General features: G+C 35.5%; 1 long non-coding RNA gene and 13 other non-coding genes across 14 annotated transcripts; all 14 read left to right on the plus strand.

The window, feature by feature from the left end:
- The first annotated feature begins 4,693 nt into the window (after positions 1-4,693).
- LOC135034439 (uncharacterized) lies at positions 4,694-5,746 on the plus strand. The gene is made up of 3 exons (XR_010229653.1): positions 4,694-4,756; positions 4,832-5,044; positions 5,663-5,746. It is a non-coding gene; the product is annotated as an uncharacterized LOC135034439 (long non-coding RNA).
- Positions 5,747-12,772: 7,026 nt separating this feature from the next.
- Positions 12,773-12,846, plus strand: TRNAS-ACU (transfer RNA serine (anticodon ACU)). Its single transcript has one exon. It is a non-coding gene; the product is annotated as a tRNA-Ser (tRNA).
- Positions 12,847-15,112: 2,266 nt separating this feature from the next.
- TRNAS-ACU (transfer RNA serine (anticodon ACU)) lies at positions 15,113-15,186 on the plus strand. Its single transcript has one exon. It is a non-coding gene; the product is annotated as a tRNA-Ser (tRNA).
- A 5,774-nt stretch (positions 15,187-20,960) lies between these two features.
- TRNAS-ACU (transfer RNA serine (anticodon ACU)) lies at positions 20,961-21,034 on the plus strand. The gene has a single exon. It is a non-coding gene; the product is annotated as a tRNA-Ser (tRNA).
- Positions 21,035-23,298: 2,264 nt separating this feature from the next.
- TRNAS-ACU (transfer RNA serine (anticodon ACU)) lies at positions 23,299-23,372 on the plus strand. The gene has a single exon. It is a non-coding gene; the product is annotated as a tRNA-Ser (tRNA).
- Positions 23,373-27,961: 4,589 nt separating this feature from the next.
- On the plus strand, positions 27,962-28,035 carry TRNAS-ACU (transfer RNA serine (anticodon ACU)). The gene has a single exon. It is a non-coding gene; the product is annotated as a tRNA-Ser (tRNA).
- A 6,921-nt stretch (positions 28,036-34,956) lies between these two features.
- Positions 34,957-35,030, plus strand: TRNAS-ACU (transfer RNA serine (anticodon ACU)). The gene has a single exon. It is a non-coding gene; the product is annotated as a tRNA-Ser (tRNA).
- A 3,431-nt stretch (positions 35,031-38,461) lies between these two features.
- Positions 38,462-38,535, plus strand: TRNAS-ACU (transfer RNA serine (anticodon ACU)). The gene has a single exon. It is a non-coding gene; the product is annotated as a tRNA-Ser (tRNA).
- A 4,587-nt stretch (positions 38,536-43,122) lies between these two features.
- Positions 43,123-43,196, plus strand: TRNAS-ACU (transfer RNA serine (anticodon ACU)). The gene has a single exon. It is a non-coding gene; the product is annotated as a tRNA-Ser (tRNA).
- Positions 43,197-54,816: 11,620 nt separating this feature from the next.
- Positions 54,817-54,890, plus strand: TRNAS-ACU (transfer RNA serine (anticodon ACU)). Its single transcript has one exon. It is a non-coding gene; the product is annotated as a tRNA-Ser (tRNA).
- Positions 54,891-60,659: 5,769 nt separating this feature from the next.
- Positions 60,660-60,733, plus strand: TRNAS-ACU (transfer RNA serine (anticodon ACU)). Its single transcript has one exon. It is a non-coding gene; the product is annotated as a tRNA-Ser (tRNA).
- A 1,093-nt stretch (positions 60,734-61,826) lies between these two features.
- Positions 61,827-61,900, plus strand: TRNAS-ACU (transfer RNA serine (anticodon ACU)). Its single transcript has one exon. It is a non-coding gene; the product is annotated as a tRNA-Ser (tRNA).
- Positions 61,901-65,337: 3,437 nt separating this feature from the next.
- On the plus strand, positions 65,338-65,411 carry TRNAS-ACU (transfer RNA serine (anticodon ACU)). The gene has a single exon. It is a non-coding gene; the product is annotated as a tRNA-Ser (tRNA).
- A 1,093-nt stretch (positions 65,412-66,504) lies between these two features.
- Positions 66,505-66,578, plus strand: TRNAS-ACU (transfer RNA serine (anticodon ACU)). Its single transcript has one exon. It is a non-coding gene; the product is annotated as a tRNA-Ser (tRNA).
- Positions 66,579-72,089: the final 5,511 nt, after the last annotated feature.

Consider the following 72,089-nt stretch of genomic DNA (forward strand, 5'->3'; position numbering starts at 1 on the left):
CATTATTCAAAGTTAAAGTATGGACTTTTTTTTGTATAAGATCTATATCATCCATAGCAGTGCTGATCTGTTTCTCAGTGTCAGATACTCTGCTGCTGAGCTGATGCAGCTGAGATGTAATATCCGTCACAGCTTTTTTCAGCAGAGGTTCTACTGTAGCTTGTATTGCTGCTATCATGTCAGTAAACGTAGAAGTAAAGGTACCTGTTCCATCAGATCTCTCTCCAATATGCAGGGACTCAGAGATGGTTTCCTGTATTATTTTCTTGGACGCTGGCGTCCCTGGAGTCGAGTCCGTGCCCGGCGCCATATTGTGCTCTCCACGTCGTTTCTCCTGATGCGGTTGCTGGGCTTGCGCAGCCCCTTTCGGAGCCTGAGTAGCGGCTAAATATTTGTCCATAGGGACCTCTGCACGGCGCGGGGATCGGGAACGGTGTCTGCGTGTGGTAGACAGCTTTAAATCTGTTCTGAACGAGGGCGAGGTGAGGAGCTGGTGAGAGACGCTGCTCACGCTCTCATACCGGAACCGGAAGTCAGATTTGATTCAGTGATTTAATATAAACAGCTAGGAAGCACAATTTAGCAGTGGGTTGCAGAGAAAAAGAAATATGCTGGCAAAAAAAATCCAATTGAGTGATTAAACAGCTCTTCATTTTCTGGCTTTATTTTTATGCTAACAAATTTGTTCTCTGAAAAGTGTCCACAAAGCCAAGTCTCTGATTAACACCTTTGTAGGGATGGTTTTTCACCTATTACTAAATTAAACTTGCTTCATTGGAAAGGCAGCAAGATGCATCCTCATTTCAATGTCTACTGAAATAATACAGGTTGACACCAGGAAACATTAACGCCACTGCATCCTTGCTGCTTTCTCATGTAGAAGTCTGTTTAATGTGAAAACAAGGTGATATCTAATTAGCACACAGGTAAGGAATTAAGAAAATCTTTATTTAAGGGTGAAGATGTTTCTCACAAAATCGTTGCCCCAATGCATCATTGAAATTCAAGCTGGAAAGATGATTTTAATATATCACTTGTACATTTTGTATTGCTCTTCTGGTGACAATGTAGTTTGTTTTTGTCAATTACCCTTTTAATAATAGGGTAAAGAAAATGAAGTGGATTTTTTAAAGAAAACTATACTGTCAATATACTATTAAAACAAATTAAAATGGTAAAAGTTATTGTACTTTAAGTAAAAATAAAAGAGCAAAAATATCAATCCCAGTTTTGATTACTTAAATTAACAAAAAAAAATGCATATAGCAAAGGATAGTTTCAATCTGCCTACCTCTGGGTTATGGGCCCAGCATGCTTCCATTGCAGTACTCTGCTGCACATGTAAGTGCAAGAGATCCTGAAGCACTCACTCATCATGGGAAAGTACCAATGTGTTTCTTCATTGGTTGATGGAAGAAACATCTTACAAAAACTCTCCAGATTATTGACTTTTTAAAGTTTTTCTAGGAAACGTTCTAGATGTATGCTTATTAGACTTTGTCAGTATATAATTTTTGCAAAGTGTCTCTGTGGCGCAATCGGTTAGTATGTCCGGCTACTAACCAAAAGGTTAGTGGTTCAATCCCAACCAGGGACGTAATTGACCTTGTTTACAGATTTTGGTGATCTTTAAGTAGACAAGTCAAAATTTCAAACCCCCTGTTATGGTGTAGGGTACCTGGCCTTCTCTGATGTAATCAGAGTTAGATTTGATTCAGTGATTTTATAAAAACAGCTAGGAAGCACAATTTAGCAGTGGGTTGCAGAGAAAAAGAAATATGCTGGCAAAAAAAATCCAATTGAGTGATTAAACAGCTCTTAATTTTCTAGCTTTATTTTTATGCTAACAAATTTGTTCTCTGAAAAGTGTCCACAAAGCCAAGTCTCTGATTAACACCTTTGTAGGGATGGTTTTTAACCTATTACTAAATTAAACTTGCTTCATTGGAAAGGCAGCAAGATGCATCCTCATTTCAATGTCTACTGAAATAATACAGGTTGACACCAGGAAACATTAACGCCACTGCATCCTTGCTGCTTTCTCATGTGGAAGTCTGTTTAATGTGAAAACAAGGTGATATCTAATTAGCACACAGGTAAGGAATTAAGAAAATCTTTATTTAAGGGTGAAAATGTTTCTCACAAAATCGTTGCCCCAATGCATCATTGAAATTCAAGCTGGAAAGATGATTTTAATATATCACTTGTACATTTTGTATTGCTCTTCTGGTGACAATGTAGTTTGTTTTTGTCAATTACCATTTTAATAATAGGGTAAAGAAAATTAAGTGGATTTTTGAAAGAAAACAATACTGTCAATATACTATTAAAACAAATTAAAATGGTAAAAGTTATTGTACTGTAAGTAAAAATAAAAGAGCCAACATATCAATCCCAGTTTTGGATTACTTTAATTAACAAAAAAAAATGCATATAGCAGAGGATAGTTTCAATCTGCCTACCTCTGGGTTATGTGCCCAGCATGCTTCCATTGCTGTACTCTGCTGCACATGTAAGTGCAATAGATCCTGAAGCACTCACTCATCATGGGAAAGTACCAATGTGTTTCTTCGTTGGTGGATGGAAGAAACATCTTACAAAAACTCTCCAGATTATTGACTTTTTAAAGTTTTTCTAGGAAACGTTTTAGATGAATGCTTATTAGCCTTTGTCAGTATGTACTTTTGCAAAGTGTCTCTGTGGTGCAATCAGTTAGTGTGTACGGCTATAAACCAAAAGGTTGGTGGTTCAATCCCACCCAGGGACGTAATTGACCTTGTTATCAGATTTTGGTGATCTTTAAGTAGACAAGTCAAAATTTCAAACCCCCTCTTATGGTGTAGGGTACCTGGCCTTCTCTGATGTAATCAGAGTTAGATTTGATTCAGTGGGGTATATTTACTAAGATTCGTATTTTTCAGAATCATGTTCAAGTTCAATCACGACTGACATCGACAGTGTAAATCTGCAACTTTTTGAATTGATTACGACTCATTTACTAAGCAGTCGTATTCGTATTTTCCGTATCTTCCGATGTCGATGTCATTCGTGTTTTTTTGCTGCTGAATGCGGCCGCGTTTGCTATTTTGCGGCCGCGTTGTTGCGTTTTTTTTACAACTGCGTCACAAGTCTGTTACGGCAGTGATTTTGAATTTGCGGCCGCGTTTTTACTCCTAAGTTTCGTTTACGTCACGCGGCCGTGATTGGTTGTATTCGTGAAGGAGGAGTGTCTGTGCATGTTACTATAAAAACGCCCCAAACACTCCGCACCTCGTGGGTTTAGCTAGTGGAGAGGAGAGAGGAAGGTGTATTTGGAGTTGGTGAGTTTGGTGGAGTTTTTGGTGGATTTGGAGAGGAGTTTGGTGATTGTTGAGTGCTGTACTGTGTGTGTTAGTAGTCTTGTGATCTTTGTAGTATTGTTTTTTCCCAGTTTGTAAACTTTTTTGTCCTTGTTTTTTTTTTTCAGTCTTTTGTCATTGTTTGTGAGTGAGTGAGCGTGTGTGTTGGCTGTGTGGTGTGTAGTAGGAGTAGTGGAGGAGTGTGTTTTGTGTTTTCATTTTTGTGTGTTTTATGTTGTTTGTCATGTCCGACTCAGAGGTCAGTGTGGTGGCGGAGGTTAGTGAGGTGGAGGCTGGTAGTGAGGTGGAGGCTGGTAGTGAGGTGGAGGCTGGTAGTGAGGTGGAGGGGGGTAGTGAGAGGGAGGAGGTTAGTGAGGAGGAGGAGGAGGGGGTGCCTGTTGCTGGATTTTCCAGTGATAGTGATGGTGTTGTGGCACCGCAGCCACGCACCACTACCAAGACTGGCAGGAATATAAAGTTCAGCTATGCTGAAAACATGGCGTTGGTGCGTGAGCTGATGAAGCACCATCGCCAATTGTTTGGTCAGGATGCTGCCAGGGTGTCCTCCCGCAGGAAGTCTGCCCTGTGGGGGCAAGTCATACTTGCTGTGAATAGTGAGGGTGTGGTTAGGCGGACAGAGGACACGTGCCGCAAGCGTTTCTATGATATTAAGCGGCGTGTCAAGGCCAAGATGGCCAAAGAGTCCAAATCTGCACGGAGAACCGGAGGTGGGCCACCTTTACGTGTAAGCTATCGGGACTGGGAGGAGCCTGTGTGGGCATTGATTCCTGGCGAAGTGGTGTCTGCTACTCATGTCCGGGATTCGGACCGACCCACGCAGGATGGTAAGTTTGTTTTGTAATATTGTTCTTAAAATGTCTGTAAAATTTAGTTAATTTCATTTTTAAAGTTTAAAGGATGATTTTTTTCTCACAAAACAGATTGCATGCCTATGCTCCCTTAAGGTGTGTTTGTGTTTTGAATGTTTTTTTTTCTTTTTTTGTTGCAATTTTTGGCGATAATGCTTGAACATGTGTGTTTGTTTAAAATCCACAAAAGGTTTTTGTTTTTTTAACAAACAGAAAAGCGGGGAAATTTTTAAAACATTACATTTTAAAAATATTTGCAAGTACTCAATCTCTGCAATATCTGAGACCAAAAACTTATTTTAAATAAATTTATTGTGTGCCACATCAAGTACATTTTGATATTCAACTCAAAATCATGAATGTAGAAGCTCTTAAGCTTAAAAATTTGTTTTAAACAAAACCATATAGATGCTTACAGTACATTAATGGTTTTCAGTGGGTCATTTTTCCAAAAACATGGTAATAATGTTGGGGTCACTTTTTCCACAGTCACACAGACCAGCCGCCCAGACAGGCCTCACACAAGTCAGGATGATGCCGGTATTGCAGGTAAGTCTTCACTGTAGTCACATATTCTGAAAACACATAGAAGTACAAAATATTAAGTTTAAATTTTGCACCTAGGTTCTGCTTCTGGAAGCCGACCTCCTGTAAGCCGCCCATCACAGGGCTTGGGCCACTTACCCAGGAGGCCAACTAAGACACGGCGTCTTGGCTCTGATTCCGCACCTCCATCATCCCCACCCAGGCGAAGACTTTCGGCAGTGTCACCCCAGCCACCACTGGCACTATTGTCGAGTTCGCAGAGTGATGAGGCCAGATCACCTCAGTTATCTGGTGAGTAAAAACATAAATTAAACACATAAGCAATAATATACACAGTACACTTAAGATGTTGTTAGTTGGTTTGGAGTTTACATGTTTTCCTCAACAATCAATGTGATGTAACGTCTTCAATTGCTCAAGGTGCTTTAATAAAATTAGATAAGGTCTTAGTGGATGGTCTAGACAACCTATTTGTATGAAAACAACAGATTTGAGGATACATTAAGCACACACACGTTCACATTTTTAAAAAAATATGAATAAAATTAAATGTTGGACCGAAATAAAAAAACCATTAGAGTGTTCACACATCGCCCCTGTCCAGTATGTAGATGGCTTACTTGCTCCGCTCCTCTGGACTATACAGGTAAGTAGTCTATATCGTGGTGAGGGGAGGGAATCTAACAGTGTAATGGTGTGGAGGGAAGTTAGTTAAGTGAGGAATATGCAAATTTGGCAATGTTTGCGCCTGTGTTGGTTTTTTAAAATATAAAAATTATAAATTGTTAACGTTGAGAAAAACAAGTGCTAATAATGCAAAAATGTAGTATTAGGAATGTATTAATGTGTTGCATTAGCCAGGCCAAATTAAAAAAAATTACAACATTGCATGTTGCCTACCCCATACAGAGCACAACTTGATGTCCGCCGAGGACCAGCAGGGACCAGAACAAGAGCCATCCTTCACACTGCAACTTACAGCTGTTGATCCAAGCATGCCAATACAGTTGCAGGATATACCCCAACCATCCATCAGTCCCCAACTGGCACAAGCTCCGCCCCCAAGCCAAATTCCTGGCGATTTTTGGGCCAGTTGGACAAGCCAACAGGCCCAAAGCAATGCCACCCTGACCCAACATACACAACACCTTGCCAGTCTGCCCCATCATCTACCGCGTATTAGTCGCAACTCGGGCAGACTGATAGTACAAGTAGGGAGAATGGCTACCTCAATGGAGCAAATTAGGGCTGAAAACAGCCAAATGAATGCACATTTATCCCGCATTATAGATGAGCAACAGCGACATCAGCAGGCACTCGTTCAGATCATTCAACACAATCAAGTGGTGAATGAGGCCTTATCCAGGATTGTAGCCAGCCACACTGCTACAAACACTCAGCTGATTGCCAGTTTAAATAATTTGAGCAGCAATATTGCTATGATGGGAGCTCAGCAAGTTACCTCCAGCTCGGGGACCACGACCCCTGTTCAAACGCCAGTAACCTCCCCTGTCCGGCGTTCCTCAAGAGCACGTGCCAGTGAGCCAGCACCCAGCACACACAAGCGAAAAAAATAACACCAATCTTTTTGTGCAAATAAATACAAAAATTTGTTAAAAAAAAACATTCCTGTGTCCGTCTCCAAAATTTTTTAAGCTGGTCTGTATGTATGTAGTTATGTTTTTCAAGGGTAATGACTGTAAATGTTTTGTTAGCATCAACTAAGCACAATGGACACACCACTATAAACAACAAACAGTAAGTAACAGAACACACAATAGAAAGTAGAGCAAAGTGTTTAGTGAAGGATAATTACAGCATAATAAAACTTACCTGTAAAATATCGCAGGATCACTTCTTGACGTACCTGCCTCCCTACAATTGTACTCACACTGTCACCAGATGTATCTAACTCCTCTGCTTGCTGACTGCTTTCTCCCTCACCATGTGCCAGATGTTGACTTAAACACAGATTATGGAGAAAACAGCAGCAGAACACAATCCGAGTCACCTTTGAGGGACTATACAACAAAAGGCCACCAGATTTATCCAGACACCGAAAACGTGACTTCAGCACCCCAAAACATCTTTCTATCACATTCCGCGTAGCCTTATGTGCATGATTATAACTGTGTTCAGCAGGAGAATCAGGTTGGGACAATGGAGTAAGGAGCCAAGAGTAGCAGCCGTAACCCCCATCACCTGAAAAACATATATAGTCAACATTAGGACATATGTTAGATTATTCTATCACCTCCTCCAAAATCTAGGCTGTGGTTAAAAGACATACACACATAACATTTTCAACATACCCAACAGCCAGCCATCAGGCATTTGTCCCTCCTCAAATTTATCGAAGAGCGATGACTGACTGAGGATGAAGGAGTCATGGCAGGCACCAGGGTAACCTGCAACAACACTCATAATTTTTAAATTTGCATCACAGACCACCTGGACATTAGTTGATTGATCCATATGCCTATTAGTATATATATACTGGCGGCCCTTAGGTGATCTCAGCTGAACGTGTGTGCAATCTATGGCCCCCAGCACATTGGGCATGCCTGCAAGCTCATAGAAAGCTACCCTGACAGCACTCCACTCCGACTCCTCAGTAGGGAAGCAGATTGAGGCTTTAATGTGTGGCTCCAACACATCCAAAACCTGAGTGGACATTAAATAAGCTAAGGTGAGTGTCATGTTAGGTATTCTCTACAATACTGTGGTGTTTCAACTTACACAAGCAACACTTAGCCATAACCGCATATGTATTTTTAGACTCACCTGCATCAAAAATCTTGAAAAGGTGGGCTGTGAGATCCCAATGACGTCGCCTGCCACAGCCTGGAAGCTCCCAGTAGCCATAAAGTGTAACACAGCCAGGAGTTTGTGTAGGCCTGAGACAGAGCGAGAGCGTGCTGTCTCAGGGTCTATGCCCAGTTTGACAAGGTCATACAGGTGGAAAATGTTGTTTCTATTTAGGCGGAACATCTGTATGACCCTATCATCGGACAATGCATTTAAGTTTAAACGCCCTCTAAAAAAACGAGGCTGGCGCAGCCTCCGCGGTACCTGGACAACCTGTTGGCCATGTTCACTTACCTGGTCCTGATTCCTGGAAGCCTCATGGAGCAGTCTAACGTATCCCACAGCCAACAAAAAACCATTGCCACACACTACAGCCGCCATTTCAGAGTGAGAGTAGTTCAGAATGTGCCTGAAACACTTTTATAGGCCCAAAAAAACAGGTGTGAGTAATGGATAATTAAGTTCACATGTAAACGCGGTTTTCAAAGGCTGGCGCGTTTTTTTTTAGGAAAAAAATGCGAATCGTAATTTTTCGCGGCAGCAAATGCAATTACGAATGGTTAATAAATGACCGAGATTCATATCTAAACAGGCGTAATTTGACCGATGGTGTATTCATTCGTAATTTTGAACTTGGACTAGCAAAAAAATACGAATGACCTCATCACTGCCGTGATTAGTGTTTAGTAAATGACCGAGATGACACTTTGAAGAAAAAACGCCATCTCGGTCAAAATCGGGAGCTTAGTAAATATACCCCAGTGATTTTATAAAAACAGCTAGGAAGCACAATTTAGCAGTGGGTTGCAGAGAAAAAGAAATATGCTGGCAAAAAAATCCAATTGAGTGATTAAACAGCTCTTCATTTTCTGGCTTTATTTTTATGCTAACAAATTTGTTCTCTGAAAAGTGTCCACAAAGCCAAGTCTCTGATTAACACCTTTGTAGTGATGGTTTTTCACCTATTACTAAATTAAATTTGCTTCATTGGAAAGGCAGCAAGATGCATCCTCATTTCAATGTCTACTGAAATAATACGGGTTGACACCAGGAAACATTAACGCCACTGCATCCTTGCTGCTTTCTCATGTGGTAGTCTGTTTAATGTGAAAACAAGGTGATATCTAATTAGCACACAGGTAAGGAATTAAGAAAATCTTTATTTAAGGGTGAAGATGTTTCTCACAAAATCGTTGCCCCAATGCATCATTGAAATTCAAGCTGGAAAGATGATTTTAATATATCACTTGTACATTTTGTATTGCTCTTCTGGTGACAATGTAGTTTGTTTTTGTCAATTACCCTTTTAATAATAGGGTAAAGAAAATTAAGTGGATTTAAACAAATTAAAATGGTAAAAGTTATTGTACTTCAAGTAAAAATAAAAGAGCAAAAATATCAATCCCAGTTTTGATTACTTAAATTAACAAAAAAAATGCATATAGCAAAGGATAGTTTCAATCTGCCTACCTCTGGGTTATGGGCCCAGCATGCTTCCATTGCAGTACTCTGCTGCACATGTAAGTGCAAGAGATCCTGAAGCACTCACTCATCATGGGAAAGTACCAATGTGTTTCTTCGTTGGTTGATGGAAGAAACATTTTACAAAAACTCTCCAGATTATTGACTTTTTAAAGTTTTTCTAGGAAACGTTCTAGATGTATGCTTATTAGCCTTTGTCAGTAGGGACTTTTCGTGAAGTATCTCTGTGGCGCAATGGGTTAGTGTGTCCGGCTACTAACCAAAAGGTTGGTGGTTCAATCCCACCCAGGGACGTAATTGACTTTGTGATCAGATTTTGGTGATCTTTAAGTAGACAAGTCAAAATTTCAAACCCCCTGTTATGGTGTAGGGTACTTGGCCTTTTCTGATGTAATCAGAGTTAGATTTGATTCAGTGATTTAATAAAAACAGCTAGGAAGCACAATTTAGCAGTGGGTTGCAGAGAAAAAGAAATATGCTTGCAAAAAAAATCCAATTGAGTGATTAAACAGCTCTTCATTTTCTGGCTTTATTTTTATGCTAACAAATTTGTTCTCTGAAAAGTGTCCACAAAGCCAAGTCTCTGATTAACACCTTTGTAGGGATGGTTTTTCACCTATTACTAAATTAAACTTGCTTCATTGGAAAGGCAGCAAGATGCATCCTCATTTCAATGTCTACTGAAATAATACAGGTTGACACCAGGAAACATTAACGCCACTGCATCCTTGCTGCTTTCTCATGTAGAAGTCTGTTTAATGTGAAAACAAGGTGATATCTAATTAGCACACAGGTAAGGAATTAAGAAAATCTTTATTTAAGGGTGAAGATGTTTCTCACAAAATCGTTGACCCAATGCATCATTGAAATTCAAGCTGGAAAGATGATTTTAATATATCACTTGTACATTTTGTATTGCTCTTCTGGTGACAATGTAGTTTGTTTTTGTCAATTACCCTTTTAATAATAGGGTAAAGAAAATTAAGTGGATTTTTTAAAGAAAACAATACTGTCAATATACTATTAAAACAAATTAAAATGGTAAAAGTTATTGTACTTTAAGTAAAAATAAAAGAGCAAAAATATCAATCCCAGTTTTGATTACTTAAATTAACAAAAAAAAAATGCTTATAGCAAAGGATAGTTTCAATCTGCCTACCTCTGGGTTATGGGCCCAGTATGCTTCCATTGCAGTACTCTGCTGCACATGTAAGTGCAAGAGATCCTGAAGCACTCACTCATCATGGGAAAGTACCAATGTGTTTCTTCTTTGGTTGATGGAAGAAACATCTTACAAAAACTCTCCAGATTATTGACTTTTTAAAGTTTTTCTAGGAAACGTTTTAGATGAATGCTTATTAGCCTTTGTCAGTATGGACTTTTGCAAAGTGTCTCTGTGGCGCAATCAGTTAGTGTGTATGGCTATTAACCAAAAGGTTGGTGGTTCGATCCCACCCAGGGACGTAATTGACCTTGTTATCAGATTTTGGTGATCTTTAAGTAGACAAGTCAAAATATCAAACCCCCTCTTATGGTGTAGGGTACCTGGCCTTCTCTGATGTAATCAGAGTTAGATTTGATTCAGTGATTTTATAAAAACAGCTAGGAAGCACAATTTAGCAGTGGGTTGCAGAGAAAAAGAAATATGCTGGCAAAAAAATCCAATTGAGTGATTAAACAGCTCTTCATTTTCTGGCTTTATTTTTATGCTAACAAATTTGTTCTCTGAAAAGTGTCCACAAAGCCAAGTCTCTGATTAACACCTTTGTAAGGATGGTTTTTCACCTATTACTAAATTAAACTTGCTTCATTGGAAAGGCAGCAAGATGCATCCTCATTTCAATGTCTACTGAAATAATACAGGTTGACACCAGGAAACATTAACGCCACTGCATCCTTGCTGCTTTCTCATGTGGAAGTCTGTTTAATGTGAAAACAAGGTGATATCTAATTAGCACACAGGTAAGGAATTAAGAAAATCTTTATTTAAGGGTGAAAATGTTTCTCACAAAATCGTTGCCCCAATGCATCATTGAAATTCAAGCTGGAAAGATGATTTTAATATATCACTTGTACATTTTGTATTGCTCTTCTGGTGACAATGTAGTTTGTTTTTGTCAATTACCATTTTAATAATAGGGTAAAGAAAATTAAGTGGATTTTTAAAAGAAAACAATACTTTCAATATACTATTAAAACAAATTAAAATGGTAAAAGTTATTGTACTTTAATGAAAAATAAAAGAGCAAAAATATCAATCCCAGTTTTGGATTACTTTAATTAACAAAAAAAAATGCATATAGCAGAGGATAGTTTTAATCTGCCTACCTCTGGGTTATTGGCCCAGCATGCTTCCATTGCAGTACTCTGCTGCACATGTAAGTGCAAGAGATCCTGAAGCACTCACTCATCATGGGAAAGTACCAATGTGTTTCTTCGTTGGTGGATGGAAGAAACATCTTACAAAAACTCTCCAGATTATTGACTTTTTAAAGTTTTTCTAGGAAATGTTTTAGATGAATGCTTATTAGCCTTTGTCAGTATGTACTTTCGCAGAGTGTCTCTGTGGTGCAATCAGTTAGTGTGTACGGCTATAAACCAGAAGGTTGGTGGTTCAATCCCACCCAGGGATGTAATTGACCTTGTGATCAGATTTTGGTGATATTTAAGTAGACAAGTCAAAATTTCAAATCCCCTCTTATGGTGTAGGGTACCTGGCCTTCTCTGATGTAATCAGAGTTAGATTTGATTCAGTGATTTTATAAAAACAGCTAGGAAGCACAATTTAGCAGTGGGTTGCAGAGAAAAAGAAATATGCTGGCAAAAAAATCCAATTGAGTGATTAAACAGCTCTTCATTTTCTGGCTTTATTTTTATGCTAACAAATTTGTTCTCTGAAAAGTGTCCACAAAGCCAAGTCTCTGATGAACACCTTTGTAAGGATGGTTTTTCACCTATTACTAAATTAAACTTGCTTCATTGGAAAGGCAGCAAGATGCATCCTCATTTCAATGTCTACTGAAATAATACAGGTTGACACCAGGAAACATTAACGCCAATGCATCCTTGCTGCTTTCTCATGTGGAAGTCTGTTTAATGTGAAAACAAGGTGATATCTAATTAGCACACAGGTAAGGAATTAAGAAAATCTTTATTTAAGGGTGAAGATGTTTCTCACAAAATCGTTGCCCCAATGCATCATTGAAATTCAAGCTGGAAAGATGATTTTAATATATCACTTGTACATTTTGTATTGCTCTTCTGGTGACAATGTAGTTTGTTTTTGTCAATTACCATTTTAATAATAGGGTAAAGAAAATTAAGTGGATTTTTGAAAGAAAACAATACTGTCAATATACTGTTAAAACAAATTAAAATGGTAAAAGTTATTGTACTTTAAGTAAACATAAAATAGCTAACATATCAATCCCAGTTTTGGATTACTTTAATTAACAAAAAAAATGCATATAGCAAAGGATAGTTTCAATCTGCCTACCTCTGGGTAATGGGCCCAGCATGCTTCCATTGCAGTACTCTGCTGCACATGTAAGTGCAAGAGATCCTGAAGCACTCATCTCATAATGGGAAAGTACCAATGTGTTTCTTCGTTGGTTGAGTTAAGAAAATTCTTACAAAAACTCTCCAGATTATTGACTTTTTAAAGTTTTTCTAGGAAACGTTCTAGATGAATGCTTATTAGCCTTTGTCAGTATGTACTTTTTGCAAAGTGTCTCTGTGGCGCAATCGGTTAGTGTGTCTGGCTACTAACCAAAAGGTTGGTGGTTCAATCCCACCCAGGGACATAATTGACCTTGTGATCAGGTTTTGGTGATATTTAAGTAGACAAGTCAAAATTTCAAACCCCCTCTTATGGTGTAGGGTACCTGGCCTTCTCTGATGTAATCAGAGTTAGATTTGATTCAGTGATTTTATAAAAAACAGCTAGGAAGCACAATTTAGCAATGGGTTGCAGAGAAAAAAAATATGCTGGCAGAAAAATCCAATTGAGTGATTAAACAGCTCTTCATTTTCTGCCTTTATTTTTATGCTAACAAATTTGTTCTCTAAAAAGTATCCACAAAGCCAAGTCTCTGATTAACACCTTTGTAGGGATGGTTTTTCACCTATAACTAAATTAAACTTGCTTCATTGGAAAGGCAGCAAGATGCATCCTCATTTCAATGTCTACTGAAATAATACAGGTTGACACCAGGAAACATTAACGCCACTGCATCCTTGCTGCTTTCTCATGTAGAAGTCTGTTTAATGTGAAAACAAGGTGATATCTAATTAGCACACAGGTAAGGAATTAAGAAAATCTTTATTTAAGGGTGAAGATGTTTCTCACAAAATCGTTGCCCCAATGCATCATTGAAATTCAAGCTGGAAAGATGATTTTAATATATCACTTGTACATTTTGTATTGCTCTTCTGGTGACAATGTAGTTTGTTTTTGTCAATTACCCTTTTAATAATAGGGTAAAGAAAATTAAGTGGATTTTTTAAAGAAAACTATACTGTCAATATACTATTAAAACAAATTAAAATGGTAAAAGTTATTGTACTTTAAGTAAAAATAAAAGAGCAAAAATATCAATCCCAGTTTTGATTACTTAAATTAACAAAAAAAATGCATATAGCAAAGGATAGTTTCAATCTGCCTACCTCTGGGTTATGGGCCCAGCATGCTTCCATTGCAGTACTCTGCTGCACATGTAAGTGCAAGAGATCCTGAAGCACTCACTCATCATGGGAAAGTACCAATGTGTTTCTTCGTTGGTTGATGGAAGAAACATCTTACAAAAACTCTCCAGCTTATTAACTTTTTAAAGTTTTTCTAGGAAACGTTCTAGATGTATGCTTATTAGCCTTTGTCAGTATATACTTTTTGCAAAGTGTCTCTGTGGCGCAATCGGGTAGTGTGTCTGGCTACTAACCAAAAGGTTGGTGGTTCAATCCCACCCAGGGAAGTAATTGAACTTGTTATCAGATTTTGGTGATCTTTAAGTAGACAAGTCAAAATTTCAAACCCCCTCTTATGGTGTAGGGTACCTGGCCTTCTCTGATGTAATCAGAGTTAGATTTGATTCAGTGATTTTATAAAAACAGCTAGGAAGCACAATTTAGCAGTGGGTTGCAGAGAAAAAGAAATATGCTGGCAAAAAAAATCCAATTGAGTGATTAAACAGCTCTTCATTTTCTGGCTTTATTTTTATGCTAACAAATTTGTTCTCTGAAAAGTGTCCACAAAGCCAAGTCTCTGATTAACACCTTTGTAGGGATGGTTTTTCACCTATTACTAAATTAAACTTGCTTCATTGGAAAGGCAGTAAGATGCATCCTCATTTCAATGTCTACTGAAATAATACAGGTTGACACCAGGAAACATTAACGCCACTGCATCCTTGCTGCTTTCTCATGTAGAAGTCTGTTTAATGTGAAAACAAGGTGATATCTAATTAGCACACAGGTAAGGAATTAAGAAAATCTTTATTTAAGGGTGAAGATGTTTCTCACAAAATCGTTGCCCCAATGCATCATTGAAATTCAAGCTGGAAAGATGATTTTAATATATCACTTGTACATTTTGTATTGCTCTTCTGATGACAATGTAGTTTGTTTTTGTCAATTACCCTTTTAATAATAGGGTAAAGAAAATTAAGTGGATTTTTTTAAAAATAATTATACTGTCAATATACTATTAAAACAAATTAAAATGGTAAAAGTTATTGTACTTTAAGTAAAAATAAAAGAGCAAAAATATCAATCCCAGTTTTGATTACTTAAATTAACAAAAAAAAAATGCATATAGCAAAGGATAGTTTCAATATGCCTACCTCTGGGTTATGGGCCCAGCATGCTTCCATTGCAGTACTCTGCTGCACATGTAAGTGCAAGAGATCCTGAAGCACTCACTCATCATGGGAAAGTACCAATGTGTTTCTTCGTTGGTTGATGGAAGAAACATCTTACAAAAACTCTCCAGATTATTGACTTTTTAAAGTTTTTCTAGGAAACGTTCTAGATGTATGCTTATTAGCCTTTGTCAGTACTTACTTTTTACAAAGTGTCTCTGTGGCGCAATCGGTTAGTGTGTCTGGCTACTAACCAAAAGGTTGGTGGTTCAATCCCACCCAGGGACGTAATTGACCTTGTTATCAGATTTTGGTGATCTTTAAGTAGACAAGTCAAAATTTCAAACCCCCTGTTATGGTGTAGGGTACCTGGCCTTCTCTGATGTAATCAGAGTTAGATTTGATTCAGTGATTTTATAAAAACAGCTAGGAAGCACAATTTAGCAGTGGGTTGCAGAGAAAAAGAAATATGCTGGAAAAAAAATCCAATTGAGTGATTAAACAGCTCTTCATTTTCTGGCTTTATTTTTATGCTAACAAATTTGTTCTCTGAAAAGTGTCCACAAAGCCAAGTCTCTGATTAACACCTTTGTAGGTATGGTTTTTCACCTATTACTAAATTAAACTTGCTTCATTGGAAAGGCAGCAAGATGCATCCTCATTTCAATTTCTACTGAAATAATACAGGTTGACACCAGGAAACATTAACGCCACTGCATCCTTGCTGCTTTCTCATGTGGAAGTCTGTTTAATGTGAAAACAAGGTGATATCTAATTAGCACACAGGTAAGGAATTAAGAAAATCTTTATTTAAGGGTGAAGATGTTTCTCACAAAATCGTTGCCCCAATGCATCATTGAAATTCAAGCTGGAAAGATGATTTTAATATATCACTTGTACATTTTGTATTGCTCTTCTGGTGACAATGTAGTTTGTTTTTGTCAATTACCATTTTAATAATAGGGTAAAGAAAATTAAGTGGATTTTTGAAAGAAAACAATACTGTCAATATACTATTAAAACAAATTAAAATGGTAAAAGTTATTGTACTTTAAGTAAACATAAAATAGCTAACATATCAATCCCAGTTTTGGATTACTTTAATTAACAAAAAAAATGCATATAGCAGAGGATAGTTTCAATCTGCCTACCTCTGGGTAATGGGCCCAGCATGCTTCCATTGCAGTACTCTGCTGCACATGTAAGTGCAAGAGATCCTGAAGCACTCACTCATCATGGGAAAGTACCAATTTGTTTCTTCGTTGGTTGATTTAAGAAAATTCTTACAAAAACTCTCCAGATTATTGACTTTTTAAAGTTTTTCTAGGAAATGTTCTAGATGAATGCTTATTAGCCTTTGTCAGTATGTACTTTTTGCAAAGTGTCACTGTGGCGCAATCGGTTAGTGTGTCCGGCTACTAACCAAAAGGTTGGTGGTTCAATCCCACCCAGGGACATAATTGACCTTGTGATCAGGTTTTGGTGATATTTAAGTAGACAAGTCAAAATTTCAAACCCCCTCTTATGGTGTAGGGTACCTGGCCTTCTCTGATGTAATCAGAGTTAGATTTGATTCAGTGATTTTATAAAAAACAGCTAGGAAGCACAATTTAGCAATGGGTTGCAGAGAAAAAAAATATGCTGGCAGAAAAATCCAATTGAGTGATTAAACAGCTCTTCATTTTCTGGCTTTATTTTTATGCTAACAAATTTGTTCTCTAAAAAGTGTCCACAAAGCCAAGTCTCTGATTAACACCTTTGTAGGGATGGTTTTTCACCTATAACTAAATTAAACTTGCTTCATTGGAAAGGCAGCAAGATGCATCCTCATTTCAATGTCTACTGAAATAATACAGGTTGACACCAGGAAACATTAACGCCACTGCATCCTTGCTGCTTTCTCATGTAGAAGTCTGTTTAATGTGAAAACAAGGTGATATCTAATTAGCACACAGGTAAGGAATTAAGAAAATCTTTATTTAAGGGTGAAGATGTTTCTCACAAAATCGTTGCCCCAATGCATCATTGAAATTCAAGCTGGAAAGATGATTTTAATATATCACTTGTACATTTTGTATTGCTCTTCTGGTGACAATGTAGTTTGTTTTTGTCAATTACCCTTTTAATAATAGGGTAAAGAAAATTAAGTGGATTTTTTAAAAGAAAACTATACTGTCAATATACTATTAAAACAAATTAAAATGGTAAAAGTTATTGTACTTTAAGTAAAAATAAAAGAGCAAAAATATCAATCCCAGTTTTGATTACTTAAATTAACAAAAAAAAATGCATATAGCAAAGGATAGTTTCAATCTGCCTACCTCTGGGTTATGGGCCCAGCATGCTTCCATTGCAGTACTCTGCTGCACATGTAAGTGCAAGAGATCCTGAAGCACTCACTCATCATGGGAAAGTACCAATGTGTTTCTTCGTTGGTTGATGGAAGAAACATTTTACAAAAACTCTCCAGATTATTGACTTTTTAAAGTTTTTCTAGGAAACGTTCTAGATGTATGCTTATTAGCCTTTGTCAGTAGGGACTTTTCGTGAAGTATCTCTGTGGCGCAATGGGTTAGTGTGTCCGGCTACTAACCAAAAGGTTGGTGGTTCAATCCCACCCAGGGACGTAATTGACTTTGTGATCAGATTTTGGTGATCTTTAAGTAGACAAGTCAAAATTTCAAACCCCCTGTTATGGTGTAGGGTACTTGGCCTTTTCTGATGTAATCAGAGTTAGATTTGATTCAGTGATTTAATAAAAACAGCTAGGAAGCACAATTTAGCAGTGGGTTGCAGAGAAAAAGAAATATGCTTGCAAAAAAAATCCAATTGAGTGATTAAACAGCTCTTCATTTTCTGGCTTTATTTTTATGCTAACAAATTTGTTCTCTGAAAAGTGTCCACAAAGCCAAGTCTCTGATTAACACCTTTGTAGGGATGGTTTTTCACCTATTACTAAATTAAACTTGCTTCATTGGAAAGGCAGCAAGATGCATCCTCATTTCAATGTCTACTGAAATAATACAGGTTGACACCAGGAAACATTAACGCCACTGCATCCTTGCTGCTTTCTCATGTAGAAGTCTGTTTAATGTGAAAACAAGGTGATATCTAATTAGCACACAGGTAAGGAATTAAGAAAATCTTTATTTAAGGGTGAAGATGTTTCTCACAAAATCGTTGACCCAATGCATCATTGAAATTCAAGCTGGAAAGATGATTTTAATATATCACTTGTACATTTTGTATTGCTCTTCTGGTGACAATGTAGTTTGTTTTTGTCAATTACCCTTTTAATAATAGGGTAAAGAAAATTAAGTGGATTTTTTAAAGAAAACTATACTGTCAATATACTATTAAAACAAATTAAAATGGTAAAAGTTATTGTACTTTAAGTAAAAATAAAAGAGCAAAAATATCAATCCCAGTTTTGATTACTTAAATTAACAAAAAAAAAATGCTTATAGCAAAGGATAGTTTCAATCTGCCTACCTCTGGGTTATGGGCCCAGTATGCTTCCATTGCAGTACTCTGCTGCACATGTAAGTGCAAGAGATCCTGAAGCACTCACTCATCATGGGAAAGTACCAATGTGTTTCTTCTTTGGTTGATGGAAGAAACATCTTACAAAAACTCTCCAGATTATTGACTTTTTAAAGTTTTTCTAGGAAACGTTTTAGATGAATGCTTATTAGCCTTTGTCAGTATGGACTTTTGCAAAGTGTCTCTGTGGCGCAATCAGTTAGTGTGTATGGCTATTAACCAAAAGGTTGGTGGTTCGATCCCACCCAGGGACGTAATTGACCTTGTTATCAGATTTTGGTGATCTTTAAGTAGACAAGTCAAAATATCAAACCCCCTCTTATGGTGTAGGGTACCTGGCCTTCTCTGATGTAATCAGAGTTAGATTTGATTCAGTGATTTTATAAAAACAGCTAGGAAGCACAATTTAGCAGTGGGTTGCAGAGAAAAAGAAATATGCTGGCAAAAAAATCCAATTGAGTGATTAAACAGCTCTTCATTTTCTGGCTTTATTTTTATGCTAACAAATTTGTTCTCTGAAAAGTGTCCACAAAGCCAAGTCTCTGATTAACACCTTTGTAAGGATGGTTTTTCACCTATTACTAAATTAAACTTGCTTCATTGGAAAGGCAGCAAGATGCATCCTCATTTCAATGTCTACTGAAATAATACAGGTTGACACCAGGAAACATTAACGCCACTGCATCCTTGCTGCTTTCTCATGTGGAAGTCTGTTTAATGTGAAAACAAGGTGATATCTAATTAGCACACAGGTAAGGAATTAAGAAAATCTTTATTTAAGGGTGAAAATGTTTCTCACAAAATCGTTGCCCCAATGCATCATTGAAATTCAAGCTGGAAAGATGATTTTAATATATCACTTGTACATTTTGTATTGCTCTTCTGGTGACAATGTAGTTTGTTTTTGTCAATTACCATTTTAATAATAGGGTAAAGAAAATTAAGTGGATTTTTAAAAGAAAACAATACTTTCAATATACTATTAAAACAAATTAAAATGGTAAAAGTTATTGTACTTTAATGAAAAATAAAAGAGCAAAAATATCAATCCCAGTTTTGGATTACTTTAATTAACAAAAAAAAATGCATATAGCAGAGGATAGTTTTAATCTGCCTACCTCTGGGTTATTGGCCCAGCATGCTTCCATTGCAGTACTCTGCTGCACATGTAAGTGCAAGAGATCCTGAAGCACTCACTCATCATGGGAAAGTACCAATGTGTTTCTTCGTTGGTGGATGGAAGAAACATCTTACAAAAACTCTCCAGATTATTGACTTTTTAAAGTTTTTCTAGGAAATGTTTTAGATGAATGCTTATTAGCCTTTGTCAGTATGTACTTTCGCAGAGTGTCTCTGTGGTGCAATCAGTTAGTGTGTACGGCTATAAACCAGAAGGTTGGTGGTTCAATCCCACCCAGGGATGTAATTGACCTTGTGATCAGATTTTGGTGATATTTAAGTAGACAAGTCAAAATTTCAAATCCCCTCTTATGGTGTAGGGTACCTGGCCTTCTCTGATGTAATCAGAGTTAGATTTGATTCAGTGATTTTATAAAAACAGCTAGGAAGCACAATTTAGCAGTGGGTTGCAGAGAAAAAGAAATATGCTGGCAAAAAAATCCAATTGAGTGATTAAACAGCTCTTCATTTTCTGGCTTTATTTTTATGCTAACAAATTTGTTCTCTGAAAAGTGTCCACAAAGCCAAGTCTCTGATGAACACCTTTGTAAGGATGGTTTTTCACCTATTACTAAATTAAACTTGCTTCATTGGAAAGGCAGCAAGATGCATCCTCATTTCAATGTCTACTGAAATAATACAGGTTGACACCAGGAAACATTAACGCCAATGCATCCTTGCTGCTTTCTCATGTGGAAGTCTGTTTAATGTGAAAACAAGGTGATATCTAATTAGCACACAGGTAAGGAATTAAGAAAATCTTTATTTAAGGGTGAAGATGTTTCTCACAAAATCGTTGCCCCAATGCATCATTGAAATTCAAGCTGGAAAGATGATTTTAATATATCACTTGTACATTTTGTATTGCTCTTCTGGTGACAATGTAGTTTGTTTTTGTCAATTACCATTTTAATAATAGGGTAAAGAAAATTAAGTGGATTTTTGAAAGAAAACAATACTGTCAATATACTGTTAAAACAAATTAAAATGGTAAAAGTTATTGTACTTTAAGTAAACATAAAATAGCTAACATATCAATCCCAGTTTTGGATTACTTTAATTAACAAAAAAAATGCATATAGCAGAGGATAGTTTCAATCTGCCTACCTCTGGGTAATGGGCCCAGCATGCTTCCATTGCAGTACTCTGCTGCACATGTAAGTGCAAGAGATCCTGAAGCACTCATCTCATAATGGGAAAGTACCAATGTGTTTCTTCGTTGGTTGAGTTAAGAAAATTCTTACAAAAACTCTCCAGATTATTGACTTTTTAAAGTTTTTCTAGGAAACGTTCTAGATGAATGCTTATTAGCCTTTGTCAGTATGTACTTTTTGCAAAGTGTCTCTGTGGCGCAATCGGTTAGTGTGTCTGGCTACTAACCAAAAGGTTGGTGGTTCAATCCCACCCAGGGACATAATTGACCTTGTGATCAGGTTTTGGTGATATTTAAGTAGACAAATCAAAATTTCAAACCCCCTCTTATGGTGTAGGGTACCTGGCCTTCTCTGATGTAATCAGAGTTAGATTTGATTCAGTGATTTTATAAAAAACAGCTAGGAAGCACAATTTAGCAATGGGTTGCAGAGAAAAAAAATATGCTGGCAGAAAAATCCAATTGAGTGATTAAACAGCTCTTCATTTTCTGCCTTTATTTTTATGCTAACAAATTTGTTCTCTAAAAAGTATCCACAAAGCCAAGTCTCTGATTAACACCTTTGTAGGGATGGTTTTTCACCTATAACTAAATTAAACTTGCTTCATTGGAAAGGCAGCAAGATGCATCCTCATTTCAATGTCTACTGAAATAATACAGGTTGACACCAGGAAACATTAACGCCACTGCATCCTTGCTGCTTTCTCATGTAGAAGTCTGTTTAATGTGAAAACAAGGTGATATCTAATTAGCACACAGGTAAGGAATTAAGAAAATCTTTATTTAAGGGTGAAGATGTTTCTCACAAAATCGTTGCCCCAATGCATCATTGAAATTCAAGCTGGAAAGATGATTTTAATATATCACTTGTACATTTTGTATTGCTCTTCTGGTGACAATGTAGTTTGTTTTTGTCAATTACCCTTTTAATAATAGGGTAAAGAAAATTAAGTGGATTTTTTAAAGAAAACTATACTGTCAATATACTATTAAAACAAATTAAAATGGTAAAAGTTATTGTACTTTAAGTAAAAATAAAAGAGCAAAAATATCAATCCCAGTTTTGATTACTTAAATTAACAAAAAAAATGCATATAGCAAAGGATAGTTTCAATCTGCCTACCTCTGGGTTATGGGCCCAGCATGCTTCCATTGCAGTACTCTGCTGCACATGTAAGTGCAAGAGATCCTGAAGCACTCACTCATCATGGGAAAGTACCAATGTGTTTCTTCGTTGGTTGATGGAAGAAACATCTTACAAAAACTCTCCAGCTTATTAACTTTTTAAAGTTTTTCTAGGAAACGTTCTAGATGTATGCTTATTAGCCTTTGTCAGTACACACTTTTTGCAAAGTGTCTCTGTGGCGCAATCGGGTAGTGTGTCTGGCTACTAACCAAAAGGTTGGTGGTTCAATCCCACCCAGGGAAGTAATTGAACTTGTTATCAGATTTTGGTGATCTTTAAGTAGACAAGTCAAAATTTCAAACCCCCTCTTATGGTGTAGGGTACCTGGCCTTCTCTGATGTAATCATAGTTAGATTTGATTCAGTGATTTTATAAAAACAGCTAGGAAGCACAATTTAGCAGTGGGTTGCAGAGAAAAAGAAATATGCTGGCAAAAAAAATCCAATTGAGTGATTAAACAGCTCTTCATTTTCTGGCTTTATTTTTATGCTAACAAATTTGTTCTCTGAAAAGTGTCCACAAAGCCAAGTCTCTGATTAACACCTTTGTAGGGATGGTTTTTCACCTATTACTAAATTAAACTTGCTTCATTGGAAAGGCAGTAAGATGCATCCTCATTTCAATGTCTACTGAAATAATACAGGTTGACACCAGGAAACATTAACGCCACTGCATCCTTGCTGCTTTCTCATGTAGAAGTCTGTTTAATGTGAAAACAAGGTGATATCTAATTAGCACACAGGTAAGGAATTAAGAAAATCTTTATTTAAGGGTGAAGATGTTTCTCACAAAATCGTTGCCCCAATGCATCATTGAAATTCAAGCTGGAAAGATGATTTTAATATATCACTTGTACATTTTGTATTGCTCTTCTGGTGACAATGTAGTTTGTTTTTGTCAATTACCCTTTTAATAATAGGGTAAAGAAAATTAAGTGGATTTTTTTAAAAATAATTATACTGTCAATATACTATTAAAACAAATTAAAATGGTAAAAGTTATTGTACTTTAAGTAAAAATAAAAGAGCAAAAATATCAATCCCAGTTTTGATTACTTAAATTAACAAAAAAAATGCATATAGCAAAGGATAGTTTCAATCTGCCTACCTCTGGGTTATGGGCCCAGCATGCTTCCATTGCAGTACTCTGCTGCACATGTAAGTGCAAGAGATCCTGAAGCACTCACTCATCATGGGAAAGTACCAATGTGTTTCTTCGTTGGTTGATGGAAGAAACATCTTACAAAAACTCTCCAGCTTATTAACTTTTTAAAGTTTTTCTAGGAAACGTTCTAGATGTATGCTTATTAGCCTTTGTCAGTACTTACTTTTTACAAAGTGTCTCTGTGGCGCAATCGGTTAGTGTGTCTGGCTACTAACCAAAAGGTTGGTGGTTCAATCCCACCCAGGGACGTAATTGACCTTGTTATCAGATTTTGGTGATCTTTAAGTAGACAAGTCAAAATTTCAAACCCCCTGTTATGGTGTAGGGTACCTGGCCTTCTCTGATGTAATCAGAGTTAGATTTGATTCAGTGATTTTATAAAAACAGCTAGGAAGCACAATTTAGCAGTGGGTTGCAGAGAAAAAGAAATATGCTGGAAAAAAAATCCAATTGAGTGATTAAACAGCTCTTCATATTCTGGCTTTATTTTTATGCTAACAAATTTGTTCTCTGAAAAGTGTCCACAAAGCCAAGTCTCTGATTAACACCTTTGTAGGTATGGTTTTTCACCTATTACTAAATTAAACTTGCTTCATTGGAAAGGCAGCAAGATGCATCCTCATTTCAATTTCTACTGAAATAATACAGGTTGACACCAGGAAACATTAACGCCACTGCATCCTTGCTGCTTTCTCATGTGGAAGTCTGTTTAATGTGAAAACAAGGTGATATCTAATTAGCACACAGGTAAGGAATTAAGAAAATCTTTATTTAAGGGTGAAGATGTTTCTCACAAAATCGTTGCCCCAATGCATCATTGAAATTCAAGCTGGAAAGATGATTTTAATATATCACTTGTACATTTTGTATTGCTCTTCTGGTGACAATGTAGTTTGTTTTTGTCAATTACCATTTTAATAATAGGGTAAAGAAAATTAAGTGGATTTTTGAAAGAAAACAATACTGTCAATATACTATTAAAACAAATTAAAATGGTAAAAGTTATTGTACTTTAAGTAAACATAAAATAGCTAACATATCAATCCCAGTTTTGGATTACTTTAATTAACAAAAAAAATGCATATAGCAGAGGATAGTTTCAATCTGCCTACCTCTGGGTAATGGGCCCAGCATGCTTCCATTGCAGTACTCTGCTGCACATGTAAGTGCAAGAGATCCTGAAGCACTCACTCATCATGGGAAAGTACCAATTTGTTTCTTCGTTGGTTGATTTAAGAAAATTCTTACAAAAACTCTCCAGATTATTGACTTTTTAAAGTTTTTCTAGGAAATGTTCTAGATGAATGCTTATTAGCCTTTGTCAGTATGTACTTTTTGCAAAGTGTCACTGTGGCGCAATCGGTTAGTGTGTCTGGCTACTAACCAAAAGGTTGGTGGTTCAATCCCACCCAGGGACATAATTGACCTTGTGATCAGGTTTTGGTGATATTTAAGTAGACAAGTCAAAATTTCAAACCCCCTCTTATGGTGTAGGGTACCTGGCCTTCTCTGATGTAATCAGAGTTAGATTTGATTCAGTGATTTTATAAAAAACAGCTAGGAAGCACAATTTAGCAATGGGTTGCAGAGAAAAAAAATATGCTGGCAGAAAAATCCAATTGAGTGATTAAACAGCTCTTCATTTTCTGCCTTTATTTTTATGCTAACAAATTTGTTCTCTAAAAAGTGTCCACAAAGCCAAGTCTCTGATTAACACCTTTGTAGGGATGGTTTTTCACCTATAACTAAATTAAACTTGCTTCATTGGAAAGGCAGCAAGATGCATCCTCATTTCAATGTCTACTGAAATAATACAGGTTGACACCAGGAAACATTAACGCCACTGCATCCTTGCTGCTTTCTCATGTAGAAGTCTGTTTAATGTGAAAACAAGGTGATATCTAATTAGCACACAGGTAAGGAATTAAGAAAATCTTTATTTAAGGGTGAAGATGTTTCTCACAAAATCGTTGCCCCAATGCATCATTGAAATTCAAGCTGGAAAGATGATTTTAATATATCACTTGTACATTTTGTATTGCTCTTCTGGTGACAATGTAGTTTGTTTTTGTCAATTACCCTTTTAATAATAGGGTAAAGAAAATTAAGTGGATTTTTTAAAAGAAAACTATACTGTCAATATACTATTAAAACAAATTAAAATGGTAAAAGTTATTGTACTTTAAGTAAAAATAAAAGAGCAAAAATATCAATCCCAGTTTTGATTACTTAAATTAACAAAAAAAAATGCATATAGCAAAGGATAGTTTCAATCTGCCTACCTCTGGGTTATGGGCCCAGCAAGCTTCCATTGCAGTACTCTGCTGCACATGTAAGTGCAAGAGATCCTGAAGCACTCACTCATCATGGGAAAGTACCAATGTGTTTCTTCGTTGGTTGATGGAAGAAACATCTTACAAAAACTCTCCAGATTATTGACTTTTTAAAGCTTTTCTAGGAAACATTCTAGATGTATGCTTATTAGCCTTTGTCAGTACATACTTTTAGCAAAGTGTCTCTGTGGCGCAATCGGTTAGTGTGTCCAGCTACTAACCAAAAGGTTGGTGGTTCAAGCCCACCCAGGGACGTAATTGACCTTGTTATCAAATTTTGGTGATCTTTAAGTAGACAAGTCAAAATTTCAAACCCCGTGTTATGGTGTAGGGTACCTGGCCTTTTCTGATGTAATCAGAGTTAGATTTGATTCAGTGATTTAATAAAAACAGCTCTGAAGCACAATTTAGCAGTGGGTTGCAGAGAAAAAGAAATATGCTGGCAAAAAAAATCCAATTGAGTGATTAAACAGCTCTTCATTTTCTGGCTTTATTTTTATGCTAACAAATTTGTTCTCTGAAAAGTGTCCACAAAGCCAAGTCTCTGATTAACACCTTTGTAGGGATGGTTTTTCACCTATTACTAAATTAAACTTGCTTCATTGGAAAGGCAGCAAGATGCATCTTCATTTCAATGTCTACTGAAATAATACAGGTTGACACCAGGAAACATTACCGCCACTGCATCCTTGCTGCTTTCTCATGTAGAAGTCTGTTTAATGTGAAAACAAGGTGATATCTAATTAGCACACAGGTAAGGAATTAAGAAAATCTTTATTTAAGGGTGAAGATGTTTCTCACAAAATCGTTGCCCCAATGCATCATTGAAATTCAAGCTGGAAAGATGATTTTAATATATCACTTGTACATTTTGTATTGCTCTTCTGGTGACAATGTAGTTTGTTTTTGTCAATTACCATTTTAATAATAGGGTAAAGAAAATTAAGTGGATTTTTGAAAGAAAACAATACTGTCAATATACTATTAAAACAAATTAAAATGGTAAAAGTTATTGTACTTTAAGTAAAAATAAAAGAGCAAAAATATCAATCCCAGTTTTGATTACTTAAATTAACAAAAAAAATGCATATAGCAAAGGATAGTTTCAATCTGCCTACCTCTGGGTTATGGGACCAGCATGCTTCCATTGCAGTACTCTGCTGCACATGTAAGTGCAAGAGATCCTGAAGCACTCACTCATCATAGGAAAGTACCAATGTGTTTCTTCGTTGGTTGATGGAAGAAACATCTTACAAAAACTCTCCAGATTATTGACTTTTTAAAGTTTTTCTAGGAAACGTTCTAGATGTATGCTTATTAGCCTTTGTCAGTACGTACTTTTTACAAAGTGTCTCTGTGGCGCAATCGGTTAGTGTGTCTGGTTGGTGGTTCAATCCCACCCAGGGACGTAATTGACCTTGTTATCAGATTTTGGTGATCTTTAAGTAGACAAGTCAAAATTTCAAACCCCCTGTTATGGTGTAGGGTACCTGGCCTTTTCTGATGTAATCAGAGTTAGATTTGATTCAGTGATTTAATAAAAACAGCTCTGAAGCACAATTTAGCAGTGGGTTGCAGAGAAAAAGAAATATGCTGGCAAAAAAAATCCAATTGAGTGATTAAACAGCTCTTCATTTTCTGGCTTTATTTTTATGCTAACAAATTTGTTCTCTGTAAAGTGTCCACAAAGCCAAGTCTCTGATTAACACCTTTGTAGGGATGGTTTTTCACCTATTACTAAATTAAACTTGCTTCATTGGAAAGGCAGCAAGATGCATCTTCATTTCAATGTCTACTGAAATAATACAGGTTGACACCAGGAAACATTACCGCCACTGCATCCTTGCTGCTTTCTCATGTAGAAGTCTGTTTAATGTGAAAACAAGGTGATATCTAATTAGCACACAGGTAAGGAATTAAGAAAATCTTTATTTAAGGGTGAAGATGTTTCTCACAAAATCGTTGCCCCAATGCATCATTGAAATTCAAGCTGGAAAGATGATTTTAATATATCACTTGTACATTTTGTATTGCTCTTCTGGTGACAATGTAGTTTGTTTTTGTCAATTACCCTTTTAATAATAGGGTAAAGAAAATTAAGTGGATTTTTTTAAAAATAATTATACTGTCAATATACTATTAAAACAAATTAAAATGGTAAAAGTTATTGTACTTTAAGTAAAAATAAAAGAGCAAAAATATCAATCCCAGTTTTGATTACTTAAATTAACAAAAAAAATGCATATAGCAAAGGATAGTTTCAATCTGCCTACCTCTGGGTTATGGGCCCAGCATGCTTCCATTGCAGTACTCTGCTGCACATGTAAGTGCAAGAGATCCTGAAGCACTCACTCATCATGGGAAAGTACCAATGTGTTTCTTCGTTGGTTGATGGAAGAAACATCTTACAAAAACTCTCCAGCTTATTAACTTTTTAAAGTTTTTCTAGGAAACGTTCTAGATGTATGCTTATTAGCCTTTGTCAGTACTTACTTTTTACAAAGTGTCTCTGTGGCGCAATCGGTTAGTGTGTCTGGCTACTAACCAAAAGGTTGGTGGTTCAATCCCACCCAGGGACGTAATTGACCTTGTTATCAGATTTTGGTGATCTTTAAGTAGACAAGTCAAAATTTCAAACCCCCTGTTATGGTGTAGGGTACCTGGCCTTCTCTGATGTAATCAGAGTTAGATTTGATTCAGTGATTTTATAAAAACAGCTAGGAAGCACAATTTAGCAGTGGGTTGCAGAGAAAAAGAAATATGCTGGAAAAAAAATCCAATTGAGTGATTAAACAGCTCTTCATATTCTGGCTTTATTTTTATGCTAACAAATTTGTTCTCTGAAAAGTGTCCACAAAGCCAAGTCTCTGATTAACACCTTTGTAGGTATGGTTTTTCACCTATTACTAAATTAAACTTGCTTCATTGGAAAGGCAGCAAGATGCATCCTCATTTCAATTTCTACTGAAATAATACAGGTTGACACCAGGAAACATTAACGCCACTGCATCCTTGCTGCTTTCTCATGTGGAAGTCTGTTTAATGTGAAAACAAGGTGATATCTAATTAGCACACAGGTAAGGAATTAAGAAAATCTTTATTTAAGGGTGAAGATGTTTCTCACAAAATCGTTGCCCCAATGCATCATTGAAATTCAAGCTGGAAAGATGATTTTAATATATCACTTGTACATTTTGTATTGCTCTTCTGGTGACAATGTAGTTTGTTTTTGTCAATTACCATTTTAATAATAGGGTAAAGAAAATTAAGTGGATTTTTGAAAGAAAACAATACTGTCAATATACTATTAAAACAAATTAAAATGGTAAAAGTTATTGTACTTTAAGTAAACATAAAATAGCTAACATATCAATCCCAGTTTTGGATTACTTTAATTAACAAAAAAAATGCATATAGCAGAGGATAGTTTCAATCTGCCTACCTCTGGGTAATGGGCCCAGCATGCTTCCATTGCAGTACTCTGCTGCACATGTAAGTGCAAGAGATCCTGAAGCACTCACTCATCATGGGAAAGTACCAATTTGTTTCTTCGTTGGTTGATTTAAGAAAATTCTTACAAAAACTCTCCAGATTATTGACTTTTTAAAGTTTTTCTAGGAAATGTTCTAGATGAATGCTTATTAGCCTTTGTCAGTATGTACTTTTTGCAAAGTGTCACTGTGGCGCAATCGGTTAGTGTGTCTGGCTACTAACCAAAAGGTTGGTGGTTCAATCCCACCCAGGGACATAATTGACCTTGTGATCAGGTTTTGGTGATATTTAAGTAGACAAGTCAAAATTTCAAACCCCCTCTTATGGTGTAGGGTACCTGGCCTTCTCTGATGTAATCAGAGTTAGATTTGATTCAGTGATTTTATAAAAAACAGCTAGGAAGCACAATTTAGCAATGGGTTGCAGAGAAAAAAAATATGCTGGCAGAAAAATCCAATTGAGTGATTAAACAGCTCTTCATTTTCTGCCTTTATTTTTATGCTAACAAATTTGTTCTCTAAAAAGTGTCCACAAAGCCAAGTCTCTGATTAACACCTTTGTAGGGATGGTTTTTCACCTATAACTAAATTAAACTTGCTTCATTGGAAAGGCAGCAAGATGCATCCTCATTTCAATGTCTACTGAAATAATACAGGTTGACACCAGGAAACATTAACGCCACTGCATCCTTGCTGCTTTCTCATGTAGAAGTCTGTTTAATGTGAAAACAAGGTGATATCTAATTAGCACACAGGTAAGGAATTAAGAAAATCTTTATTTAAGGGTGAAGATGTTTCTCACAAAATCGTTGCCCCAATGCATCATTGAAATTCAAGCTGGAAAGATGATTTTAATATATCACTTGTACATTTTGTATTGCTCTTCTGGTGACAATGTAGTTTGTTTTTGTCAATTACCCTTTTAATAATAGGGTAAAGAAAATTAAGTGGATTTTTTAAAAGAAAACTATACTGTCAATATACTATTAAAACAAATTAAAATGGTAAAAGTTATTGTACTTTAAGTAAAAATAAAAGAGCAAAAATATCAATCCCAGTTTTGATTACTTAAATTAACAAAAAAAAATGCATATAGCAAAGGATAGTTTCAATCTGCCTACCTCTGGGTTATGGGCCCAGCAAGCTTCCATTGCAGTACTCTGCTGCACATGTAAGTGCAAGAGATCCTGAAGCACTCACTCATCATGGGAAAGTACCAATGTGTTTCTTCGTTGGTTGATGGAAGAAACATCTTACAAAAACTCTCCAGATTATTGACTTTTTAAAGCTTTTCTAGGAAACATTCTAGATGTATGCTTATTAGCCTTTGTCAGTATATACTTTTAGCAAAGTGTCTCTGTGGCGCAATCGGTTAGTGTGTCCAGCTACTAACCAAAAGGTTGGTGGTTCAAGCCCACCCAGGGACGTAATTGACCTTGTTATCAAATTTTGGTGATCTTTAAGTAGACAAGTCAAAATTTCAAACCCCGTGTTATGGTGTAGGGTACCTGGCCTTTTCTGATGTAATCAGAGTTAGATTTGATTCAGTGATTTAATAAAAACAGCTCTGAAGCACAATTTAGCAGTGGGTTGCAGAGAAAAAGAAATATGCTGGCAAAAAAAATCCAATTGAGTGATTAAACAGCTCTTCATTTTCTGGCTTTATTTTTATGCTAACAAATTTGTTCTCTGAAAAGTGTCCACAAAGCCAAGTCTCTGATTAACACCTTTGTAGGGATGGTTTTTCACCTATTACTAAATTAAACTTGCTTCATTGGAAAGGCAGCAAGATGCATCTTCATTTCAATGTCTACTGAAATAATACAGGTTGACACCAGGAAACATTACCGCCACTGCATCCTTGCTGCTTTCTCATGTAGAAGTCTGTTTAATGTGAAAACAAGGTGATATCTAATTAGCACACAGGTAAGGAATTAAGAAAATCTTTATTTAAGGGTGAAGATGTTTCTCACAAAATCGTTGCCCCAATGCATCATTGAAATTCAAGCTGGAAAGATGATTTTAATATATCACTTGTACATTTTGTATTGCTCTTCTGGTGACAATGTAGTTTGTTTTTGTCAATTACCATTTTAATAATAGGGTAAAGAAAATTAAGTGGATTTTTGAAAGAAAACAATACTGTCAATATACTATTAAAACAAATTAAAATGGTAAAAGTTATTGTACTTTAAGTAAAAATAAAAGAGCAAAAATATCAATCCCAGTTTTGATTACTTAAATTAACAAAAAAAATGCATATAGCAAAGGATAGTTTCAATCTGCCTACCTCTGGGTTATGGGACCAGCATGCTTCCATTGCAGTACTCTGCTGCACATGTAAGTGCAAGAGATCCTGAAGCACTCACTCATCATAGGAAAGTACCAATGTGTTTCTTCGTTGGTTGATGGAAGAAACATCTTACAAAAACTCTCCAGATTATTGACTTTTTAAAGTTTTTCTAGGAAACGTTCTAGATGTATGCTTATTAGCCTTTGTCAGTACGTACTTTTTACAAAGTGTCTCTGTGGCGCAATCGGTTAGTGTGTCTGGTTGGTGGTTCAATCCCACCCAGGGACGTAATTGACCTTGTTATCAGATTTTGGTGATCTTTAAGTAGACAAGTCAAAATTTCAAACCCCCTGTTATGGTGTAGGGTACCTGGCCTTTTCTGATGTAATCAGAGTTAGATTTGATTCAGTGATTTAATAAAAACAGCTCTGAAGCACAATTTAGCAGTGGGTTGCAGAGAAAAAGAAATATGCTGGCAAAAAAAATCCAATTGAGTGATTAAACAGCTCTTCATTTTCTGGCTTTATTTTTATGCTAACAAATTTGTTCTCTGTAAAGTGTCCACAAAGCCAAGTCTCTGATTAACACCTTTGTAGGGATGGTTTTTCACCTATTACTAAATTAAACTTGCTTCATTGGAAAGGCAGCAAGATGCATCTTCATTTCAATGTCTACTGAAATAATACAGGTTGACACCAGGAAACATTACCGCCACTGCATCCTTGCTGCTTTCTCATGTAGAAGTCTGTTTAATGTGAAAACAAGGTGATATCTAATTAGCACACAGGTAAGGAATTAAGAAAATCTTTATTTAAGGGTGAAGATGTTTCTCACAAAATCGTTGCCCCAATGCATCATTGAAATTCAAGCTGGAAAGATGATTTTAATATATCACTTGTACATTTTGTATTGCTCTTCTGGTGACAATGTAGTTTGTTTTTGTCAATTACCATTTTAATAATAGGGTAAAGAAAATTAAGTGGATTTTTGAAAGAAAACAATACTGTCAATATACTATTAAAACAAATTAAAATGGTAAAAGTTATTGTACTTTAAGTAAAAATAAAAGAGCCAAAATATCAATCCCAGTTTTGGATTACTTTAATTAACAAAAAAAAATGCATATAGCAGAGGATAGTTTCAATCTGCTTACCTCTGGGTTATGTGCCCAGCATGCTTCCATTGCTGTACTCTGCTGCACATGTAAGTGCAGTAGATCCTGAAGCACTCACTCATCATGGGAAAGTACCAATGTGTTTCTTCGTTGGTTGATGGAAGAAACATCTTACAAAAACTCTCCAGATTATTGACTTTTTAAAGTTTTTCTAGGAAACGTTTTAGATGAATGCTTATTAGCCTTTGTCAGTATGGACTTTTGCAAAGTGTCTCTGTGGCGCAATCAGTTAGTGTGTATGGCTATTAACCAAAAGGTTGGTGGTTCAATCCCACCCAGGGACGTAATTGACCTTGTTATCAGATTTTGGTGATCTTTAAGTAGACAAGTCAAAATTTCAAACCCCCTCTTATGGTGTAGGGTACCTGGCCTTCTCTGATGTAATCAGAGTTAGATTTGATTCAGTGATTTTATAAAAACAGCTAGGAAGCACAATTTAGCAGTGGGTTGCAGAGAAAAAGAAATATGCTGGCAAAAAAATCCAATTGAGTGATTAAGCCATTTTCTAGCTTTATTTTTATGCTAACAAATTTGTTCTCTGAAAAGTGTCCACAAAGCCAAGTCTCTGATTAACACCTTTGTAAGGATGGTTTTTCACCTATTACTAAATTAAACTTGCTTCATTGTAAAGGAAGCAAGATGCATCCTCATTTCAATGTCTACTGAAATAATACAGGTTGACACCAGGAAACATTATCGCCACTGCATCCTTGCTGCTTTCTCATGTGGAAGTCTGTTTAATGTGAAAACAAGGTGATATCTAATTAGCACACAGGAAAGGAATTACGAAAATCTTTATTTAAGGGTGAAGATGTTTCTCACAAAATCGTTGCCCCAATGCATCATTGAAATTCAAGCTGGAAAGATGATTTTAATATATCACTTGTACATTTTGTATTGCTCTTCTGGTGACAATGTAGTTTGTTTTTGTCAATTACCATTTTAATAATAGGGTAAAGAAAATTAAGTGGATTTTTGAAAGAAAATAATACTTTCAATATACTATTAAAACAAATTAAAATGGTAAAAGTTATTGTACTTTAATGAAAAATAAAAGAGCAAAAATATCAATCCCAGTTTTGGATTACTTTAATTAACAAAAAAATATGCATATAGCAGAGGATAGTTTTAATCTGCCTACCTCTGGGTTATGGGCCCAGCATGCTTCCATTGCAGTACTTTGCTGCACATGTAAGTGCAAGAGATCCTGAAGCACTCACTCATCATGGGAAAGTACCAATGTGTTTCTTCGTTGGTGGATGGAAGAAACATCTTACAAAAACTCTCCAGATTATTGACTTTTTAAAGTTTTTCTAGGAAACGTTTTAGATGAATGCTTATTAGCCTTTGTCAGTATATACTTTGGCAAAGTGTCTCTGTGGCGCAATCAGTTAGTGTGAATGGCTATAAACCAAAAGGTTGGTGGTTCAATCCCACCCAGGGACGTAATTGACCTTGTGATCAGATTTTGGTGATCTTTAAGTAGACAAGTCAACATTTCAAACCCCCTCTTATGGTGTAGGGTACCTGGCCTTCTCTGATGTAATCAGAGTTAGATTTGATTCAGTGATTTTATAAAAACAGCTAGGAAGCACAATTTAGCAGTGGGTTGCAGAGAAAAAGAAATATGCTGGCAAAAAAATCCAATTGAGTGATTAAACAGCTCTTCATTTTCTGGCTTTATTTTTATGCTAACAAATTTGTTCTCTGAAAAGTGTCCACAAAGCCAAGTCTCTGATTAACACCTTTGTAAGGATGGTTTTTCACCTATTACTAAATTAAACTTGTTTCATTGGAAAGGCAGCAAGATGCATCCTCATTTCAATGTCTACTGAAATAATACAGGTTGACACCAGGAAACATTATCGCCACTGCATCCTTGCTGCTTTCTCATGTGGAAGTCTGTTTAATGTGAAAACAAGGTGATATCTAATTAGCACACAGGTAAGGAATTAAGAAAATCTTTATTTAAGGGTGAAGATGTTTCTCACAAAATCGTTGCCCCAATGCATCATTGAAATTCAAGCTGGAAAGATGATTTTAATATATCACTTGTACATTTTGTATTGCTCTTCTGGTGACAATGTAGTTTGTTTTTGTCAATTACCATTTTAATAATAGGGTAAAGAAAATTAAGTGGATTTTTTAAAGAAAATAATACTTTCAATATACTATTAAAACAAATTAAAATGGTAAAAGTTATTGTACTTTAATGAAAAATAAAAGAGCAAAAATATCAATCCCAGTTTTGGATTACTTTAATTAACAAAAAAATATGCATATAGCAGAGGATAGTTTTAATCTGCCTACCTCTGGGTTATGGGCCCAGCATGCTTCCATTGCAGTACTTTGCTGCACATGTAAGTGCAAGAGATCCTGAAGCACTCACTCATCATGGGAAAGTACCAATGTGTTTCTTCGTTGGTTGATGGAAGAAACATCTTACAAAAACTCTCCAGATTATTGACTTTTTAAAGTTTTTCTAGGAAACGTTCTAGATGTATGCTTATTAGCCTTTGTCAGTATGTACTTTTTGCAAAGTGTCTCTGTGGCGCAATCGGTTAGTGTGTCCGGCTACTAACCAAAAGGTTGGTGGTTCAATCCCACCCAGGGACGTAATTGACCTTGTTATCAGATTTTGGTGATCTTTAAGTAGACAAGTCAAAATTTCAAACCCCCTGTTATGGTGTAGGGTACCTGGCCTTTTCTGATGTAATCAGAGTTAGATTTGATTCAGTGATTTAATAAAAACAGCTAGGAAGCACAATTTAGCAGTGGGTTGCAGAGAAAAAGAAATATGCTGGCAAAAAAAATCCAATTGAGTGATTAAACAGCTCTTCATTTTCTGGCTTTATTTTTATGCTAACAAATTTGTTCTCTGAAAAGTGTCCACAAAGCCAAGTCTCTGATTAACACCTTTGTAGGGATGGTTTTTCACCTATTACTAAATTAAACTTGCTTCATTGGAAAGGCAGCAAGATGCATCTTCATTTCAATGTCTACTGAAATAATACAGGTTGACACCAGGAAACATTACCGCCACTGCATCCTTGCTGCTTTCTCATGTAGAAGTCTGTTTAATGTGAAAACAAGGTGATATCTAATTAGCACACAGGTAAGGAATTAAGAAAATCTTTATTTAAGGGTGAAGATGTTTCTCACAAAATCGTTGCCCCAATGCATCATTGAAATTCAAGCTGGAAAGATGATTTTAATATATCACTTGTACATTTTGTATTGCTCTTCTGGTGACAATGTAGTTTGTTTTTGTCAATTACCATTTTAATAATAGGGTAAAGAAAATTAAGTGGATTTTTGAAAGAAAACAATACTGTCAATATACTATTAAAACAAATTAAAATGGTAAAAGTTATTGTACTTTAAGTAAAAATAAAAGAGCCAAAATATCAATCCCAGTTTTGGATTACTTTAATTAACAAAAAAAATGCATATAGCAGAGGATAGTTTCAATCTGCTTACCTCTGGGTTATGTGCCCAGCATGCTTCCATTGCTGTACTCTGCTGCACATGTAAGTGCAGTAGATCCTGAAGCACTCACTCATCATGGGAAAGTACTAATGTGTTTCTTCGTTGGTTGATGGAAGAAACATCTTACAAAAACTCTCCAGATTATTGACTTTTTAAAGTTTTTCTAGGAAACGTTTTAGATGAATGCTTATTAGCCTTTGTCAGTATGTACTTTTGCAAAGTGTCTCTGTGGTGCAATCAGTTAGTGTGAATGGCTATAAACCAAAAGGTTGGTGGTTCAATCCCACCCAGGGACGTAATTGACCTTGTGATCAGATTTTGGTGATCTTTAAGTAGACAAGTCAACATTTCAAACCCCCTCTTATGGTGTAGGGTACCTGGCCTTCTCTGATGTAATCAGAGTTAGATTTGATTCAGTGATTTTATAAAAACAGCTAGGAAGCACAATTTAGCAGTGGGTTGCAGAGAAAAAGAAATATGCTGGCAAAAAAATCTAATTGAGTGATTAAACAGCTCTTAATTTTCTGGCTTTATTTTTATGCTAACAAATTTGTTCTCTGAAAAGTGTCCACAAAGCCAAGTCTCTGATTAACACCTTTGTAGGGATGGTTTTTCACCTATTACTAAATTAAATTTGCTTCATTGGAAAGGCAGCAAGATGCATCCTCATTTCAATGTCTACTGAAATAATACGGGTTGACACCAGGAAACATTAACGCCACTGCATCCTTGCTGCTTTCTCATGTGGAAGTCTGTTTAATGTGAAAACAAGGTGATATCTAATTAGCACACAGGTAAGGAATTAAGAAAATCTTTATTTAAGGGTGAAGATGTTTCTCACAAAATCGTTGCCCCAATGCATCATTGAAATTCAAGCTGGAAAGATGATTTTAATATATCACTTGTACATTTTGTATTGCTCTTCTGGTGACAATGTAGTTTGTTTTTGTCAATTACCATTTTAATAATAGGGTAAAGAAAATTAAGTGGATTTTTGAAAGAAAACAATACTGTCAATATACTATTAAAACAAATTAAAATGGTAAAAGTTATTGTACTTTAAGTAAAAATAAAAGAGCAAAAATATCAATCCCAGTTTTGATTACTTAAATTAACAAAAAAAATGCATATAGCAAAGGATAGTTTCAATCTGCCTACCTCTGGGTTATGGGCCCAGCATGCTTCCATTGCAGTACTCTGCTGCACATGTAAGTGCAAGAGATCCTGAAGCACTCACTCATCATAGGAAAGTACCAATGTGTTTCTTCGTTGGTTGATGGAAGAAACATCTTACAAAAACTCTCCAGATTATTGACTTTTTAAAGTTTTTCTAGGAAACGTTCTAGATGTATGCTTATTAGCCTTTGTCAGTATTTACTTTTTGCAAAGTGTCTCTGTGGCGCAATCGGTTAGTGTATCCGGCTACTAACCAAAAGGTTGGTGGTTCAATCCCACCCAGGGACGTAATTGACCTTGTTATCAGATTTTGGTGATCTTTAAGTAGACAAGTCAAAATTTCAAACCCCCTGTTATGGTGTAGGGTACCTTACCTTTTCTGATGTAATCAGAGTTAGATTTGATTCAGTGATTTAATAAAAACAGCTAGGAAGCACAATTTAGCAGTGGGTTGCAGAGAAAAAGAAATATGCTGGCAAAAAAATCCAATTGAGTGATTAAACAGCTCTTCATTTTCTGGCTTTATTTTTATGCTAACAAATTTGTTCTCTGAAAAGTGTCCACAAAGCCAAGTCTCTGATTAACACCTTTGTAGGGATGGTTTTTCACCTATTACTAAATTAAATTTGCTTCATTGGAAAGGCAGCAAGATGCATCCTCATTTCAATGTCTACTGAAATAATACGGGTTAACACCAGGAAACATTAACGCCACTGCATCCTTGCTGCTTTCTCATGTGGAAGTCTGTTTAATGTGAAAACAAGGTGATATCTAATTAGCACACAGGTAAGGAATTAAGAAAATCTTTATTTAAGGGTGAAGATGTTTCTCACAAAATCGTTGCCCCAATGCATCATTGAAATTCAAGCTGGAAAGATGATTTTAATATATCACTTGTACATTTTGTATTGCTCTTCTGGTGACAATGTAGTTTGTTTTTGTCAATTACCATTTTAATAATAGGGTAAAGAAAATTAAGTGGATTTTTGAAAGAAAACAATACTGTCAATATACTATTAAAACAAATTAAAATGGTAAAAGTTATTGTACTTTAAGTAAAAATAAAAGAGCAAAAATATCAATCCCAGTTTTGATTACTTAAATTAACAAAAAAAATGCATATAGCAAAGGATAGATTCAATCTGCCTACCTCTGGGTTATGGGCCTAGCATGCTTCCATTGCAGTACTCTGCTGCACATGTAAGTGCAAGAGATCCTGAAGCACTCACTCATCATAGGAAAGGACCAATGTGTTTCTTCGTTGGTTGATGGAAGAAACATCTTACAAAAACTCTCCAGATTATTGACTTTTTAAAGTTTTTCTAGGAAACGTTCTAGATGTATGCTTATTAGCCTTTGTCAGTACGTACTTTTTACAAAGTGTCTCTGTGGCGCAATCGGTTAGTGTGTTTGGTTACTAACCAAAAGGTTGGTGGTTCAATCCCACCCAGGGACGTAATTGACTTTGTTATCAGATTTTGGTGATCTTTAAGTAGACAAGTCAAAATTTCAAACCCCCTGTTATGGTGTAGGGTACCTGGCCTTCTCTGATGTAATCAGAGTTAGATTTGATTCAGTGATTTAATAAAAACAGCTAGGAAGCACAATTTAGCAGTGGGTTGCAGAGAAAAAGAAATATGCTGGCAAAAAAAATCCAATTGAGTGATTAAACAGCTCTTCATTTTCTGGCTTTATTTTTATGCTAACAAATTTGTTCTCTGAAAAGTGTCCACAAAGCCAAGTCTCTGATTAACACCTTTGTAGGGATGGTTTTTCACCTATTACTAAATTAAACTTGCTTCATTGGAAAGGCAGCAAGATGCATCTTCATTTCAATGTCTACTGAAATAATACAGGTTGACACCAGGAAACATTACCGCCACTGCATCCTTGCTGCTTTCTCATGTAGAAGTCTGTTTAATGTGAAAACAAGGTGATATCTAATTAGCACACAGGTAAGGAATTAAGAAAATCTTTATTTAAGGGTGAAGATGTTTCTCACAAAATCGTTGCCCCAATGCATCATTGAAATTCAAGCTGGAAAGATGATTTTAATATATCACTTGTACATTTTGTATTGCTCTTCTGGTGACAATGTAGTTTGTTTTTGTCAATTACCATTTTAATAATAGGGTAAAGAAAATTAAGTGGATTTTTGAAAGAAAACAATACTGTCAATATACTATTAAAACAAATTAAAATGGTAAAAGTTATTGTACTTTAAGTAAAAATAAAAGAGCCAAAATATCAATCCCAGTTTTGGATTACTTTAATTAACAAAAAAAAATGCATATAGCAGAGGATAGTTTCAATCTGCTTACCTCTGGGTTATGTGCCCAGCATGCTTCCATTGCTGTACTCTGCTGCACATGTAAGTGCAGTAGATCCTGAAGCACTCACTCATCATGGGAAAGTACCAATGTGTTTCTTCGTTGGTTGATGGAAGAAACATCTTACAAAAACTCTCCAGATTATTGACTTTTTAAAGTTTTTCTAGGAAACGTTTTAGATGAATGCTTATTAGCCTTTGTCAGTATGTACTTTTGCAAAGTGTCTCTGTGGCACAATCAGTTAGTGTGTATGGCTATTAACCGAAAGGTTGGTGGTTCAATCCCACCCAGGGACGTAATTGACCTTGTTATCAGATTTTGGTGATCTTTAAGTAGACAAGTCAAAATTTCAAACCCCCTCTTATGGTGTAGGGTACCTGGCCTTCTCTGATGTAATCAGAGTTAGATTTGATTCAGTGATTTTATAAAAACAGCTAGGAAGCACAATTTAGCAGTGGGTTGCAGAGAAAAAGAAATATGCTGGCAAAAAAATCCAATTGAGTGATTAAACAGCTCTTCATTTTCTGGCTTTATTTTTATGCTAACAAATTTGTTCTCTGAAAAGTGTCCACAAAGCCAAGTCTCTGATTAACACCTTTGTAAGGATGGTTTTTCACCTATTACTAAATTAAACTTGCTTCATTGGAAAGGCAGCAAGATGCATCCTCATGTCAATGTCTACTGAAATAATACAGGTTGACACCAGGAAACATTATCGCCACTGCATCCTTGCTGCTTTCTCATGTGGAAGTCTGTCTAATGTGAAAACAAGGTGATATCTAATTAGCACACAGGTAAGGAATTAAGAAAATCTTTATTTAAGGGTGAAGATGTTTCTCACAAAATCGTTGCCCCAATGCATCATTGAAATTCAAGCTGGAAAGATGATTTTAATATATCACTTGTACATTTTGTATTGCTCTTCTGGTGACAATGTAGTTTGTTTTTGTCAATTACCATTTTAATAATAGGGTAAAGAAAATTAAGTGGATTTTTTAAAGAAAATAATACTTTCAATATACTATTAAAACAAATTAAAATGGTAAAAGTTATTGTACTTTAATGAAAAATAAAAGAGCAAAAATATCAATCCCAGTTTTGGATTACTTTAATTAACAAAAAAATATGCATATAGCAGAGGATAGTTTTAATCTGCCTACCTCTGGGTTATGGGCCCAGCATGCTTCCATTGCAGTACTTTGCTGCACATGTAAGTGCAAGAGATCCTGAAGCACTCACTCATCATGGGAAAGTACCAATGTGTTTCTTCGTTGGTGGATGGAAGAAACATCTTACAAAAACTCTCCAGATTATTGACTTTTTAAAGTTTTTCTAGGAAACGTTTTAGATGAATGCTTATTAGCCTTTGTCAGTATAATCTTTTGCAAAGTGTCTCTGTGGCGCAATCAGTTAGTGTGAACGGCTATAAACCAAAAGGTTGGTGGTTCAATCCCACCCAGGGACGTAATTGACCTTGTGATCAGATTTTGGTGATCTTTAAGTAGACAAGTCAACATTTCAAACCCCCTCTTATGGTGTAGGGTACCTGGCCTTCTCTGATGTAATCAGAGTTAGATTTGATTCAGTGATTTTATAAAAACAGCTAGGAAGCACAATTTAGCAGTGGGTTGCAGAGAAAAAGAAATATGCTGGCAAAAAAATCCAATTGAGTGATTAAACAGCTCTTCATTTTCTGGCTTTATTTTTATGCTAACAAATTTGTTCTCTGAAAAGTGTCCACAAAGCCAAGTCTCTGATTAACACCTTTGTAGGGATGGTTTTTCACCTATTACTAAATTAAACTTGCTTCATTGGAAAGGCAGCAAGATGCATCTTCATTTCAATGTCTACTGAAATAATACAGGTTGACACCAGGAAACATTACCGCCACTGCATCCTTGCTGCTTTCTCATGTAGAAGTCTGTTTAATGTGAAAACAAGGTGATATCTAATTAGCACACAGGTAAGGAATTAAGAAAATCTTTATTTAAGGGTGAAGATGTTTCTCACAAAATCGTTGCCCCAATGCATCATTGAAATTCAAGCTGGAAAGATGATTTTAATATATCACTTGTACATTTTGTATTGCTCTTCTGGTGACAATGTAGTTTGTGTTTGTCAATTACCATTTTAATAATAGGGTAAAGAAAATTAAGTGGATTTTTGAAAGAAAACAATACTGTCAATATACTATTAAAACAAATTAAAATGGTAAAAGTTATTGTACTTTAAGTAAAAATAAAAGAGCAAAAATATCAATCCCAGTTTTGATTACTTAAATTAACAAAAAAAATGCATATAGCAAAGGATAGTTTCAATCTGCCTACCTCTGGGTTATGGGCCCAGCATGCTTCCATTGCAGTACTCTGCTGCACATGTAAGTGCAAGAGATCCTGAAGCACTCACTCATCATAGGAAAGTACCAATGTGTTTCTTCGTTGGTGTATGGAAGAAACATCTTACAAAAACTCTCCAGATTATTGACTTTTTAAAGTTTTTCTAGGAAACGTTCTAGATGTATGCTTATTAGCCTTTGTCAGTACGTACTTTTTACAAAGTGTCTCTGTGGCGCAATCGGTTAGTGTGTCTGGTTGGTGGTTCAATCCCACCCAGGGACGTAATTGACCTTGTTATCAGATTTTGGTGATCTTTAAGTAGACAAGTCAAAATTTCAAACCCCCTGTTATGGTGTAGGGTACCTGGCCTTTTCTGATGTAATCAGAGTTAGATTTGATTCAGTGATTTAATAAAAACAGCTAGGAAGCACAATTTAGCAGTGGGTTGCAGAGAAAAAGAAATATGCTGGCAAAAAAAATCCAATTGAGTGATTAAACAGCTCTTCATTTTCTGGCTTTATTTTTATGCTAACAAATTTGTTCTCTGAAAAGTGTCCACAAAGCCAAGTCTCTGATTAACACCTTTGTAGGGATGGTTTTTCACCTATTACTAAATTAAACTTGCTTCATTGGAAAGGCAGCAAGATGCATCCTCATTTCAATTTCTACTGAAATAATACAGGTTGACACCAGGAAACATTAACACCACTGCATCCTTGCTGCTTTCTCATGTGGAAGTCTGTTTAATGTGAAAACAAGGTGATATCTAATTAGCACACAGGTAAGGAATTAAGAAAATCTTTATTTAAGGGTGAAGATGTTTCTCACAAAATCGTTGCCCCAAAGCATCATTGAAATTCAAGCTGGAAAGATGATTTTAATATATCACTTGTACATTTTGTATTGCTCTTCTGGTGACAATGTAGTTTGTTTTTGTCAATTACCCTTTTAATAATAGGGTAAAGAAAATTAAGTTGATTTTTTAAAGAAAACTATACTGTCAATATACTATTCAAACAAATTAAAATGGTAAAAGTTATTGTACTTCAAGTAAAAATAAAAGAGCAAACATATCAATCCCAGTTTTGATTACTTAAATTAACAAAAAAAATGCATATAGCAAAGGATAGTTTCAATCTGCCTACCTCTGGGTTATGGGCCCAGCATGCTTCCATTGCAGTACTCTGCTGCACATGTAAGTGCAAGAGATCCTGAAGCACTCACTCATCATGGGAAAGTACCAATGTGTTTCTTCGTTGGTTGATGGAAGAAACATTTTACAAAAATTCTCCAGATTATTGACTTTTTAAAGTTTTTCTAGGAAACGTTCTAGATGTATGCGTATTAGCCTTTGTCAGTATAGACTTTTTGCGAAGTGTCTCTGTGGCGCAATCGGTTAGTGTGTCCGGCTACTAACCAAAAGGTTGGTGGTTCAATCCCACCCAGGGACGTAATTGACCTTGTTATCAGATTTTGGTGATCTTTAAGTAGACAAGTCAAAATTTCAAACCCCCTGTTATGGTGTAGGGTACCTGGCCTTTTCTGATGTAATCAGAGTTAGATTTGATTCAGTGATTTAATAAAAACAGCTAGGAAGCACAATTTAGCAGTGGGTTGCAGAGAAAAAGAAATATGCTGGCAAAAAAAAATCCAATTGAGTGATTAAACAGCTCTTCATTTTCTGGCTTTATTTTTATGCTAACAAATTTGTTCTCTGAAAAGTGTCCACAAAGCCAAGTCTCTGATTAACACCTTTGTAGGGATGGTTTTTCACCTATTACTAAATTAAACTTGCTTCATTGGAAAGGCAGCAAGATGCATCTTCATTTCAATGTCTACTGAAATAATACAGGTTGACACCAGGAAACATTACCGCCACTGCATCCTTGCTGCTTTCTCATGTAGAAGTCTGTTTAATGTGAAAACAAGGTGATATCTAATTAGCACACAGGTAAGGAATTAAGAAAATCTTTATTTAAGGGTGAAGATGTTTCTCACAAAATCGTTGCCCCAATGCATCATTGAAATTCAAGCTGGAAAGATGATTTTAATATATCACTTGTACATTTTGTATTGCTCTTCTGGTGACAATGTAGTTTGTTTTTGTCAATTACCATTTTAATAATAGGGTAAAGAAAATTAAGTGGATTTTTGAAAGAAAACAATACTGTCAATATACTATTAAAACAAATTAAAATGGTAAAAGTTGTTGTACTTTAAGTAAAAATAAAAGAGCCAAAATATCAATCCCAGTTTTGGATTACTTTAATTAACAAAAAAAATGCATATAGCAGAGGATAGTTTCAATCTGCTTACCTCTGGGTTATGTGCCCAGCATGCTTCCATTGCTGTACTCTGCTGCACATGTAAGTGCAGTAGATCCTGAAGCACTCACTCATCATGGGAAAGTACCAATGTGTTTCTTCGTTGGTTGATGGAAGAAACATCTTACAAAAACTCTCCAGATTATTGACTTTTTAAAGTTTTTCTAGGAAACGTTCTAGATGTATGCTTATTAGCCTTTGTCAGTACGTACTTTTTACAAAGTGTCTCTGTGGCGCAATCGGTTAGTGTGTCTGGTTACTAACCAAAAGGTTGGTGATTCAATCCCACCCAGGGATGTAATTGACCTTGTTATCAGATTTTGGTGATCTTTAAGTAGACAAGTCAAAATTTCAAACCCTCTGTTATGGTGTAGGGTACCTGGCCTTCTCTGATGTAATCAGAGTTAGATTTGATTCAGTGATTTAATAAAAACAGCTAGGAAGCACAATTTAGCAGTGGGTTGCAGAGAAAAAGAAATATGCTGGCAAAAAAAATCCAATTGAGTGATTAAACAGCTCTTCATTTTCTGGCTTTATTTTTATGCTAACAAATTTGTTCTCTGAAAAGTGTCCACAAAGCCAAGTCTCTGATTAACACCTTTGTAGGGATGGTTTTTCACCTATTACTAAATTAAACTTGCTTCATTGGAAAGGCAGCAAGATGCATCTTCATTTCAATGTCTACTGAAATAATACGGGTTGACACCAGGAAACATTAACGCCACTGCATCCTTGCTGCTTTCTCATGTGGAAGTCTGTTTAATGTGAAAACAAGGTGATATCTAATTAGCACACAGGTAAGGAATTAAGAAAATCTTTATTTAAGGGTGAAGATGTTTCTCACAAAATCGTTGCCCCAATGCATCATTGAAATTCAAGCTGGAAAGATGATTTTAATATATCACTTGTACATTTTGTATTGCTCTTCTGGTGACAATGTAGTTTGTTTTTGTCAATTACCCTTTTAATAATAGGGTAAAGAAAATTAAGTGGATTTTTTAAAGAAAACTATACTGTCAATATACTATTAAAACAAATTAAAATTGTAAAAGTTATTGTACTTTAAGTAAAAATAAAAGAGCAAAAATATCAATCCCAGTTTTGATTACTTAAATTAACAAAAAAAAATGCATATAGCAAAGGATAGTTTCAATCTGCCTACCTCTGGGTTATGGGCCCAGCATGCTTCCATTGCAGTACTCTGCTGCACATGTAAGTGCAAGAGATCCTGAAGCACTCAGTCATCATGGGAAAGTACCAATGTGTTTCTTCGTTGGTTGATGGAAGAAACATCTTACAAAAACTCTCCAGATTATTGACTTTTTAAAGTTTTTCTAGGAAACGTTCTAGATGTATGCTTATTAGCCTTTGTCAGTATGTACTTTTTGCAAAGTGTCTCTGTGGCGCAATCGGTTAGTGTGTCCAGCTACTAACCAAAAGGTTGGTGGTTCAATCCCACCCAGGGATGTAATTGACCTTGTTATCAGATTTTGGTGATCTTTAAGTAGACAAGTCAAAATTTCAAACCCCCTGTTATGGTGTAGGGTACCTGGCCTTCTCTGATGTAATCAGAGTTAGATTTGATTCATTGATTTTATAAAAACAGCTAGGAAGCACAATTTAGCAGTGGGTTGCAGAGAAAAAGAAATATGCTGGCAAAAAAAAATCCAATTGAGTGATTAAACAGCTCTTCATTTTCTGACTTTATTTTTATGCTAACAAATTTGTTCTCTGAAAAGTGTCCACAAAGCCAAGTCTCTGATTAACACCTTTGTAGGGATGGTTTTTCACCTATTACTAAATTAAACTTGCTTCATTGGAAAGGCAGCAAGATGCATCCTCATTTCAATGTCTACTGAAATAATACAGGTTGACACCAGGAAACATTAACGCCACTGCATCCTTGCTGCTTTCTCATGTAGAAGTCTGTTTAATGTGAAAACAAGGTGATATCTAATTAGCACACAGGTAAGGAATTAAGAAAATCTTTATTTAAGGGTGAAGATGTTTCTCACAAAATCGTTGCCCCAATGCATCATTGAAATTCAAGCTGGAAAGATGATTTTAATATATCACTTGTACATTTTGTATTGCTCTTCTGGTGACAATGTAGTTTGTTTTTGTCAATTACCCTTTTAATAATAGGGTAAAGAAAATTAAGTGGATTTTTTAAAGAAAACTATACTGTCAATATACTATTAAAACAAATTAAAATGGTAAAAGTTATTGTACTTTAAGTAAAAATAAAAGAGCAAAAATATCAATCCCAGTTTTGATTACTTAAATTAACAAAAAAAATGCATATAGCAAAGGATAGTTTCAATCTGCCTACCTCTGGGTTATGGGCCCAGCATGCTTCCATTGCAGTACTCTGCTGCACATGTAAGTGCAAGAGATCCTGAAGCACTCAGTCATCATGGGAAAGTACCAATGTGTTTCTTCGTTGGTTGATGGAAGAAACATCTTACAAAAACTCTCCAGATTATTGACTTTTTAAAGTTTTTCTAGGAAACGTTCTAGATGTATGCTTATTAGCCTTTGTCAGTATGTAATTTTTGCAAAGTGTCTCTGTACCGCAATCGGTTAGTGTGTCCGGCTACTAACCAAAAAGTTGGTGGTTCAATCCCACCCAGGGACGTAATTGACCTTGTTATCAGATTTTGGTGATCTTTAAGTAGACAAGTCAAAATTTCAAACCCCCTGTTATGGTGTAGGGTACCTGGCCTTCTCTGATGTAATCAGAGTTAGATTTGATTCATTGATTTTATAAAAACAGCTAGGAAGCACAATTTAGCAGTGGGTTGCAGAGAAAAAGAAATATGCTGGCAAAAAAAAATCCAATTGAGTGATTAAACAGCTCTTCATTTTCTCGCTTTATTTTTATGCTAACAAATTTGTTCTCTGAAAAGTGTCCACAAAGCCAAGTCTCTGATTAACACCTTTGTAGGGATGGTTTTTCACCTATTACTAAATTAAACTTGCTTCATTGGAAAGGCAGCAAGATGCATCCTCATTTCAATGTCTACTGAAATAATACAGGTTGACACCAGGAAACATTAACGCCACTGCATCCTTGCTGCTTTCTCATGTAGAAGTCTGTTTAATGTGAAAACAAGGTGATATCTAATTAGCACACAGGTAAGGAATTAAGAAAATCTTTATTTAAGGGTGAAGATGTTTCTCACAAAATCGTTGCCCCAATGCATCATTGAAATTCAAGCTGGAAAGATGATTTTAATATATCACTTGTACATTTTGTATTGCTCTTCTGGTGACAATGTAGTTTGTTTTTGTCAATTACCCTTTTAATAATAGGGTAAAGAAAATTAAGTGGATTTTTTAAAGAAAACTATACTGTCAATATACTATTAAAACAAATTAAAATGGTAAAAGTTATTGTACTTTAAGTAAAAATAAAAGAGCAAAAATATCAATCCCAGTTTTGATTACTTAAATTAACAAAAAAATGCATATAGCAAAGGATAGTTTCAATCTGCCTACCTCTGGGTTATGGGCCCAGCATGCTTCCATTGCAGTACTCTGCTGCACATGTAAGTGCAAGAGATCCTGAAGCACTCAGTCATCATGGGAAAGTACCAATGTGTTTCTTCGTTGGTTGATGGAAGAAACATCTTACAAAAACTCTCCAGATTATTGACTTTTTAAAGTTTTTCTAGGAAACGTTCTAGATGTATGCTTATTAGCCTTTGTCAGAATATACTTTTTGCAAAGTGTCTCTGTGGCGCAATCGGTTGGTGTGTCCGGCTACTAACCAAAAGGTTGGTGGTTCAATCCCACCCAGGGACGTAATTGACCTTATCAGATTTTGGTGATCTTTAAGTAGACAAGTCAAAATTTCAAACCCCCTGTTATGGTGTAGGGTACCTGGCCTTCTCTGATGTAATCAGAGTTAGATTTGATTCATTGATTTTATAAAAACAGCTAGGAAGCACAATTTAGCAGTGGGTTGCAGAGAAAAAGAAATATGCTGGCAAAAAAAAATCCAATTGAGTGATTAAACAGCTCTTCATTTTCTGGCTTTATTTTTATGCTAACAAATTTGTTCTCTGAAAAGTGTCCACAAAGCCAAGTCTCTGATTAACACCTTTGTAGGGATGGTTTTTCACCTATTACTAAATTAAACTTGCTTCATTGGAAAGGCAGCAAGATGCATCCTCATTTCAATGTCTACTGAAATAATACAGGTTGACACCAAGAAACATTAACGCCACTGCATCCTTGCTGCTTTCTCATGTAGAAGTTTGTTTAATGTGAAAACAAGGTGATATCTAATTAGCACACAGGTAAGGAATTAAGAAAATCTTTATTTAAGGGTGAAGATGTTTCTCACAAAATCGTTGCCCCAATGCATCATTGAAATTCAAGCTGGAAAGATGATTTTAATATATCACTTGTACATTTTGTATTGCTCTTCTGGTGACAATGTAGTTTGTTTTTGTCAATTACCCTTTTAATAATAGGGTAAAGAAAATTAAGTGGATTTTTTAAAGAAAACTATACTGTCAATATACTATTAAAACAAATTAAAATGGTAAAAGTTGTTGTACTTTAAGTAAAAATAAAAGAGCCAAAATATCAATCCCAGTTTTGGATTACTTTAATTAACAAAAAAAATGCATATAGCAGAGGATAGTTTCAATCTGCTTACCTCTGGGTTATGTGCCCAGCATGCTTCCATTGCTGTACTCTGCTGCACATGTAAGTGCAGTAGATCCTGAAGCACTCACTCATCATGGGAAAGTACCAATGTGTTTCTTCGTTGGTTGATGGAAGAAACATCTTACAAAAACTCTCCAGATTATTGACTTTTTAAAGTTTTTCTAGGAAACGTTCTAGATGTATGCTTATTAGCCTTTGTCAGTACGTACTTTTTACAAAGTGTCTCTGTGGCGCAATCGGTTAGTGTGTCTGGTTACTAACCAAAAGGTTGGTGATTCAATCCCACCCAGGGATGTAATTGACCTTGTTATCAGATTTTGGTGATCTTTAAGTAGACAAGTCAAAATTTCAAACCCCCTGTTATGGTGTAGGGTACCTGGCCTTCTCTGATGTAATCAGAGTTAGATTTGATTCATTGATTTTATAAAAACAGCTAGGAAGCACAATTTAGCAGTGGGTTGCAGAGAAAAAGAAATATGCTGGCAAAAAAAAATCCAATTGAGTGATTAAACAGCTCTTCATTTTCTGACTTTATTTTTATGCTAACAAATTTGTTCTCTGAAAAGTGTCCACAAAGCCAAGTCTCTGATTAACACCTTTGTAGGGATGGTTTTTCACCTATTACTAAATTAAACTTGCTTCATTGGAAAGGCAGCAAGATGCATCCTCATTTCAATGTCTACTGAAATAATGCAGGTTGACACCAGGAAACATTAACGCCACTGCATCCTTGCTGCTTTCTCATGTAGAAGTCTGTTTAATGTGAAAACAAGGTGATATCTAATTAGCACACAGGTAAGGAATTAAGAAAATCTTTATTTAAGGGTGAAGATGTTTCTCACAAAATCGTTGCCCCAATGCATCATTGAAATTCAAGCTGGAAAGATGATTTTAATATATCACTTGTACATTTTGTATTGCTCTTCTGGTGACAATGTAGTTTGTTTTTGTCAATTACCCTTTTAATAATAGGGTAAAGAAAATTAAGTGGATTTTTTAAAGAAAACTATACTGTCAATATACTATTAAAACAAATTAAAATGGTAAAAGTTATTGTACTTTAAGTAAAAATAAAAGAGCAAAAATATCAATCCCAGTTTTGATTACTTAAATTAACAAAAAAATGCATATAGCAAAGGATAGTTTCAATCTGCCTACCTCTGGGTTATGGGCCCAGCATGCTTCCATTGCAGTACTCTGCTGCACATGTAAGTGCAAGAGATCCTGAAGCACTCAGTCATCATGGGAAAGTACCAATGTGTTTCTTCGTTGGTTGATGGAAGAAACATCTTACAAAAACTCTCCAGATTATTGACTTTTTAAAGTTTTTCTAGGAAACGTTCTAGATGTATGCTTATTAGCCTTTGTCAGAATATACTTTTTGCAAAGTGTCTCTGTGGCGCAATCGGTTGGTGTGTCCGGCTACTAACCAAAAGGTTGGTGGTTCAATCCCACCCAGGGACGTAATTGACCTTATCAGATTTTGGTGATCTTTAAGTAGACAAGTCAAAATTTCAAACCCCCTGTTATGGTGTAGGGTACCTGGCCTTCTCTGATGTAATCAGAGTTAGATTTGATTCATTGATTTTATAAAAACAGCTAGGAAGCACAATTTAGCAGTGGGTTGCAGAGAAAAAGAAATATGCTGGCAAAAAAAAATCCAATTGAGTGATTAAACAGCTCTTCATTTTCTGGCTTTATTTTTATGCTAACAAATTTGTTCTCTGAAAAGTGTCCACAAAGCCAAGTCTCTGATTAACACCTTTGTAGGGATGGTTTTTCACCTATTACTAAATTAAACTTGCTTCATTGGAAAGGCAGCAAGATGCATCCTCATTTCAATGTCTACTGAAATAATACAGGTTGACACCAAGAAACATTAACGCCACTGCATCCTTGCTGCTTTCTCATGTAGAAGTTTGTTTAATGTGAAAACAAGGTGATATCTAATTAGCACACAGGTAAGGAATTAAGAAAATCTTTATTTAAGGGTGAAGATGTTTCTCACAAAATCGTTGCCCCAATGCATCATTGAAATTCAAGCTGGAAAGATGATTTTAATATATCACTTGTACATTTTGTATTGCTCTTCTGGTGACAATGTAGTTTGTTTTTGTCAATTACCCTTTTAATAATAGGGTAAAGAAAATTAAGTGGATTTTTTAAAGAAAACTATACTGTCAATATACTATTAAAACAAATTAAAATGGTAAAAGTTGTTGTACTTTAAGTAAAAATAAAAGAGCCAAAATATCAATCCCAGTTTTGGATTACTTTAATTAACAAAAAAAATGCATATAGCAGAGGATAGTTTCAATCTGCTTACCTCTGGGTTATGTGCCCAGCATGCTTCCATTGCTGTACTCTGCTGCACATGTAAGTGCAGTAGATCCTGAAGCACTCACTCATCATGGGAAAGTACCAATGTGTTTCTTCGTTGGTTGATGGAAGAAACATCTTACAAAAACTCTCCAGATTATTGACTTTTTAAAGTTTTTCTAGGAAACGTTCTAGATGTATGCTTATTAGCCTTTGTCAGTACGTACTTTTTACAAAGTGTCTCTGTGGCGCAATCGGTTAGTGTGTCTGGTTACTAACCAAAAGGTTGGTGATTCAATCCCACCCAGGGATGTAATTGACCTTGTTATCAGATTTTGGTGATCTTTAAGTAGACAAGTCAAAATTTCAAACCCTCTGTTATGGTGTAGGGTACCTGGCCTTCTCTGATGTAATCAGAGTTAGATTTGATTCAGTGATTTAATAAAAACAGCTAGGAAGCACAATTTAGCAGTGGGTTGCAGAGAAAAAGAAATATGCTGGCAAAAAAAATCCAATTGAGTGATTAAACAGCTCTTCATTTTCTGGCTTTATTTTTATGCTAACAAATTTGTTCTCTGAAAAGTGTCCACAAAGCCAAGTCTCTGATTAACACCTTTGTAGGGATGGTTTATCACCTATTACTAAATTAAACTTGCTTCATTGGAAAGGCAGCAAGATGCATCTTCATTTCAATGTCTACTGAAATAATACGGGTTGACACCAGGAAACATTAACGCCACTGCATCCTTGCTGCTTTCTCATGTGGAAGTCTGTTTAATGTGAAAACAAGGTGATATCTAATTAGCACACAGGTAAGGAATTAAGAAAATCTTTATTTAAGGGTGAAGATGTTTCTCACAAAATCGTTGCCCCAATGCATCATTGAAATTCAAGCTGGAAAGATGATTTTAATATATCACTTGTACATTTTGTATTGCTCTTCTGGTGACAATGTAGTTTGTTTTTGTCAATTACCCTTTTAATAATAGGGTAAAGAAAATTAAGTGGATTTTTTAAAGAAAACTATACTGTCAATATACTATTAAAACAAATTAAAATTGTAAAAGTTATTGTACTTTAAGTAAAAATAAAAGAGCAAAAATATCAATCCCAGTTTTGATTACTTAAATTAACAAAAAAAAATGCATATAGCAAAGGATAGTTTCAATCTGCCTACCTCTGGGTTATGGGCCCAGCATGCTTCCATTGCAGTACTCTGCTGCACATGTAAGTGCAAGAGATCCTGAAGCACTCAGTCATCATGGGAAAGTACCAATGTGTTTCTTCGTTGGTTGATGGAAGAAACATCTTACAAAAACTCTCCAGATTATTGACTTTTTAAAGTTTTTCTAGGAAACGTTCTAGATGTATGCTTATTAGCCTTTGTCAGTATGTACTTTTTGCAAAGTGTCTCTGTGGCGCAATCGGTTAGTGTGTCCAGCTACTAACCAAAAGGTTGGTGGTTCAATCCCACCCAGGGATGTAATTGACCTTGTTATCAGATTTTGGTGATCTTTAAGTAGACAAGTCAAAATTTCAAACCCCCTGTTATGGTGTAGGGTACCTGGCCTTCTCTGATGTAATCAGAGTTAGATTTGATTCATTGATTTTATAAAAACAGCTAGGAAGCACAATTTAGCAGTGGGTTGCAGAGAAAAAGAAATATGCTGGCAAAAAAAAATCCAATTGAGTGATTAAACAGCTCTTCATTTTCTGACTTTATTTTTATGCTAACAAATTTGTTCTCTGAAAAGTGTCCACAAAGCCAAGTCTCTGATTAACACCTTTGTAGGGATGGTTTTTCACCTATTACTAAATTAAACTTGCTTCATTGGAAAGGCAGCAAGATGCATCCTCATTTCAATGTCTACTGAAATAATGCAGGTTGACACCAGGAAACATTAACGCCACTGCATCCTTGCTGCTTTCTCATGTAGAAGTCTGTTTAATGTGAAAACAAGGTGATATCTAATTAGCACACAGGTAAGGAATTAAGAAAATCTTTATTTAAGGGTGAAGATGTTTCTCACAAAATCGTTGCCCCAATGCATCATTGAAATTCAAGCTGGAAAGATGATTTTAATATATCACTTGTACATTTTGTATTGCTCTTCTGGTGACAATGTAGTTTGTTTTTGTCAATTACCCTTTTAATAATAGGGTAAAGAAAATTAAGTGGATTTTTTAAAGAAAACTATACTGTCAATATACTATTAAAACAAATTAAAATGGTAAAAGTTATTGTACTTTAAGTAAAAATAAAAGAGCAAAAATATCAATCCCAGTTTTGATTACTTAAATTAACAAAAAAAATGCATATAGCAAAGGATAGTTTCAATCTGCCTACCTCTGGGTTATGGGCCCAGCATGCTTCCATTGCAGTACTCTGCTGCACATGTAAGTGCAAGAGATCCTGAAGCACTCAGTCATCATGGGAAAGTACCAATGTGTTTCTTCGTTGGTTGATGGAAGAAACATCTTACAAAAACTCTCCAGATTATTGACTTTTTAAAGTTTTTCTAGGAAACGTTCTAGATGTATGCTTATTAGCCTTTGTCAGTATGTAATTTTTGCAAAGTGTCTCTGTACCGCAATCGGTTAGTGTGTCCGGCTACTAACCAAAAAGTTGGTGGTTCAATCCCACCCAGGGACGTAATTGACCTTGTTATCAGATTTTGGTGATCTTTAAGTAGACAAGTCAAAATTTCAAACCCCCTGTTATGGTGTAGGGTACCTGGCCTTCTCTGATGTAATCAGAGTTAGATTTGATTCATTGATTTTATAAAAACAGCTAGGAAGCACAATTTAGCAGTGGGTTGCAGAGAAAAAGAAATATGCTGGCAAAAAAAAATCCAATTGAGTGATTAAACAGCTCTTCATTTTCTCGCTTTATTTTTATGCTAACAAATTTGTTCTCTGAAAAGTGTCCACAAAGCCAAGTCTCTGATTAACACCTTTGTAGGGATGGTTTTTCACCTATTACTAAATTAAACTTGCTTCATTGGAAAGGCAGCAAGATGCATCCTCATTTCAATGTCTACTGAAATAATACAGGTTGACACCAGGAAACATTAACGCCACTGCATCCTTGCTGCTTTCTCATGTAGAAGTCTGTTTAATGTGAAAACAAGGTGATATCTAATTAGCACACAGGTAAGGAATTAAGAAAATCTTTATTTAAGGGTGAAGATGTTTCTCACAAAATCGTTGCCCCAATGCATCATTGAAATTCAAGCTGGAAAGATGATTTTAATATATCACTTGTACATTTTGTATTGCTCTTCTGGTGACAATGTAGTTTGTTTTTGTCAATTACCCTTTTAATAATAGGGTAAAGAAAATTAAGTGGATTTTTTAAAGAAAACTATACTGTCAATATACTATTAAAACAAATTAAAATGGTAAAAGTTATTGTACTTTAAGTAAAAATAAAAGAGCAAAAATATCAATCCCAGTTTTGATTACTTAAATTAACAAAAAAATGCATATAGCAAAGGATAGTTTCAATCTGCCTACCTCTGGGTTATGGGCCCAGCATGCTTCCATTGCAGTACTCTGCTGCACATGTAAGTGCAAGAGATCCTGAAGCACTCAGTCATCATGGGAAAGTACCAATGTGTTTCTTCGTTGGTTGATGGAAGAAACATCTTACAAAAACTCTCCAGATTATTGACTTTTTAAAGTTTTTCTAGGAAACGTTCTAGATGTATGCTTATTAGCCTTTGTCAGAATATACTTTTTGCAAAGTGTCTCTGTGGCGCAATCGGTTAGTGTGTCCGGCTACTAACCAAAAGGTTGGTGGTTCAATCCCACCCAGGGACGTAATTGACCTTATCAGATTTTGGTGATCTTTAAGTAGACAAGTCAAAATTTCAAACCCCCTGTTATGGTGTAGGGTACCTGGCCTTCTCTGATGTAATCAGAGTTAGATTTGATTCATTGATTTTATAAAAACAGCTAGGAAGCACAATTTAGCAGTGGGTTGCAGAGAAAAAGAAATATGCTGGCAAAAAAAAATCCAATTGAGTGATTAAACAGCTCTTCATTTTCTGGCTTTATTTTTATGCTAACAAATTTGTTCTCTGAAAAGTGTCCACAAAGCCAAGTCTCTGATTAACACCTTTGTAGGGATGGTTTTTCACCTATTACTAAATTAAACTTGCTTCATTGGAAAGGCAGCAAGATGCATCCTCATTTCAATGTCTACTGAAATAATACAGGTTGACACCAAGAAACATTAACGCCACTGCATCCTTGCTGCTTTCTCATGTAGAAGTTTGTTTAATGTGAAAACAAGGTGATATCTAATTAGCACACAGGTAAGGAATTAAGAAAATCTTTATTTAAGGGTGAAGATGTTTCTCACAAAATCGTTGCCCCAATGCATCATTGAAATTCAAGCTGGAAAGATGATTTTAATATATCACTTGTACATTTTGTATTGCTCTTCTGGTGACAATGTAGTTTGTTTTTGTCAATTACCCTTTTAATAATAGGGTAAAGAAAATTAAGTGGATTTTTTAAAGAAAACTATACTGTCAATATACTATTAAAACAAATTAAAATGGTAAAAGTTATTGTACTTTAAGTAAAAATAAAAGAGCAAAAATATCAATCCCAGTTTTGATTACTTAAATTAACAAAAAAATGCATATAGCAAAGGATAGTTTCAATCTGCCTACCTCTGGGTTATGGGCCCAGCATGCTTCCATTGCAGTACTCTGCTGCACATGTAAGTGCAAGAGATCCTGAAGCACTCAGTCATCATGGGAAAGTACCAATGTGTTTCTTCGTTGGTTGATGGAAGAAACATCTTACAAAAACTCTCCAGATTATTGACTTTTTAAAGTTTTTCTAGGAAACGTTCTAGATGTATGCTTATTAGCCTTTGTCAGAATATACTTTTTGCAAAGTGTCTCTGTGGCGCAATCGGTTGGTGTGTCCGGCTACTAACCAAAAGGTTGGTGGTTCAATCCCACCCAGGGACGTAATTGACCTTATCAGATTTTGGTGATCTTTAAGTAGACAAGTCAAAATTTCAAACCCCCTGTTATGGTGTAGGGTACCTGGCCTTCTCTGATGTAATCAGAGTTAGATTTGATTCATTGATTTTATAAAAACAGCTAGGAAGCACAATTTAGCAGTGGGTTGCAGAGAAAAAGAAATATGCTGGCAAAAAAAAATCCAATTGAGTGATTAAACAGCTCTTCATTTTCTGGCTTTATTTTTATGCTAACAAATTTGTTCTCTGAAAAGTGTCCACAAAGCCAAGTCTCTGATTAACACCTTTGTAGGGATGGTTTTTCACCTATTACTAAATTAAACTTGCTTCATTGGAAAGGCAGCAAGATGCATCCTCATTTCAATGTCTACTGAAATAATACAGGCTGACACCAAGAAACATTAACGCCACTGCATCCTTGCTGCTTTCTCATGTAGAAGTTTGTTTAATGTGAAAACAAGGTGATATCTAATTAGCACACAGGTAAGGAATTAAGAAAATCTTTATTTAAGGGTGAAGATGTTTCTCACAAAATCGTTGCCCCAATGCATCATTGAAATTCAAGCTGGAAAGATGATTTTAATATATCACTTGTACATTTTGTATTGCTCTTCTGGTGACAATGTAGTTTGTTTTTGTCAATTACCCTTTTAATAATAGGGTAAAGAAAATTAAGTGGATTTTTTAAAGAAAACTATACTGTCAATATACTATTAAAACAAATTAAAATGGTAAAAGTTGTTGTACTTTAAGTAAAAATAAAAGAGCCAAAATATCAATCCCAGTTTTGGATTACTTTAATTAACAAAAAAAATGCATATAGCAGAGGATAGTTTCAATCTGCTTACCTCTGGGTTATGTGCCCAGCATGCTTCCATTGCTGTACTCTGCTGCACATGTAAGTGCAGTAGATCCTGAAGCACTCACTCATCATGGGAAAGTACCAATGTGTTTCTTCGTTGGTTGATGGAAGAAACATCTTACAAAAACTCTCCAGATTATTGACTTTTTAAAGTTTTTCTAGGAAACGTTCTAGATGTATGCTTATTAGCCTTTGTCAGTACGTACTTTTTACAAAGTGTCTCTGTGGCGCAATCGGTTAGTGTGTCTGGTTACTAACCAAAAGGTTGGTGATTCAATCCCACCCAGGGATGTAATTGACCTTGTTATCAGATTTTGGTGATCTTTAAGTAGACAAGTCAAAATTTCAAACCCTCTGTTATGGTGTAGGGTACCTGGCCTTCTCTGATGTAATCAGAGTTAGATTTGATTCAGTGATTTAATAAAAACAGCTAGGAAGCACAATTTAGCAGTGGGTTGCAGAGAAAAAGAAATATGCTGGCAAAAAAAATCCAATTGAGTGATTAAACAGCTCTTCATTTTCTGGCTTTATTTTTATGCTAACAAATTTGTTCTCTGAAAAGTGTCCACAAAGCCAAGTCTCTGATTAACACCTTTGTAGGGATGGTTTATCACCTATTACTAAATTAAACTTGCTTCATTGGAAAGGCAGCAAGATGCATCTTCATTTCAATGTCTACTGAAATAATACGGGTTGACACCAGGAAACATTAACGCCACTGCATCCTTGCTGCTTTCTCATGTGGAAGTCTGTTTAATGTGAAAACAAGGTGATATCTAATTAGCACACAGGTAAGGAATTAAGAAAATCTTTATTTAAGGGTGAAGATGTTTCTCACAAAATCGTTGCCCCAATGCATCATTGAAATTCAAGCTGGAAAGATGATTTTAATATATCACTTGTACATTTTGTATTGCTCTTCTGGTGACAATGTAGTTTGTTTTTGTCAATTACCCTTTTAATAATAGGGTAAAGAAAATTAAGTGGATTTTTTAAAGAAAACTATACTGTCAATATACTATTAAAACAAATTAAAATTGTAAAAGTTATTGTACTTTAAGTAAAAATAAAAGAGCAAAAATATCAATCCCAGTTTTGATTACTTAAATTAACAAAAAAAAATGCATATAGCAAAGGATAGTTTCAATCTGCCTACCTCTGGGTTATGGGCCCAGCATGCTTCCATTGCAGTACTCTGCTGCACATGTAAGTGCAAGAGATCCTGAAGCACTCAGTCATCATGGGAAAGTACCAATGTGTTTCTTCGTTGGTTGATGGAAGAAACATCTTACAAAAACTCTCCAGATTATTGACTTTTTAAAGTTTTTCTAGGAAACGTTCTAGATGTATGCTTATTAGCCTTTGTCAGTATGTACTTTTTGCAAAGTGTCTCTGTGGCGTAATCGGTTAGTGTGTCCAGCTACTAACCAAAAGGTTGGTGGTTCAATCCCACCCAGGGATGTAATTGACCTTGTTATCAGATTTTGGTGATCTTTAAGTAGACAAGTCAAAATTTCAAACCCCCTGTTATGGTGTAGGGTACCTGGCCTTCTCTGATGTAATCAGAGTTAGATTTGATTCATTGATTTTATAAAAACAGCTAGGAAGCACAATTTAGCAGTGGGTTGCAGAGAAAAAGAAATATGCTGGCAAAAAAAAATCCAATTGAGTGATTAAACAGCTCTTCATTTTCTGACTTTATTTTTATGCTAACAAATTTGTTCTCTGAAAAGTGTCCACAAAGCCAAGTCTCTGATTAACACCTTTGTAGGGATGGTTTTTCACCTATTACTAAATTAAACTTGCTTCATTGGAAAGGCAGCAAGATGCATCCTCATTTCAATGTCTACTGAAATAATGCAGGTTGACACCAGGAAACATTAACGCCACTGCATCCTTGCTGCTTTCTCATGTAGAAGTCTGTTTAATGTGAAAACAAGGTGATATCTAATTAGCACACAGGTAAGGAATTAAGAAAATCTTTATTTAAGGGTGAAGATGTTTCTCACAAAATCGTTGCCCCAATGCATCATTGAAATTCAAGCTGGAAAGATGATTTTAATATATCACTTGTACATTTTGTATTGCTCTTCTGGTGACAATGTAGTTTGTTTTTGTCAATTACCCTTTTAATAATAGGGTAAAGAAAATTAAGTGGATTTTTTAAAGAAAACTATACTGTCAATATACTATTAAAACAAATTAAAATGGTAAAAGTTATTGTACTTTAAGTAAAAATAAAAGAGCAAAAATATCAATCCCAGTTTTGATTACTTAAATTAACAAAAAAAATGCATATAGCAAAGGATAGTTTCAATCTGCCTACCTCTGGGTTATGGGCCCAGCATGCTTCCATTGCAGTACTCTGCTGCACATGTAAGTGCAAGAGATCCTGAAGCACTCAGTCATCATGGGAAAGTACCAATGTGTTTCTTCGTTGGTTGATGGAAGAAACATCTTACAAAAACTCTCCAGATTATTGACTTTTTAAAGTTTTTCTAGGAAACGTTCTAGATGTATGCTTATTAGCCTTTGTCAGTATGTAATTTTTGCAAAGTGTCTCTGTACCGCAATCGGTTAGTGTGTCCGGCTACTAACCAAAAAGTTGGTGGTTCAATCCCACCCAGGGACGTAATTGACCTTGTTATCAGATTTTGGTGATCTTTAAGTAGACAAGTCAAAATTTCAAACCCCCTGTTATGGTGTAGGGTACCTGGCCTTCTCTGATGTAATCAGAGTTAGATTTGATTCATTGATTTTATAAAAACAGCTAGGAAGCACAATTTAGCAGTGGGTTGCAGAGAAAAAGAAATATGCTGGCAAAAAAAAATCCAATTGAGTGATTAAACAGCTCTTCATTTTCTCGCTTTATTTTTATGCTAACAAATTTGTTCTCTGAAAAGTGTCCACAAAGCCAAGTCTCTGATTAACACCTTTGTAGGGATGGTTTTTCACCTATTACTAAATTAAACTTGCTTCATTGGAAAGGCAGCAAGATGCATCCTCATTTCAATGTCTACTGAAATAATACAGGTTGACACCAGGAAACATTAACGCCACTGCATCCTTGCTGCTTTCTCATGTAGAAGTCTGTTTAATGTGAAAACAAGGTGATATCTAATTAGCACACAGGTAAGGAATTAAGAAAATCTTTATTTAAGGGTGAAGATGTTTCTCACAAAATCGTTGCCCCAATGCATCATTGAAATTCAAGCTGGAAAGATGATTTTAATATATCACTTGTACATTTTGTATTGCTCTTCTGGTGACAATGTAGTTTGTTTTTGTCAATTACCCTTTTAATAATAGGGTAAAGAAAATTAAGTGGATTTTTTAAAGAAAACTATACTGTCAATATACTATTAAAACAAATTAAAATGGTAAAAGTTATTGTACTTTAAGTAAAAATAAAAGAGCAAAAATATCAATCCCAGTTTTGATTACTTAAATTAACAAAAAAATGCATATAGCAAAGGATAGTTTCAATCTGCCTACCTCTGGGTTATGGGCCCAGCATGCTTCCATTGCAGTACTCTGCTGCACATGTAAGTGCAAGAGATCCTGAAGCACTCAGTCATCATGGGAAAGTACCAATGTGTTTCTTCGTTGGTTGATGGAAGAAACATCTTACAAAAACTCTCCAGATTATTGACTTTTTAAAGTTTTTCTAGGAAACGTTCTAGATGTATGCTTATTAGCCTTTGTCAGAATATACTTTTTGCAAAGTGTCTCTGTGGCGCAATCGGTTAGTGTGTCCGGCTACTAACCAAAAGGTTGGTGGTTCAATCCCACCCAGGGACGTAATTGACCTTATCAGATTTTGGTGATCTTTAAGTAGACAAGTCAAAATTTCAAACCCCCTGTTATGGTGTAGGGTACCTGGCCTTCTCTGATGTAATCAGAGTTAGATTTGATTCATTGATTTTATAAAAACAGCTAGGAAGCACAATTTAGCAGTGGGTTGCAGAGAAAAAGAAATATGCTGGCAAAAAAAAATCCAATTGAGTGATTAAACAGCTCTTCATTTTCTGGCTTTATTTTTATGCTAACAAATTTGTTCTCTGAAAAGTGTCCACAAAGCCAAGTCTCTGATTAACACCTTTGTAGGGATGGTTTTTCACCTATTACTAAATTAAACTTGCTTCATTGGAAAGGCAGCAAGATGCATCCTCATTTCAATGTCTACTGAAATAATACAGGTTGACACCAAGAAACATTAACGCCACTGCATCCTTGCTGCTTTCTCATGTAGAAGTTTGTTTAATGTGAAAACAAGGTGATATCTAATTAGCACACAGGTAAGGAATTAAGAAAATCTTTATTTAAGGGTGAAGATGTTTCTCACAAAATTGTTGCCCCAATGCATCATTGAAATTCAAGCTGGAAAGATGATTTTAATATATCACTTGTACATTTTGTATTGCTCTTCTGGTGACAATGTAGTTTGTTTTTGTCAATTACCCTTTTAATAATAGGGTAAAGAAAATTAAGTGGATTTTTTAAAGAAAACTATACTGTCAATATACTATTAAAACAAATTAAAATGGTAAAAGTTATTGTACTTTAAGTAAAAATAAAAGAGCAAAAATATCAATCCCAGTTTTGATTACTTAAATTAACAAAAAAAATGCATATAGCAAAGGATAGTTTCAATCTGCCTACCTCTGGGTTATGGGCCCAGCATGCTTCCATTGCAGTACTCTGCTGCACATGTAAGTGCAAGAGATCCTGAAGCACTCAGTCATCATGGGAAAGTACCAATGTGTTTCTTTGTTGGTTGATGGAAGAAACATCTTACAAAAACTCTCCAGATTATTAACTTTTTAAAGTTTTTCTAGGAAACGTTCTAGATGTATGCTTATTAGCCTTTGTCAGTATGTACTTTTTGTAAAGAGTCTCTGTGGCGCAATCGGTTAGTGTGTCCGGCTACTAACCAAAAGGTTGGTGGTTCAATCCCACCCAGGGACGTAATTGACCTTGTTATCAGATTTTGGTGATCTTTAAGTAGACAAGTCAAAATTTCAAACCCCCTGTTATGGTGTAGGGTACCTGGCCTTCTCTGATGTAATCAGAGTTAGATTTGATTCATTGATTTTATAAAAACAGCTAGGAAGCACAATTTAGCAGTGGGTTGCAGAGAAAAAGAAATATGCTGGCAAAAAAAAATCCAATTGAGTGATTAAACAGCTCTTCATTTTCTGGCTTTATTTTTATGCTAACAAATTTGTTCTCTGAAAAGTGTCCACAAAGCCAAGTCTCTGATTAACACCTTTGTAGGGATGGTTTTTCAACTATTACTAAATTAAACTTGCTTCATTGGAAAGGCAGCAAGATGCATCCTCATTTCAATGTCTACTGAAATAATACAGGTTGACACCAGGAAACATTAACGCCACTGCATCCTTGCTGCTTTCTCATGTAGAAGTCTGTTTAATGTGAAAACAAGGTGATATCTAATTAGCACACAGGTAAGGAATTAAGAAAATCTTTATTTAAGGGTGAAGATGTTTCTCACAAAATCGTTGCCCCAATGCATCATTGAAATTCAAGCTGGAAAGATGATTTTAATATATCACTTGTACATTTTGTATTGATCTTCTGGTGACAATGTAGTTTGTTTTTGTCAATTACCCTTTTAATAATAGGGTAAAGAAAATTAAGTGGATTTTTTAAAGAAAACTATACTGTCAATATACTATTAAAACAAATTAAAATGGTAAAAGTTATTGTACTTTAAGTAAAAATAAAAGAGCAAAAATATCAATCCCAGTTTTGATTACTTAAATTAACAAAAAAAAATGCATATAGCAAAGGATAGTTTCAATCTGCCTACCTCTGGGTTATGGGCCCAGCATGCTTCCATTGCAGTACTCTGCTGCACATGTAAGTGCAAGAGATCCTGAAGCACTCAGTCATCATGGGAAAGTACCAATGTGTTTCTTCGTTGGTTGATGGAAGAAACATCTTACAAAAACTCTCCAGATTATTGACTTTTTAAAGTTTTTCTAGGAAACGTTCTAGATGTATGCTTATTAGCCTTTGTCAGTATGTACTTTTTGCAAAGTGTCTCTGTGGCGCAATCGGTTAGTGTGTCCAGCTACTAACCAAAAGGTTGGTGGTTCAATCCCACCCAGGGATGTAATTGACTTTGTTATCAGATTTTGGTGATCTTTAAGTAGACAAGTCAAAATTTCAAACCCCCTGTTATGGTGTAGGGTACCTGGCCTTCTCTGATGTAATCAGAGTTAGATTTGATTCATTGATTTTATAAAAACAGCTAGGAAGCACAATTTAGCAGTGGGTTGCAGAGAAAAAGAAATATGCTGGCAAAAAAAAATCCAATTGAGTGATTAAACAGCTCTTCATTTTCTGACTTTATTTTTATGCTAACAAATTTGTTCTCTGAAAAGTGTCCACAAAGCCAAGTCTCTGATTAACACCTTTGTAGGGATGGTTTTTCACCTATTACTAAATTAAACTTGCTTCATTGGAAAGGCAGCAAGATGCATCCTCATTTCAATGTCTACTGAAATAATACAGGTTGACACCAGGAAACATTAACGCCACTGCATCCTTGCTGCTTTCTCATGTAGAAGTCTGTTTAATGTGAAAACAAGGTGATATCTAATTAGCACACAGGTAAGGAATTAAGAAAATCTTTATTTAAGGGTGAAGATGTTTCTCACAAAATCGTTGCCCCAATGCATCATTGAAATTCAAGCTGGAAAGATGATTTTAATATATCACTTGTACATTTTGTATTGCTCTTCTGGTGACAATGTAGTTTGTTTTTGTCAATTACCCTTTTAATAATAGGGTAAAGAAAATTAAGTGGATTTTTTAAAGAAAACTATACTGTCAATATACTATTAAAACAAATTAAAATGGTAAAAGTTATTGTACTTTAAGTAAAAATAAAAGAGCAAAAATATCAATCCCAGTTTTGATTACTTAAATTAACAAAAAAAATGCATATAGCAAAGGATAGTTTCAATCTGCCTACCTCTGGGTTATGGGCCCAGCATGCTTCCATTGCAGTACTCTGCTGCACATGTAAGTGCAAGAGATCCTGAAGCACTCAGTCATCATGGGAAAGTACCAATGTGTTTCTTCGTTGGTTGATGGAAGAAACATCTTACAAAAACTCTCCAGATTATTGACTTTTTAAAGTTTTTCTAGGAAACGTTCTAGATGTATGCTTATTAGCCTTTGTCAGTATGTAATTTTTGCAAAGTGTCTCTGTACCGCAATCGGTTAGTGTGTCCGGCTACTAACCAAAAAGTTGGTGGTTCAATCCCACCCAGGGACGTAATTGACCTTGTTATCAGATTTTGGTGATCTTTAAGTAGACAAGTCAAAATTTCAAACCCCCTGTTATGGTGTAGGGTACCTGGCCTTCTCTGATGTAATCAGAGTTAGATTTGATTCATTGATTTTATAAAAACAGCTAGGAAGCACAATTTAGCAGTGGGTTGCAGAGAAAAAGAAATATGCTGGCAAAAAAAAATCCAATTGAGTGATTAAACAGCTCTTCATTTTCTCGCTTTATTTTTATGCTAACAAATTTGTTCTCTGAAAAGTGTCCACAAAGCCAAGTCTCTGATTAACACCTTTGTAGGGATGGTTTTTCACCTATTACTAAATTAAACTTGCTTCATTGGAAAGGCAGCAAGATGCATCCTCATTTCAATGTCTACTGAAATAATACAGGTTGACACCAGGAAACATTAACGCCACTGCATCCTTGCTGCTTTCTCATGTAGAAGTCTGTTTAATGTGAAAACAAGGTGATATCTAATTAGCACACAGGTAAGGAATTAAGAAAATCTTTATTTAAGGGTGAAGATGTTTCTCACAAAATCGTTGCCCCAATGCATCATTGAAATTCAAGCTGGAAAGATGATTTTAATATATCACTTGTACATTTTGTATTGCTCTTCTGGTGACAATGTAGTTTGTTTTTGTCAATTACCCTTTTAATAATAGGGTAAAGAAAATTAAGTGGATTTTTTAAAGAAAACTATACTGTCAATATACTATTAAAACAAATTAAAATGGTAAAAGTTATTGTACTTTAAGTAAAAATAAAAGAGCAAAAATATCAATCCCAGTTTTGATTACTTAAATTAACAAAAAAAATGCATATAGCAAAGGATAGTTTCAATCTGCCTACCTCTGGGTTATGGGCCCAGCATGCTTCCATTGCAGTACTCTGCTGCACATGTAAGTGCAAGAGATCCTGAAGCACTCAGTCATCATGGGAAAGTACCAAAGTGTTTCTTCGTTGGTTGATGGAAGAAACATCTTACAAAAACTCTCCAGATTATTGACTTTTTAAAGTTTTTCTAGGAAACGTTCTAGATGTATGCTTATTAGCCTTTGTCAGAATATACTTTTTGCAAAGTGTCTCTGTGGCGCAATCGGTTAGTGTGTCCGGCTACTAACCAAAAGGTTGGTGGTTCAATCCCACCCAGGGACGTAATTGACCTTATCAGATTTTGGTGATCTTTAAGTAGACAAGTCAAAATTTCAAACCCCCTGTTATGGTGTAGGGTACCTGGCCTTCTCTGATGTAATCAGAGTTAGATTTGATTCATTGATTTTATAAAAACAGCTAGGAAGCACAATTTAGCAGTGGGTTGCAGAGAAAAAGAAATATGCTGGCAAAAAAAAATCCAATTGAGTGATTAAACAGCTCTTCATTTTCTGGCTTTATTTTTATGCTAACAAATTTGTTCTCTGAAAAGTGTCCACAAAGCCAAGTCTCTGATTAACACCTTTGTAGGGATGGTTTTTCACCTATTACTAAATTAAACTTGCTTCATTGGAAAGGCAGCAAGATGCATCCTCATTTCAATGTCTACTGAAATAATACAGGTTGACACCAAGAAACATTAACGCCACTGCATCCTTGCTGCTTTCTCATGTAGAAGTTTGTTTAATGTGAAAACAAGGTGATATCTAATTAGCACACAGGTAAGGAATTAAGAAAATCTTTATTTAAGGGTGAAGATGTTTCTCACAAAATCGTTGCCCCAATGCATCATTGAAATTCAAGCTGGAAAGATGATTTTAATATATCACTTGTACATTTTGTATTGCTCTTCTGGTGACAATGTAGTTTGTTTTTGTCAATTACCCTTTTAATAATAGGGTAAAGAAAATTAAGTGGATTTTTTAAAGAAAACTATACTGTCAATATACTATTAAAACAAATTAAAATGGTAAAAGTTATTGTACTTTAAGTAAAAATAAAAGAGCAAAAATATCAATCCCAGTTTTGATTACTTAAATTAACAAAAAAAATGCATATAGCAAAGGATAGTTTCAATCTGCCTACCTCTGGGTTATGGGCCCAGCATGCTTCCATTGCAGTACTCTGCTGCACATGTAAGTGCAAGAGATCCTGAAGCACTCAGTCATCATGGGAAAGTACCAATGTGTTTCTTTGTTGGTTGATGGAAGAAACATCTTACAAAAACTCTCCAGATTATTAACTTTTTAAAGTTTTTCTAGGAAACGTTCTAGATGTATGCTTATTAGCCTTTGTCAGTATGTACTTTTTGTAAAGAGTCTCTGTGGCGCAATCGGTTAGTGTGTCCGGCTACTAACCAAAAGGTTGGTGGTTCAATCCCACCCAGGGACGTAATTGACCTTGTTATCAGATTTTGGTGATCTTTAAGTAGACAAGTCAAAATTTCAAACCCCCTGTTATGGTGTAGGGTACCTGGCCTTCTCTGATGTAATCAGAGTTAGATTTGATTCATTGATTTTATAAAAACAGCTAGGAAGCACAATTTAGCAGTGGGTTGCAGAGAAAAAGAAATATGCTGGCAAAAAAAAATCCAATTGAGTGATTAAACAGCTCTTCATTTTCTGGCTTTATTTTTATGCTAACAAATTTGTTCTCTGAAAAGTGTCCACAAAGCCAAGTCTCTGATTAACACCTTTGTAGGGATGGTTTTTCACCTATTACTAAATTAAACTTGCTTCATTGGAAAGGCAGCAAGATGCATCCTCATTTCAATGTCTACTGAAATAATACAGGTTGACACCAGGAAACATTAACGCCACTGCATCCTTGCTGCTTTCTCATGTAGAAGTCTGTTTAATGTGAAAACAAGGTGATATCTAATTAGCACACAGGTAAGGAATTAAGAAAATCTTTATTTAAGGGTGAAGATGTTTCTCACAAAATCGTTGCCCCAATGCATCATTGAAATTCAAGCTGGAAAGATGATTTTAATATATCACTTGTACATTTTGTATTGCTCTTCTGGTGACAATGTAGTTTGTTTTTGTCAATTACCCTTTTAATAATAGGGTAAAGAAAATTAAGTGGATTTTTTAAAGAAAACTATACTGTCAATATACTATTAAAACAAATTAAAATGGTAAAAGTTATTGTACTTTAAGTAAAAATAAAAGAGCAAAAATATCAATCCCAGTTTTGATTACTTAAATTAACAAAAAAAAATGCATATAGCAAAGGATAGTTTCAATCTGCCTACCTCTGGGTTATGGGCCCAGCATGCTTCCATTGCAGTACTCTGCTGCACATGTAAGTGCAAGAGATCCTGAAGCACTCAGTCATCATGGGAAAGTACCAATGTGTTTCTTTGTTGGTTGATGGAAGAAACATCTTACAAAAACTCTCCAGATTATTGACTTTTTAAAGTTTTTCTAGGAAACGTTCTAGATGTATGCTTATTAGCCTTTGTCAGTATGTACTTTTTGCAAAGTGTCTCTGTGGCGCAATCAGTTAGTGTGTCCGGCTACTAACCAAAAGGTTGGTGGTTCAGTCCCAACCAGGGACGTTATTGACCTTGTTATCAGATTTTGGTGATCTTTAAGTAGACAAGTCAAAATTTCAAACCCCCTGTTATGGTGTAAGGTACCTGGCCTTCTCTGATGTAATCAGAGTTAGATTTGATTCATTGATTTTATAAAAACAGCTAGGAAGCACAATTTAGCAGTGGGTTGCAGAGAAAAAGAAATATGCTGGCAAAAAAAAATCCAATTGAGTGATTAAACAGCTCTTCATTTTCTGGCTTTATTTTTATGCTAACAAATTTGTTCTCTGAAAAGTGTCCACAAAGCCAAGTCTCTGATTAACACCTTTGTAGGGATGGTTTTTCACCTATTACTAAATTAAACTTGCTTCATTGGAAAGGCAGCAAGATGCATCCTCATTTCAATGTCTACTGAAATAATACAGGTTGACACCAGGAAACATTAACGCCACTGCATCCTTGCTGCTTTCTCATGTAGAAGTCTGTTTAATGTGAAAACAAGGTGATATCTAATTAGCACACAGGTAAGGAATTAAGAAAATCTTTATTTAAGGGTGAAGATGTTTCTCACAAAATCGTTGCCCCAATGCATCATTGAAATTCAAGCTGGAAAGATGATTTTAATATATCACTTGTACATTTTGTATTGCTCTTCTGGTGACAATGTAGTTTGTTTTTGTCAATTACCCTTTTAATAATAGGGTAAAGAAAATTAAGTGGATTTTTTAAAGAAAACTATACTGTCAATATACTATTAAAACAAATTAAAATGGTAAAAGTTATTGTACTTTAAGTAAAAATGAAAGAGCAAAAATATCAATCCCAGTTTTGATTACTTAAATTAACAAAAAAAATGCATATAGCAAAGGATAGTTTCAATCTGCCTACCTCTGGGTTATGGGCCCAGCATGCTTCCATTGCAGTAGACTGCTGCACATGTAAGTGCAAGAGATCCTGAAGCACTCAGTCATCATGGGAAAGTACCAATGTGTTTCTTCGTTGGTTGATGGAAGAAACATCTTACAAAAACTCTCCAGATTATTGACTTTTTAAAGTTTTTCAGGAAACGTTCTAGATGTATGCTTATTAGCCTTTGTCAGTAAGTTCTTTTTGCAAAGGGTCTCTGTGGCGCAATCGGTTGGTGTGTCCGGCTACTAACCAAAAGGTTGGCGGTTCAATCCCACCCAGGGACGTAACTGACCTTGTTATCAGATTTTGGTGATCTTTAAGTAGACAAGTCAAAATTTCAAACCCGCTGTTATGGTGTAGGGTACCTGGCCTTCTCTGATGCAATCAGAGTTAGATTTGATTCATTGATTTTATAAAAACAGCTAGGAAGCACAATTTAGCAGTGGGTTGCAGAGAAAAAGAAATATGCTGGCAAAAAAAAAATCCAATTGAGTGATTAAACAGCTCTTCATTTTCTGGCTTTATTTTTATGCTAACAAATTTGTTCTCTGAAAAATGTCCACAAAGCCAAGTCTCTGATTAACACCTTTGTAGGGATGGTTTTTCACCTATTACTAAATTAAACTTGCTTCATTGGAAAGGCAGCAAGATGCATCCTCATTTCAATGTCTACTGAAATAATACAGGTTGACACCAGGAAACATTAACGCCACTGCATCCTTGCTGCTTTCTCATGTAGAAGTCTGTTTAATGTGAAAACAAGGTGATATCTAATTAGCACACAGGTAAGGAATTAAGAAAATCTTTATTTAAGGGTGAAGATGTTTCTCACAAAATCGTTGCCCCAATGCATCATTGAAATTCAAGCTGGAAAGATGATTTTAATATATCACTTGTACATTTTGTATTGCTCTTCTGGTGACAATGTAGTTTGTTTTTGTCAAATACCCTTTTAATAATAGGGTAAAGAAAATTAAGGGGATTTTTTAAAGAAAACTATACTGTCAATATACTATTAAAACAAATTAAAATGGTAAAAGTTATTGTACTTTAAGTAAAAATAAAAAAGCAAAAATATCAATCCCAGTTTTGATTACTTAAATTAACAAAAAAAAATGCATATAGCAAAGGATAGTTTCAATCTGCCTACCTCTGGGTTATGGGCCCAGCATGCTTCCATTGCAGTACTCTGCTGCACATGTAAGTGCAAGAGATCCTGAAGCACTCAGTCATCATGGGAAAGTACCAATGTGTTTCTTTGTTGGTTGATGGAAGAAACATCTTACAAAAACTCTCCAGATTATTGACTTTTTAAAGTTTTTCTAGGAAACGTTCTAGATGTATGCTTATTAGCCTTTGTCAGTATGTACTTTTTGCAAAGTGTCTCTGTGGCGCAATCAGTTAGTGTGTCCGGCTACTAACCAAAAGGTTGGTGGTTCAATCCCAACCAGGGACGTAATTGACCTTGTTATCAGATTTTGGTGATCTTTAAGTAGACAAGTCAAAATTTCAAACCCCCTGTTATGGTGTAGGGTACCTGGCCTTCTCTGATGTAATCAGAGTTAGATTTGATTCATTGATTTTATAAAAAAAGCTAGGAAGCACAATTTAGCAGTGGGTTGCAGAGAAAAAGAAATATGCTGGCAAAAAAAAATCCAATTGAGTGATTAAACAGCTCTTCATTTTCTGGCTTTATTTTTATGCTAACAAATTTGTTCTCTGAAAAGTGTCCACAAAGCCAAGTCTCTGATTAACACCTTTGTAGGGATGGTTTTTCACCTATTACTAAATTAAACTTGCTTCATTGGAAAGGCAGCAAGATGCATCCTCATTTCAATGTCTACTGAAATAATACAGGTTGACACCAGGAAACATTAACGCCACTGCATCCTTGCTGCTTTCTCATGTAGAAGTCTGTTTAATGTGAAAACAAGGTGATATCTAATTAGCACACAGGTAAGGAATTAAGAAAATCTGTATTTAAGGGTGAAGATGTTTCTCACAAAATTGTTGCCCCAATGCATCATTGAAATTCAAGCTGGAAAGATGATTTTAATATATCACTTGTACATTTTGTATTGCTCTTCTGGTGACAATGTAGTTTGTTTTTGTCAATTACCCTTTTAATAATAGGGTAAAGAAAATTAAGTGGATTTTTTAAAGAAAACTATACTGTCAATATACTATTAAAACAAATTAAAATGGTAAAAGTTATTGTACTTTAAGTAAAAATAAAAGAGCAAAAATATCAATACCAGTTTTGATTACTTAAATTAACAAAAAAAAATGCATATAGCAAAGGATAGTTTCAATCTGCCTACCTCTGGGTTATGGGCCCAGCATGCTTCCATTGCAGTACACTGCTGCACATGTAAGTGCAAGAGATCCTGAAGCACTCAGTCATCATGGGAAAGTACCAATGTGTTTCTTCGTTGGTTGATGGAAGAAACATCTTACAAAAACTCTCCAGATTATTGACTTTTTAAAGTTTTTCTAGGAAACGTTCTAGATGTATGCTTATTAGACTTTGTCAGTATGTTCTTTTTGCAAAGTGTCTCTGTGGCGCAATCGGTTAATGTGTCCTGCTACTAACCAAAAGGTTGGTGGTTCAATCCCACCCAGGGACGTAATTGACCTTGTTATCAGATTTTGGTGATCTTTAAGTAGACAAGTCAAAATTTCAAACCTCCTGTTATGGTGTAGGGTACCTGGCCTTCTCTGATGCAATCAGAGTTAGATTTGATTCATTGATTTTATAAAAACAGCTAGGAAGCACAATTTAGCAGTGGGTTGCAGAGAAAAAGAAATATGCTGGCAAAAAAAAATCCAATTGAGTGATTAAACAGCTCTTCATTTTCTGGCTTTATTTTTATGCTAACAAATTTGTTCTCTGAAAAGTGTCCACAAAGCCAAGTCTCTGATTAACACCTTTGTAGGGATGGTTTTTCACCTATTACTAAATTAAACTTGCTTCATTGGAAAGGCAGCAAGATGCATCCTCATTTCAATGTCTACTGAAATAATACAGGTTGACACCAGGAAACATTAACGCCACTGCATCCTTGCTGCTTTCTCATATAGAAGTCTGTTTAATGTAGCCCTGAATTTTCCAATGCCTATCTCTTTGCAAAAGAGAGATATTGGCAAGGAAAAGCTGTATTGAACCTTTGCATTTTTCTCCCAAACGAAGGACACTAGAATGAAAATTTTAAAGCCTCCTGTTAGTGCTTCATCTACACGTTATAGCCCTGAATTTTCCAATGCCTATCTCTTTGCAAAAGAGAGATATCGGCAAGGAAAAGCTGTGTTGTACCTTTGCATTTTTCTCCCAAACGAAAGACACTAGAATGAAAATTTTAAAGCCTCCTGTTAGTGCTTCGTCTACACGTTATAGCCCTGAATTTTCCAATGCCTATCTCTTTGCAAAAGAGAGATATCGGCAAGGAAAAGCTGTA

The sequence above is a fragment of the Pseudophryne corroboree genome, unplaced genomic scaffold (assembly GCF_028390025.1).
Source record: "Pseudophryne corroboree isolate aPseCor3 unplaced genomic scaffold, aPseCor3.hap2 scaffold_583, whole genome shotgun sequence".
NCBI lineage: Eukaryota > Metazoa > Chordata > Amphibia > Anura > Myobatrachidae > Pseudophryne > Pseudophryne corroboree.